This window comes from Leiobunum rupestre, chromosome 3 (assembly GCF_980474605.1).
Source record: "Leiobunum rupestre chromosome 3, qqLeiRupe1.1.hap1, whole genome shotgun sequence".
In the NCBI taxonomy this organism is placed as follows: Eukaryota; Metazoa; Arthropoda; class Arachnida; order Opiliones; family Sclerosomatidae; genus Leiobunum; species Leiobunum rupestre.
Genome location: NC_143386.1, coordinates 67,627,590 through 67,699,678, shown reverse-complemented (window position 1 = coordinate 67,699,678; position 72,089 = coordinate 67,627,590). Strand labels below are relative to the sequence as shown.

The 72,089-nt window shown below is 36.7% G+C and overlaps 1 long non-coding RNA gene across 1 annotated transcript; it reads right to left on the bottom strand.

Annotated features, from left to right (window-relative positions):
• Nucleotides 1-33,750: 33,750 nt before the first annotated feature.
• On the bottom strand, nt 33,751-44,972 carry LOC149954434 (uncharacterized). The gene is made up of 3 exons (XR_016479909.1): nt 44,778-44,972; nt 34,459-34,792; nt 33,751-34,389 (listed from the first exon to the last, which is right to left on the bottom strand). It is a non-coding gene; the product is annotated as an uncharacterized LOC149954434 (long non-coding RNA).
• Between the last annotated feature and the right edge of the window lie 27,117 nt (nt 44,973-72,089).

Here is a 72,089-nt window from a genome sequence, read left to right as displayed (position 1 = left end):
CGCGCCGGAAGCGAGTTTCTTGCACGCCGGAAGCGAGTTTTGACGCGCGGCTTCTGGAATTGGCGCGTTGTTTTTTTTTTCAGCGCGTCGAAATATTTTGATGACCGCGATTTTTTTGCGCGTCGAAACGAAATATAACGCGTTAAATTTTGCTTTTGTCGCGTTATGAAATGCAAAATGTAAGATTTTGCACTCGCCAAAAATATTATTAACGGGTGAAAATTTAGCGCGTTAAAATCTTGCGCACCTGCCAAAATTTTAATTTCAAAAATTGGGCGTGTTCTAAATAAGCCAATAGGGTGCTCGTTTACAAATATCAACCAATGGGAAAGTGCAAATGACATTGAAGAAATTAACCCGAAAGAAACCAATTTTGCGCGCTAAAAGTTTTGGCGTGCTGAAATGTTTTCTACTATCGCTAAACTCCGCCTTTACGTTCAATTCAAACCTAATTGGTTGAATTTAAATTTTGATATGTAAAGTTAAAATTCATTGGCTTACAGGCCTTGCGCGTTAAAAAGACTCGGTATTTTTAAATAACCCTCCGAAATATTTTGACACGCATCGAAATAATTTTGCACGCAAAAATTTTACGCATTTGATTGGTTAAAAACATGTTTTCTGTGCCCGGATTGGAGAACGCGATTTTGCGCACCGCATTTTCCAACGCGCATAATTTGGGCAAATTGTGACACATTTGGCGTTCCATACCCGACGAGCAGAGAGACGAAAGCATTGACTCTCCTGCCGCGGCGGATCCTAAGACTATTCCCAAACGCATAGACAGTTTTTCGTCCCCTCTATCTCCGACACGCACGCCGTAACCATAACAACGCAAACCCTCCCTACGTCGACAGAGGCGTTAGCCGTTCGCGTTCGCCCTCTTGGTCGCGGATATTGACGCAGCAAACGCCGGTATTCCTCGCGGATAATTTCGAACTCCGAACCGGACGAAAAAGCGCGCTACCTCATTGTTCAATTAACCTACGAAAAGATGACCCCATAAAATGGGTCCAATGTGACAATTGTGAAGACTGGTATCACATTTTATGCCTAACCGTTGATATGACAATCATAGACGCAACACTCCGTTATTATTGCCCAAAACGTCAACCACTTTTAACCATGGATTTTATTCAATTCCTAGCGCAATTTGAAGATTCGGATGAAAATACCACTCGACCCAGAAGTGGGGATAATATCGTTACAACCGATAACCAATTGAGGTCCCGTTATTATATCGAAAATCATAGGGTAACAACCTGGTATTATGAAAACGCTACCCATCACGAGGTCCTGCCGGTGAGGAAAGATGGACCTTGGGATCAGAGCTCGGAGTAACCGAAGCCAAGACCAAAGCGCGCAAACCCCCTTTATATCTGGTATTCAACTAGCCAAGCCCAGATGCCATAACTGCCGTAGGGTATAATTTTTTTTTATATATTAGTTCTTGTTTAAATGCCCTCCGTCGAGGAAGAATATTTGTTTTTGGTGATGTCTTTTTTTATTACGCCATTTAATCTTTTTGTTTTAACAATGAATAAAAACCGAGCCCACAACCCATAACAGTATCTTAACCGATTAGTATCGTCACCACGCCAGTTTGAATTTTTAGTTACTCTCCCAATAAGTTTTATTAAATCTCGAAGTAAATTTAAGCGCCTAACGCAAGTTCTTTTTCTTAATTTTTTTTACCGCCCCCATTTTAAGACGATACACCCGATTTATGTAAGAAGTCCCATTTTTGATTTTCTGTTATTTGGCATTTTTCTTGGTTTTATTTTGTAATCTATCAATAAAAACATTTCAAACAAAACTCGTTGAGTATCCTAACCACTGTCCGACATCATCATCTTTCTTTTACTTATTATCATCAACGCACTGCTACGTCGTAATATAAAACGATATGCGGGAGCGAAGGGGTAATGCTAATTTACCCTAAGTAAAAAAAAACTGTAAAATCTCCTATAGAAATTAAAACTAGGTATTTTTATAAATTTTATACAGATTGCCAAATTTAACGTAGAAAATTAACACTGAAATAATAACTAACAACCGATATTCTTTATCACGCGTCTATCTGCCTTTTTTTTTGACATCCACACATCGGTGTCGACCTAAGGCCTTAGACACCACCACACAATAACTGATTAATCAGGGTCAGATATGTGTAACGGCCACGACAACGGGGGGATACGTGGGGACAAGGGTGGGGACACCCGCGGTGGAAGTATCCCGACCACCCGTTGGGGGATTGGTGGTCGTCCTCACACGGCCATCCATAAACTCTGCCTCCCAGACGCTTGGGATTACAGGAGTACGCCACTACTCCCGGCGTCTATCTGCCATTGAATTTTATAAGGTGCTGTATTTTTAAAAAGCTTTTACCACAAGGCTGAACTATAATTCCGACACACTAGCTGCCTCGCATAGAAATCAGGTTTTGTAAGTTATACATAAGGAGGAGCAACTACATAGAAATCTCAAACATAGTTAATTACTTTAGGGAAGTAAATTGCTGGGAAATTATAATGATTTGTTAAAACAACATTTACAATCGATTTAGTAGTTTTTTAATTAACAAACATGTTTCATGATTTTCAATTTGCCAAGTCCACCTCGATTTGCCAACTCTACATAGCTTTTGGGGGGAGCCTCTCCCTCACCCCCCCCCCCAAAGGTACGTCCCTGTATATTTGATATATCAAGAAGACTAATACAATTTGATCTTCCTTTAACTCGTATTTTCCTCTGGCGTCTTTGAGTTGCTTATTTATGCTTTCCAGAACATTATTGATAGGCATTTGTTTACCTTCCCGGAAAAAATGCAAATTTTTTTAACTTTGCAAGTATAGCCCTTTCCTTTAAATCGTTTTACAGGTGTTTATCGGCGTAAGACAGAAAAGGCTCTGACTAGGAATTTTGGAATTCGTCGTACTCCGGGTCCAATTCTTCATCCGACTCGCTCTTCATTAGGTCGGTGATGTGGTTAGTGTAGGCGCCTATATCTTCGGCCTTCGCATTGTGCTTTTTTAACAACACCCTTACGTCACTGAAAATTATGTTGCTATTTCCAACGTCACAAGATTCAATGATGGCTTTCAACAGACACTGCTCAAGATCGGTTATTATTATTGTAGCGTTTTCTACAATTTTATCCAATCTCCAGAAACATTTGTGAGTGTATGGGGCGACAAACCGGAAAAAACTGAACAAGATAGTTCTAGATATATTTCAGGTTTCTAGGAATATTTCAAGCGTTCTAGACCCATTTCAGTTTTCTAGACCCATTTCAGTTTTCTAGACCCATTTCTGTTATCTAGAACCATTTCAGTTTTCTAGACCCATTTCAGATTTCTAGACCCATTTCAGTTATCTAGACCCATTTCAGTTATCTAGACCGATTTCAGTTATCTAGACCCATTTCAGTTATCTAGACCCATTTCAGTTTTCTAGACCCATTTCAGTTATCTAGACCCATTTCAGTTATCTAGACCCATTCCAGTTTTCTAGACACATTTTACGAAGCTCTATCTAGGTATTTTACGCGATGTTCTCTCTGGATATTTTACGAAGCTCTCTCTAGGTATTTTACGCGACGTTATCTCTGGATATTTTACGAAGGTCTCTAGGTATTTTACGCGACGTTCTCTCTGGATATTTTACGAAGCTCTCTAGGTTTTTTACGCGACGTTCTCTCTGGATATTTTACGAAGCTCTCTCTAGGTATCTTACGCGACGTTCTCTCTGGATATTTTACGAAGCTCTCTAGGTATTTTACGCGACGTTCTCTCTGGATATTTTACGAAGCTCTCTAGGTATTTTACGCGACGTTCTCTCTGGATATTTTACGAAGCTCTCTCTAGGTATCTTACGCGACGTTCTCTCTGGATATTTTACGAAGCTCTCTAGGTATTTTACGCGACGTTCTCTCTGGATATTTTACGAAGCTCTCTAGGTATTTTACGCGACGTTCTCTCTGGATATTTTACGAAGCTCTCTCTAGGTATCTTACGCGACGTTCTCTCTGGATATTTTACGAAGCTCTCTAGGTATTTTACGCGACGTTCTCTCTGGATATTTTACGAAGCTCTCTAGGTATTTTACGCGACGTTCTCTCTGGATATTTTACGAAGCTCTCTAGGTATTTTACGCGACGTTCTCTCTGGATATTTTACGAAGCTCTCTCTAGGTATCATACGCGACGTTCTCTCTGGATATTTTACGAAGCTCTCTAGGTATTTTACGCGACGTTTTCTATGTATGTGAGAGAGAGGGAAAACTGCATTCAACGGTTTCAACCGCGTATTCAACTGAACGATCGCGCTTACCAAAAGAACGCGTCGTCGCGGGGACTGATAAATTCATCTCAGATAAAGACTATAGATGGCAGACACGGGCTTACATTTTGGAGAATCGAATGGTACTTGTACCGTTGCGGTGGTATTTATTATTTGAAGTCTTTAACCTTTAATAGGTGTGACGTAATCCATAAGGTCATAGATAAGCAGTAGCGGCGCTAAGGCTTTTTCACAGGTGGGGTAATTATTTTGTGGCCCCTAAGAATTTTGTGGCCCTTATACAACTTTAGTGAGCCCTTATAAATTTTCCAGGAAGCGAGTAGAGCAAGGACGTTTTTTTGTTACGTCTCTCCTCGCGTTTACTGACCTTTTATCCGACCTGGAGGGGACACGTGCATGCCCGGGGTATTTCTCTAAATTCCCTTAAGCGTCTTTCTTTTCTTTCTATTGTCCATTTAACTTTCGTTCAATTTCTGCTCCCCTCCCCCGAATCTATCTTCTTGAGTAAACGAATTGATTTTGAAAGATTTTTGTTTACCAGAAACACGTTTCTTGGCAATAAAAACAATTTCTAGAGATAAAGAAAATTCATAAATTCCCATATGTGGCATCTTAATTATAAATATGTGGCCCTTTTAATATAAATATGTGTGGCTTCTCTCAGAAATGCAGGGGGGCTAAAGCCCACTTCAGCCCACCCTTAGCGCCGCTACTGTAGATAAGTCTGCGAATTAGCTGAAATCTTTGAAGCAGCCCGCGGCTTGATTAACGGTACTTTAATATCGAATAAAGAATGTTCATTTTTAGTGTTGTTTAAACTTAAAATTAGCTATTTTCTTGGTCGGCATATACCCATTTCACCAACTTCTACTTTCTAAGAAATTGTAACAAATTGTTGGTACACGTGTCCTAATTTGAAGCAATAGCTGTAGATTAGGGAAGTGATTGTTTAGATTTCTACGGTGGCGACCTCCATTAAACGAAAATAGAGTTACACCAAACCACGATTTGCTTTAAAGAGAGCTTGTCGGTAAGCAGACGATGCTTTGACGTCAGAATAAACCAAATCGGCGCCCCTAGGCGGTCGGAATACAAAACAAATGGGTCACGTGATACTATTTTAGCCAATAGCAATCCAATCCTCACGTGAATTTAAATGTTATAGATTCTCGCGCTGGCCGTTTTGATACGCACTTGTACTAGTCTTGTCAGTGGCGTAACGACAACGTTTGGGCCCCGCCGCGGGATATCAAAAGGGCCCTTTATAAAAGAAAACTTTTTTATTGGTTACCAAGCATTAGTACAATTTTCGTAGCAAAAAATTAATTCTTAAGATGAAAGGGCCCCCTATTTTGTGAAAATGTCATGCCTCCCCCCCGCGGTCGCGGCTCTGCGGGTCCCTAGTTACGCCACTGAGTCTTGTAGTCCATATCATTATTTAGTCCGTGGGCTCCGACATTTGCCAAAATCCCGTACACATCGCAAAAAGTTGATTTTAGTAATCTTGAAATCAACGTCAAAATCTCAAAATCATTCTAAACGATCTGATGATTTTGAAAATCCACACAAAAACTCGAAACCACGTTGAAAATCCCGAAATTGCTTTCAAAAACCCGAAATAGTTGCGAAATAACTCTGAAAATCGCTAAATACAACAACGGAAACACGTCTCATTCCGTTGAATATATTATCACCCCTTGTAATAAAAGTAGACCAATCTACTTTCAATCCTCTCTACCTTACGACCTTGAATTTTCGTTCCGTTTCGATCTCGATAGACTGACGGGTTTCTCTCAATTTAACCTTTGCTCATTGGGTTGTTTTATGGCCACATATTTGTTTTCGTAAAACATACTAAAATAGAAATATCTAAACGTGTCTTACCCGTGTTTTTAACTCGCGTATTTAACAATTGAATCAAGTTGGTTTTGCCTTCTTCGTTTTCACTAGGCGCAGGCCTATCCTCAGGGCTAATCTCAATCAAAATGGCGAATAGCTTATTTAATAATAACCAAGGGTAGACCGTTAACTTTGGAGGACCTGGGCTATCACCTTTTTGGGGCCTACCCAAATGACCTAATTTTAGGTTAGCTGTGGGTTGGTGGCGACTCATTCGCCATTGTGTCGAAAACTGTTTGTTACCTTTCTTTGAGTAAGTACATTTAATTCACCAGAAAAAAAGCTTTTTTAAGGGTGAAATTAAGAACCTTTAATGAGGTCTATTAAGTTGGCCCCCCCACCCAATCGTATACTGGAACTAATGTATGGAAACGATTGCGCTAATCGTGCGCTCTCATGCGCCACCATTTTTATGTTGTGCGCCACTGCGGTTCAGCCGCAAAACAAGAAAGAAAGTGGGGGGGGGGGGGCAATTTAATGACGAGCCCACCCACATCAGAATATTGATACGTAAGTAGGCTCATTCGATTGCGCTCGTCGCGCGCTCTTATGCGCCACCTTTATTTTCGTTTGCGCTGCTTTAGTTTTAAAAATAGATCGAAAAATAAGTGGGGGGGGGGCTAACGACAGCCCCCCCACCAATGAAATTAACTATATAAATAGCACCTAACGATAGAACTCGTCGTGCGCTCTTATGCGCCACCTTTATTTTCGTTTGCGCCGACTTCGTTCAAAAGTTACAATTGAAAACCGGTTAAATATTAAAATTTATAATTTGTTTCACGGTAGTCGATTGCGCTCGTCGTTCGTTCTTATGCGCCACCTTTAATTTCGTGTGCGCCGCATTAACTTTCGATATATAACGAAAACAAAGTGGGGGGCCAACTTAACGACAGCCCCCCCCCACATAAGAATATCAGGACCTAAGTACCATAAATCGATTGCGCTCGGCGTGCGCTCTTATGCGCCACCTTTAATTTTGTGTGCGCCGCATTAACTTTCGATGTATATCGAAAACAAAGACGTATATTTTTAAGAAGTAATATCTCTAAACTATTTGAGATGTTTGTAATAAATTAGTTTAAGTCTCCCACATAAGAATATAAATAACTAAGAACCACCAACCAAATTCCACCAGGTTTTGTCTCCGCTAAAATAGCAAAACTGACAAAGACCTCGTTCGAGCCTAACTATTACTCGATTTCAAATTATAAAAATGCGCCGAGTTTATGTGACTCGCGAGCGTGTGTTTCAAATTCGTTGAATTTTTTTACAAACTGAACTATGTTATCACTCACGAAATCAAGCTGCATATAACTAATTTAAAGAGTATCTTCGACTGGAGTTGATGGTCTTAGTGCTGTACTCTTAAAAAATATTAGCAAACATATTCTTAAGCCTTTGAGACACATTATTAACTTAAGATTTGAGACTGGTAGTTAACCTAATGCATGTAAGAAAGCCGTGATTATTCCTGTATACAAATCAGGTGATAGGCCAATTTCTATATTAAACCATATTGGAAAAATCATTGAAAAGTGTATGAAAACCAGACTAGTTAAATATTTATTAAAATATCAAATGTTGTCAAAAGCCCAATTCGGATTCCAGGAGGGAAAATCAACCAGTGACGCAATGTCACTTTTCAATAATAAAATAATTGAAAGCCTAGATGATGATAAAAAGTGTTAGCCATATTTTTAGATCTTGCTAAAGCCTTCGACACTATAAGACACGATTTAATGTTTGAAAAACTAGATAAAATAGGAGTCAGAGGTATTGAACTTGATTGGTTTAAAGACTATTTAAAAGGCAGTAAACAAGCTGTTAAGCTAAATGGTAACATAGGCAACGAAGAAGATGTAATCTGTGGTTTGCCACAAGGAACAGTACTGGGTCCTATTCTCTTTTTGATTTACTTTAATAACTTTTGTAATTTGAATTGTGCTGACGCCTTGATCTCTTTCGCGGATGATACAGTTTTAGTGTTCATTGGTGATTGTTTGGACCATGTAATTGATAAAGCGAACATTGGACTAAAAAAGTGCTAAACAATTGTTAGATAAAAACTTCTTAAGTTTAAATTAAGAAAAACTACTTATATTACATTTTCCGCTATAAAAACTGGTCAGCCATTCCATATTAATCTAAAAATTCATGATAATACCTGTAACAAAACTAATTACTTAGTTGATGACTGTAACGGTGAAAATATAAATAAAGTGGAAACTGTTAAGTATTTGGGAGTTTGGTTTGACCAGCATATCAAATGGAAAGACCATGTACAATCTCTGCTTAAAAATTTAAGATATTTATTGTATAAATTTAGTTTACTACGCAACTTTTTGAATTTCTCAAATTTCCGTAAGGTTTATTACGCACTACTTCAAAAACTTTTAACATATGGTTTGACGTGTTGGGGATTTTTCTCCAAAACCTTACTAGATAACATTACAAGAACTCAAAACCAAATAGTCAAGACTTGTTTAAAGCGATATTACTATCAGCCGACGAAAGATGCATATATTGATTTTAGTGTACTCTCGGTTTGTGAATTATTTGTAAAACAGATAATTTTAGAGTATTATAACCCGAACCTTTTCACAATTTTAAACCCACTTAGTTATATTTATAATACCCGTTCTGTATCTAATTATAATCTACAAATTCCACGTAAAAAGAAACAATTCGGGAAAAAACAAATTAATTATATAGGCCCAAAATTATTTAAAAAGTTACACTTATTACCAAAAAATGTCAATACGATGCCAAAACTAAAATTTCAACTAAAGAAGAAGATCAAGCAAATGGATATAATAGCTGTATTAGACAAAATATATAACTATTAAATTTGCTGTGTTAATAACAGAAAGAAAAAAAATATATATATACATACATAATTATATATATATAATGTTAACTATATATAAATATATACTTACCTGTCCGCTCGAAACAAGCTAAGCTTAGTGAGCGGACATAACGAGAAATTGTAATTATGAAATTGAAGTTTTGAATAAATTTATTTATTTATTTATTTATTTATTTATGTATTATTATTTATTTATTCATATGATATGAATGTTACGTCATTACTTTTAAGTATCATGTACATGGTTAAGGCTGTCACGAGCCTTGAGTCTGAGACTTTTTGTATAAAATATTATTTATATTTGCTATTATATGATACATTTTGAAATATATTATTATTATTATTATTATTTGTTTATTGTGCAAAGAAGAAAAAATGGTTACTGTGCAAAGAAGAAAAAATTATTAAAAAACATTTAAACAGAGCACAACACGTATCCCCTTACCTAAGCAAGGCTTTTATTTAAGGGGAGGTATTAGATATAATTAGTTTTTCGGCAGCACATTAACACCGAGTTATAACTTTAATCATTGAAATACACTTGTGTTAGTTTTACAAATATTTTTTTTTACGGGCGGGGGGAAGACAATTTCCGAATTTTTCCCTTCCGACGGCAGCAGGCGCTAAAGCGTCTAGCCAATGAAAAATGTACACAAGAATATCCACGACTTTTGACGGGTTGCGTTCTCCTTGTGTGGGGTGTTGTGTTTGTTGCTCCTAGGTTTCAGTAGCACTACTTCAACAGATAATACCATAGGTTAATATCGAGTTAACAAGTGCATAGTACACTTAACGAAGAGTTGTATTATTAAGTATATTCCGTAACTGGTATAATTTGAACATGGAAAGTCTTAAAGATTTTACCATATTATTTATTTGGATATCCCATTTCAACGTGCAATCTATATAGAAACCCAAATACTTAGTGAATTCTTTTTTTTTCAATTGATTGACACGCGCAATTTTTTACGTAGTTATAATCTTATTTGTGGATTTTTATACTGCCATCAATTGGCTGTCCGCTATTTGTTAACGAGAATGTAATGTAACAAGTCTTAGTTGGGCTAAGGCTTAATAAGTGATCGTCTAATAAATATTTTATTTGACTGATACCGACATTTGGATTTGCGTAAACATTAGTCCAAGTCTCGCCCCGAAACAGTAAAACCATATCATCAGCAAATTAAATTGATTTGTCAGACGCTGTACTTGTACAAATTTCGTTTACGTAAATTAAAAAGATAATCGGGCCAAGTACAGTACCTTGTGGAATACCACAATCATATATACGTTCATTACTACGTTCATTTTTATTTTTAACTAAACCTTTCCTAGAATCCCAGTAACTCTGCAACCAGTCTAAAAGGTGTCCACGAATCCCAATGTTTTCCAATTTTTTAATTAATATAAAAGGGACATCATTGAATAAATGTTGTGAGATATCTTTGCATTTAAATTTCTCCGCTCCAGAGATTAAAATTAACTTTTCAGCTTTGTTAGGACACAGAGCACGGTCGAATTTCTATGTTTGAAAATTTTAAATAATTTAATTTGTCTTACCTATAGTTCTTTATGGTTTTTGAGCACTCTAAACGAGTAAAGTGCCATGCAAGAATAGCGCGGTTCCCCCCCCCCCCCCGCTTGCACTAGATGTCAACTTCCCGAAAGCTTCATCTCGAAAACGAAACTAACGCCGATAGGCCTATGACGCACCCCCTATAAAATAAGAAGTATAGCAATATTTACTACATTTTCAATTATGCTGCGTTGAATTTATTTTCGGGTAGTTTGTTAGTGATACAGCATTAGTGCTAATGAAATCTTAATAGGAATGTATTTTACCGTAATTATAAAAATAGTTCGCGACACTTTTTCTAACACGCTTATGGAAACGGGTTATTCTAAGAGAGATCCTCGGAGAGATCCTATTACACATTTTATTTACAATTAAGTTTTAAACGATAAGATTTAACTTCAAATCAACAAACACTGATTAAATTTTTAGGAAAGAAAATACTCAATCTTAAAATCGCCGTTAGTTTATTAAACTTAAACAATGTACTATTTTCTAAATTTCTAATAAAATAATTAAAATGTTACTTACTGAATGTTCCAAATGTTAATAATCTTCGATCTAGGTTTTTGTCCAAACTGGCGCAATGAGATACCGAGTCTATCGAAGCAAAAACTTCTTTACGTCCGAAAGTAGGTAACGAGAGCGACAATGAACCACGGCGATCTGTTTTCTTTTTATTTATTAATTTGATAAGGATGGCTGGGACACATTTAGTCCTCACATCCAAACCGCCGTTACATGTTATGATTTTTTTTTCAATGATAATTTCAAAGTTGTAATATACAAGGGGGTATAAGTTTGTCTAGATTGTTGAGGATCTTTAACCTGGAATCCTTTGTTTTAGGTGGTACCCGAGCTGCCAAATCCTTGGGTTCCTCTTTCTGTTGAAGAGAGAGCTGGTGCTTGCTCCGTGTCCGGAAGTGTAATTTTGGATATGATAAGTTGTGCAACGCTATCACCTTTGTTGATCGTGACATCCGTGTTTGACAGGTTGAAAATGATAATTTGAACATTTCCCTGGTAGTCCGCGTCGATCACTCCTCCTCCGATATGTAGTCCCCTTTCCAGTGAGGATTCCCTCGCCGCTAGAAGTCCGTAGTGGCCTTTAGTAATTTCGAAGGCTAGGTCTGTTTTTACTTTGTCTTATACTCTTGTTTGAAGGATGGTATTATTTTTGCCTCCGCACAAAATAAGTCAAGGCCCGCTGCCCTGTCCGACCGGCGAACAGGAGTAATAGTCAGCTTACCTTCTTCCGTCGTCATTGTTGTTTTCGTACGGGTATCTTTTGTTGAGTCGTAGAAATGTGTTTCACAATGATAGGAAAGCATTTATTGTTACTTTGTCCCCCCTCCTGGTTTTTTTTTAAATTGCGGGAATATTTTCCTCAGCGTTTGCCTCTCGGAACAGTATCGCTCTCTCTATTATTATGTGTTTTAAATTTTACAATTTTCCGCAGAACGTACAGTTTGGGGAGATTGAGCGATCTACGAATTTGTTAAACATATCACCTGTTTGCAATCTCCTGCAGTGAAGTCGAGATATCTGAGAGCAATGGAGTCTTGTGTGTGTTAAGTTTCCTATGTTATCCGTCAGCGGATTCGTTCTATACTGTTTTTGTTTGGTACCTTCTTTTGAGAGTTTCCAATTGTCTTTGTATAGAGTTTTGAAACGTTTTTAACATATGTTCTTCAGTTAACGTGTCGTGTGGGGTAGCCAGAAGTCCGTTGTTGTTGTGGGAGTTTGCCTCCGTTCCCCCGCGATCTTGTCTGTTCTGTCATTTTCCTCGATTCCGAAGTGTGCTGGAAACCATATTAGGGCTAATTGCCATAGGGATGAGAGAGCTTCTACCTTAAACCTGGTGACCAGAGGGTCCATATCTGTGTTGCCCTTCAGTGATAGTAGTCCTGATTTGGAATCCGTACATATTATTATTTTGTCAAAGGCTAGAAGGTTCAGCTGCCGGGCGTGTATCAAGGCTTCCACCATGCCAAAGAGCTCAATTCTGTATATGGCTTGGGATGCGTTAATCGTATAAGTTATTTCCCAAGTCATGTCTGGTATGTATAGTCCAACGCTCGCGACGGGGCTCCCTGGTTCCATCGATGCGTCGGTGTATATTGTTAAAGCTTTCGTTTTCCCTTTTATGATGTCCAGTTGCGAATAAAATAATTGTCGAAGTTCGTTGTTAGAGTAAGTCCGCTTGCTGCCAGGTAGCCACGAGTCTATTATTTCAAAGTTGGGTTCAAACCATGGTGGGATTGTGGCTGCGTTCAGCTGAACTATTTTACTCTTTTCATCTTGGGTTTTATTGTCCACCTGGAGCTGGTACTGGAGATATTGTAGCCTGTCCTCCAACGGCTGTCCTCGTCGTTCGCGAAGCCTTTTGGGGAATACTGTCTCAGAGTCCGGTATTGGTGACGTGGTCTTACGGCAGAGTTGAGGTATTAAAAGTTCTTCGTATCTGTCCGTCAAAGGAAGTATGGCACCTTCAACGTGCATAGCATCGGCACTGGAGGATTTGGGTAAGCCCAAAATAATGCGTAAAACCGAGTTTTGGATTTGTTGTAAGGGTTTTAGGATTGTGGTTGATGCTGTGGAGTATAGTGTGGCTCCGTAGTCCATCTTACTTCGGTAATCTGGGAGTATATTCCCAAGCCTGCCTTCCGAGAGGCCCCCGAGGATTGGCTCATTGTAGTTCTTGACAGATTTAGGTCGTTGGAGCATCGGGCACTCAGTTGGGTAATGGGTTTTTTCCAGGATAGCTTTTGGTCAAACCATATTCCTAGATATTTATAGGACAGAGCTTCATCAAGGAGAGTTCCGTCTACATGGAGCTGAATGTCTCCAGGAGTTCAACGTTTCCTTGTTATCAAGAGGTAGTTTGTTTTGTTGGTTTGTAATTGGAGGTTGTGGGACTCAATATAGGCCGCTGTCAAGTTGAGGCTTGTTTGTAGGTTGTCCTGTACTGCGCGGAAGGTGCTCTCCACCGTCCAGCATGCAATGTCATCCGCGTGTTTGCCTTTAAAGACGTTTTCCGCGAAATCATTTCCCAAGTCATCAATCGCCACGTTCAATAGGGTCGGACTCAGAGGGCTTCCTTGGGGAAGGCCTTTATTCATACGAAAGGGATCGAACCAGGTGACTCGTAAGAGGACCCTAGCTGTCCTTTGAGACAAAAAGTTATGAATCCATGATAGCAAGTGACCATGGATGCCTTTTTGTTGTAGTTGAGCTAACAGTATATTTGGGTGGATACTTCCAAACGCGTCTTTCAGGTCCCGGAAAACGATTTCCATGATTTTCCCAGTCGACAAAGCATACTCCGCGAGCTGGGCGATGGTGGTTGGGTGTTCCAGTGAGGTGCGACCCTTGCGGAAGCCAGTCTGGTCTTGCCCGATAGGATGACTCGTGTCTTGTAGGTATTTCAGTCTGTTGTCGACCATTTTATCATACAATTTCTTCAGGCAGTAGAGTAGTGTTACGGGTCTATGGCTTTCTGGGTTTGTGGGATTCTTTCCGGGCTTCGGAAATAGGAGTATGACGCCATTGTTCGTGTTTTGGGATATTCATGGGAAAGCCAGACTTGATTGAGGAAGTGTAGAAGTTTATTATGAAGAGTTGAAGGGAGGTTCTGTAGAATTAGGTTTGGGATGTTGTCTTCTCCTGGGGTTGTATTTTTCCTGGCGTTTAGCGCTGCTATGTATTCCTTGCCAAGTAAATTTTGAATTATACGGGGCATCTAGATGTTGGGAGCAGCTCCGGACAGCCGTAGGAGGGGTTGGTTCCATGTTGGCGAGATAGTACTGGGAGTTGTAATGTTGTCCTAAGACGTTTGCTGCCTCCTGCCTGTCTTGGGTAACAGTGAGGCCCTTTTTCAGCATGGTTGGTGGAGATTGCGGTGTGCTTCTTGTTTTAAACCACTTGATCTTCTTCCACATATCGGTGGTTCTTGTTGTTATTGTTTCGCAGTATTTGTGCCAACTGACTCTTTTTTCCTTCCGTACTGCTCTTCCGAAGCAGGCCCTTTCCATGTTATACTTGATTAGGGTTTGAAGAGATTGTTCTTTGTTGTGTTCGAGTCTATTTTTATTGACCTTTTTTTTGTTGGGTTGCTAGTTCTTTGGTCCACCATGGAGGTTTCAAAGCTTTGGTTGTGTTGTCCTGTTTGTCTTCTCGATAAGGAATATTATTTTCTGCCAGGTGCACTAAAAGATTTTCTATGTCTTCTCAGTTAATAAGATCTGTGTCGATGTTGTCTTGGGAGGAAGCGTCTTGGTGGAGCCTAGCCCAATCGACCTTGTTGTAGAGCTATAGTCGGCGAAACTGTGGAGGAGGAACAAGTCCCCTAGGATTTTCAATTTCGATGGTTATGGGAACGTGGTCGCTTGTCCCCATTATGTGTGTGGACCAATGACAGCTAGCGGCAAATGCGGTGTTTGTTATTGTGAGGTCGATGGCTGATGGGGTTTTGTTTGTAGGGATTCTAGTAGGGGACCCTTCGTTCACTATGCAGAGATTGTCCGTGTGCAGGTTCCAGTCACCCAGCTTTCGTCCTTGCGAGTTGGTGAATGGAGCGCCCCACAAAGGGTTGGCACAGTTGAAGTCACCCAAAAATATAAAAGGTTCGGCGGTGTTTTTAAACAATGTGTTGAGAAATTTTATTTCTACTGTTCCTTTCGGATCGCAGAGGTTGTAGACGATGAGACAACGGTTGTTCCATGGGATGGATACCCCCATGAGTTCGTAGTTCGAAGGAGGAAGAGAGAGTAGAGTGGCCTGGAGTGCACGTGCTGTGACAATACTTACACCGCCTCCTCTAGGGTCTGAAGGGTTATGGATAGGGCGATCTTTTCGAAAAATGTCAAAGTTGTTTAGCTGATGCGTCGTTCTGTCGGTTGGTTTTAGCCAAGTTTCTTGTAAAGCTATAATTGCTGGTTTTAGAGTTTTTAAAGCAAAAAATAAGTCCACTGTATGTGCTCGAAAACTTTGGATGTCCCATTGTAATATCACGAAAGGCTCACCCACTACCATCCATAGGGGTAGACACTTCCAGTGAACGGTAAGTGTAGTTTCCAGCGTCGAGGTCTGAGAGGATGTCCGCTGGGGACAAAGCTGTAACAAATTGTCTGTTCGTCAGCTCCGTGATTTGATTTATGACTGTATGAGGGTCTATCGGAATGATTCGAAGGACTGTATCTGCGATTATTACCATTATGTTTTTAACTAGGCGTTGAACATCTGGTTGTGGATGAAGGTAATGACCTTGTGGTCCTGATGGGGTTAAGGTTAAGTTTTGGTAATGCCGGGAAGTTGGTATCATGCTAGACCTAGTTTTCGGTGGGAATTGGGGGTTACACCCGACCGTGAAAAAAATTAAAACTAGAGATTTGAAGTAGCACCCCATGCTATGATATCCTCCCCGGGTGTCACCCATGCTAGCTACGCCACTGGACCGCGGTCAACGCCACCTATAAACATTCCTTATAAAGACATCACGCTGCCTTCTTCATAGACCATATACAGGGTGTTAACTAAAAAACGATACAGAGCCAATTACTCAAAATGTGTTTTATGTAAGAATTTGAAATTTTCAGGTTACATAGAGGGTGCAGGGGGACAAATGACAATGAAAATTTCAATGAGCTTGAACCAGGTCTTCAAGGTCATTCAAATTTTATCTCGAGAACCGTTAGGATTAGAAGAATGGTTCCAATTAGAAATGTGTTCTACGTTTAATATTAAGTCTACTCAGCTTGGACTCGATCTAATTTGACAAATGGGAAGCCGATAAATGTTAGACCAAACACAATAAGGTCGTGTGTGGTATTCTAATCAAGACACGACATTTAAGGGCTTATAAATCGAAAACTACTAGATCTAATGGATCAAAATTATCGTGAAACTCTAAACTGAGTGGGGGAGTTTGAAATTTGTAACTTATGATGACCTTGAAACATTAGTTCAAGGTCATTCAAAATTTATCTCGAGAACCATTAGTATTAGAAGAATGGTTCCAAATAGAAAAATGCCCGCCAAGGTTTTTTAAGTCAAATTACCATTTACCCGAGGTAAATAATCCAATAGAACTCCAAAATAAACGTTAATTAATTGATTTAAGACGTACCAAGTATTTTTATTAACTTTTTAGTTTAAATGTTTTAAACACAAAAGAAACTAAATAAGTAATTGAATTGGCTCTGTATCGTTTTTTAGTTAACACCCTGTATCTGTGTCCTTATTTCCAAAACCACGTAACTTTGTACACAAATCTTAAGAAGATACGTTGTTTTGGAAATAAGGTATATCCCCTTATTTTTTTATTGTGTATCAAATTTAAAAGAAAATCCTACGGAGAATAAAAGATCCTTGAACCGAAAACAACACTAGGTAAAATGCCAAGGTGTTAAAAGAAAATACCCAGATGCCAAGATCGACCTCAAAATGCCAAGGAGTGGCAACATTACTCTCTTCCAGTTTCCAAAATAGAATTTCTCACCTTTCCGACCTTTTTTGTTTTTTTTTGACATCCACACATCGGTGTCGACCTAAGGCCTTAGACACCAGCACACTATAACTGATTAATCAGGGTGAGATATGTGAAACGGCCACGCCAACGAGGGGATACCTGGGGACATGTGTGTTGACACTCACGGCGGAAGTATCCCGATGGTCGTCCTCACACGGCCATCCACAAACTCTGCCTCCCAGACGCTTGGGATTACAGGAGTACGCCACTACTTCCGGCCTTGCACTCGATGTCAACTTTTGAATACGTATTTAGTAAATTTTGTAAATTTATGATACAAAAGTAAAATTTTTCGTACGTATTTAGTACATTTTGAAAATATATGAAACAAAAATCATTTTTGATATTTTTGGCATATGTATAGTACATTTTAAGTTTTGGTAATTTTTTAAAATTTAACCATCCTTGTAAAATTTATTTGATTTTACCGCATAAGTCTCATATCAAGCCCTCGTCTTACCAAACATTAAAAGAAATTTACAGAAATCATTAAGCTGGTAAAGTTTTTTTTTAACTTTACCTTTTTCCAATGCGGTTGTGGAACGGTTATTTAGCACAATCCTATGTAACATATTAACAACAATTAACAAACATTTTCATGAAACCTATTTTCGGAGTAATTCAGAGCCTCCTGGTGTCGAAAGTAGGCTAGGCTTGGAATACACTACTACCCAGGAGGATGATACACTATAGCCATTTCAGTTGTAAGTCCAATTGGGCGAGAGGGTCAGTGTTGCAAATAGGTTTCAATAGAAACTTAGCATCGAATCAATAGCCAGTGTCATACTTTTTGTTATTATGTTGATTCTGCACAATGAATAGCATTAAAACTGAAAACACCAACACTGTAATACTTGGTTATAAAGCAAGAACTTGTCCGTCTCTTGAAGCCTAGTCTAAGCTATCTGTTTAATTAGCGCTGATTTTCTATCATTCCGCGCAGTAAGGTTAGCTGTTAGGTAAATATGCATCGCTATATATTCCTATTAACTTTTCGCGCCACCTAGTAGTGATTTTTGGAACCGGCAGAAATCTATAGTGACCCCTAAAAATTTAAATAAATAAATATCGTGCGGTGATTTAATAAATCTTTTGTCAAAAATTTAATTATCGCGCCAAGATTTAATAAATATCGCACTGATATTAAAATATCGTGTCGAGGTTTAAATATTAATGTGCCTTTGATTGACTATAGATTTCCGCAGGTTTGAAATTCCACCATTAGCCGGTACAATTTTAAAATTATAATAAGCTTTAAATAAGCCTATATCAAAATCCTTCAAAAAATCAATGCATTTTTAAAATGCTAGGTGTTTTTATGAGAAATGTTATAGTTACAGTAATGTTTTACTTACCAATAAAACTCATGACTTATTTGAAATAGATTTTAAATCACGCTCTTTCATTTTATCGTCTGTCTATTTTATTGAGGCAACGTTATATTTAGTTTGAAGTAACATGCTGTTGCTTTGGATGCAAGGTACTGTTTCGTTTGAGGCAACATGATGTTTCGTTTGAGGCAACATGATGTTTCGTTTGAGGCAACATGATGTTTCGTTTGAGGCAACATGATGTTTCGTTTGATGCAACATGATGTTTCGTTTGATGCAACATGATGTTTCGTTTGAGGCAACGTTTGGTGTAACTTGTAGTAATTTACTGTTCCAAAGGGAGTAGTGTAATGTTAATTTTTATACCATTATATTGTTATTTTCGTAAAAGCTTACTGTAATTATTACAGCAACTATTTTTCCTCTAAAAAAACCATAACGCATTGTGAAATTAACTGCAAGTTGCAATAAAGTATCGCAAATCACAAACTATTGTTTTTTGATAACCCATAATTTTTAAATTAACAATATGTAGAAGTACTTTTGCATGCTACATAATGTGATTGCAAAAAACAGCATAATCTTGTATACATTACTATTAATGGTGTATATTTTCCAAAACAGCAGTATGCTTTTATTAAAACCGTAGTATTTACTATTGTTTTGACAGTAAGGGATGAGTGTGCATATTGCACAACCAGTTACCAAATTCAAACCTACGAACCATATCCCCATCATGAAGAGCTTGATGAAGTGTTGCCTGATAAGGAGGGAAATTGTGCTCGTGAAGGATTCTCCAAACGCGGGCTCGGGACACACCCAATTCTACGTTTGCACGTCGAATACTTGCATAAGACTATGCCGAGGACAACGCTAAATGAGCTCTTCGTCATCGATGTTTTCACGAGCAGCTCCTCGGTAACTTGGATTGACATCACCATGTATCCGGAAATCTCAAAAAGCGCCAAAAACTGTGCTGTGAGTGGGAAATCTGCCTGGAAACCGCATTCTGAAAAGTTGGCATACCCTACCAGCGTTTTGATGGGCGTCACCATAAAATAATTTGACCATGAAAGCGCGCTGTTCGGGAGAATACACGGGCATTGCGAACATGCAACACTCAGACTGATCGTTATTGCGGGTTTTTTTGGATTAAAAACTAAATAAACCTTTTTAAAAATCAACTATGAAAAAACAGGTTTTGTTGATTTACTAAGTCTAATTAGACCAGTTTATCGTTCACTCATTTGTTCAACAACCCTTTGGCCTGCTATGGCGAAACTGTTTTTTTTTCTCACTTCATTATCTAGGGAAAAATTAGGTCGTTTTCAATCAAACCATCGTTATTTGTAGGTTTTCAGGTAGGCTCTTCAATTTTATCATTGAAAAGTTTGAAACGTTCCCAACGCAATTCTCATACCCTGAAAGTTTCAAGATTGTATCTCAAATAGTTGTTTAGAAAAAAGCCTGGTCAGAGCAAATTGGGCCACACTGTATTTAAAATTTGTTTTGAATAAATATTGAATGAATATCGAAAGTAAATGCGGCGCATAAGAGCGCACGCCGAGCGCAATCGTTTGATGGTACTTAGGTCCTGATATTCTTATGTGGGGTCTGTCGTTAAGTTGGCCCCCACACTTTGTTTCCTTATATATCGAAAGTTAATGCGGCGCACACGAAATTAAAGGTGGCGCATAAGAGCGCACGCCAAGCGCAATCGATTGATGGTACTTAGGTCCTGATATTCTTATGTGGGGGGGCTGTCGTTAAGTTGACCCCCCACTTGGTTTTCGTTATATGTAAGAGCGCACGACGAGCGCAATCGACTACCGTGAAAAAAATTATAAATTTTATATTTAGCGGGTTTTCAATTGTAACTTTTGAACGAAATCGGCGCAAACGAAAATAAAGGTGGCGCATAAGAGGGCACGACGAGTTCTATCGTTTGGTGCTATTTATATAGTTAATTTCATTGGTGGGGTGGCTGTCGTTAGCCCCCCCCCCCACTTGTTTTTCGATATCTTTTTAAAACTAAAGCAGCGCAAACGAAAATAAAGGTGGCGCATAAGAGCGCACGACGAGAGCAAACGACTACAGTGAAAAAATGATACATTTTAATATTTAGCCGGTTTTCAATTGTAACTTTTGAACCAAGTCGGCGCAAACGAAAATAAACGTGGCGCATAAGAGCGCACGACGAGCGCAATCGACTACCGTGAAAAAATTATAAATTTTAATATTTAGCCTGTTTTCAATTGTAACTTTTGAACGAAGTCGGCGCAAACGAAAATAAAGGTGGCGCATAAGAGCGCACGACGAGTTCTATCGTTTGGTGCTATTTATATAGTTAATTTCATTAGTGGGAGGGGCTGTCGTTATATTTGAGTTTGTAATGCTTCAAAGATTTCAGCTAATTCGCAGACTTATCTATGACCTTATGGATTACGTCACACTTATTAAAGGTTAAAGACTTCAAATAATAAATACCACCGCAACGGTACAAGTACCATTCGATCCTCCAAAATGTAAGCCCGTGTCTGCCATCTATAGTCTTTATCTGAGATGAATTTATCAGTCCCCGCGACGACGCGTTCTTTTGGTAAGCGCGATCGTTCAGTTGAATACGCGGTTGAAACCGTTGAATGCAGTTTTCCCTCTCTCTCACATACATAGAAAACGTCGCGTAAAATACCTAGAGAGCTTCGTAAAATATCCAGAGAGAACGTCGCGTAAAATACCTAGAGAGAGCTTCGTAAAATATCCAGAGAGAACGTCGCGTAAAATACCTAGAGAGCTTCGTAAAATATCCAGAGAGAACGTCGCGTAAAATACCTAGAGAGCTTCGTAAAATATCCAGAGAGAACGTCGCGTAAAATACCTAGAGAGCTTCGTAAAATATCCAGAGAGAACGTCGCGTAAAATACCTAGAGAGCTTCGTAAAATATCCAGAGAGAACGTCGCGTAAAATACCTAGAGAGCTTCGTAAAATATCCAGAGAGAACGTCGCGTAAAATATCCAGAGAGAACGTCGCGTAAAATACCTAGAGAGCTTCGTAAAATATCCAGAGAGAACGTCGCGTAAAATACCTAGAGAGAGCTTCGTAAAATATCCAGAGAGAACGTCGCGTAAAATACCTAGAGAGCTTCGTAAAATATCCAGAGAGAACGTCGCGTAAAATACCTAGAGAGCTTCGTAAAATATCCAGAGAGAACGTCGCGTAAAATACCTAGAGAGCTTCGTAAAATATACAGAGAGAACGTCGCGTAAAATACCTAGAGAGCTTCGTAAAATATCCAGAGAGAACGTCGCGTAAAATACCTAGAGAGCTTCGTAAAATATCCAGAGAGAACGTCGCGTAAAATACCTAGAGAGCTTCGTAAAATATCCAGAGAGAACGTCGCGTAAAATACCTAGAGAGAGCTTCGTAAAATATCCAGAGAGAACGTCGCGTAAAATACCTAGAGAGCTTCGTAAAATATCCAGAGAGAACGTCGCGTAAAAAACCTAGAGAGCTTCGTAAAATATCCAGAGAGAACGTCGCGTAAAATACCTAGAGAGAGCTTCGTAAAATATCCAGAGAGAACGTCGCGTAAAATACCTAGAGAGCTTCGTAAAATATCCAGAGAGAACGTCGCGTAAAATACCTAGAGAGCTTCGTAAAATATCCAGAGAGAACGTCGCGTAAAATACCTAGAGAGAGCTTCGTAAAATATCCAGAGAGAACGTCGCGTAAAATACCTAGAGAGCTTCGTAAAATATCCAGAGCGAACGTCGCGTAAAAAACCTAGAGAGCTTCGTAAAATATCCAGAGAGAACGTCGCGTAAAATACCTAGAGAGCTTCGTAAAATATCCAGAGAGAACGTCGCGTAAAATATCCAGAGAGAACGTCGCGTAAAATACCTAGAGAGAGCTTCGTAAAATATCCAGAGAGAACGTCGCGTAAAATACCTAGAGACCTTCGTAAAATATCCAGAGAGAACGTCGCGTAAAATACCTAGAGAGAGCTTCGTAAAATATCCAGAGAGAACGTCGCGTAAAATACCTAGAGAGCTTCGTAAAATATCCAGAGAGAACGTCGCGTAAAATACCTAGAGAGCTTCGTAAAATATCCAGAGATAACGTCGCGTAAAATACCTAGAGAGCTTCGTAAAATATCCAGAGAGAACGTCGCGTAAAATACCTAGAGAGCTTCGTAAAATATCCAGAGAGAACGTCGCGTAAAATACCTAGAGAGCTTCGTAAAATATCCAGAGAGAACGTAGCGTAAAATACCTAGAGAGAGCTTCGTAAAATATCCAGAGAGAACGTCGCGTAAAATACCTAGAGAGAGCTTCGTAAGATGTGTCTAGAAAACTGAAATGGGTCTAGAAAACTGAAATAGGTCTAGAAATCTGAAATCGGTCTAGAAATCTGAAATGGGTCTAGAAAACTGAAATGGGTCTAGAAAACTGAAATGGGTCTAGAAAACTGAAATGGGTCTAGAAATCTGAAATGGGTGTAGAAAACTGAAATGGGTCTAGAACGCTTGAAATATTCCTAGAAACCTGAAATATATCTAGAACTATCTTGTTCAGTTTTTTCCGGTTTGGCGCCCCATATGAGTGGCCATGAACTTGTGGGTATGTAAAAAGAACAAAAACCTCCTTATTTTCCATACCGACAGCAGATACGTAAAAATGGCCTAACTCGAATGTTGTGTCGTAACTAATTAGCTGTTCATCGTCTGGGTTTTCACTTGATTCTCGTAAAAGGCGTTTCGCCAAAGCAATAAGCCATTTAGGTTACCATAGAGCCTTCTAGCGACCAACGCGAGAAGCTTGCTAAACTACTGGATTTCCGTCTGCCAATTCGTCTACTCACAGTCTAATCTCTACTTCCGACTGTGAGTAGACGAATTAGCAGACAGAAATCCAGTAGTTGGGCGAACTTATCGCGTTCGCCGCTAGAAGGCTCTATGGTAACATAAATGGCTTATTGGTTCGGGATGGCCCCAAACGACGAAGAAACATTTACAATTATACTAATAATTGAGTGGAATCTTTTAAAAAAGAAAATAATTTAATCAAGGTTATTCCAAAATGCTTAAAATCAAATTAAATCGAAGTAAAGTTAACGATAAAATTGATTGGAACTCGTGTAAAATGAATCTAACGCGGCTTCTTGTTGTTATGCTTTTGGTGAAGTACGCTTTTACCTTGGCTAACTGGTAGGGATGCAACGGTTCCACTTTTTTGGACTTTCTCGGTTCCGGTTCCTAAATTTTTGCTTTATCGGTTCCGGTTCTTAAAATTTTAATTTATCGGTTCCGGTTCTCAAAATTTAGAACCGATCAGTTCCAGTGTGTTTAGTATTAATTAAAGTTAAATACACAAGCAATTCAAATGAAGTTAAAGATAAATAAAATCCACCACATTTATTTATTTAGAATATAAAATTTGTCTTTGATCTATTATATTTAAAAAATAGTAGCTTTCTCAGTGACGTAGCTATGGGTTCGGGGTCCTCCCGCGAAACTGTTTTTGGGGTCCCTTATAATCATTAAGGCCGAGTCGCGATTATCGCCATCTAGAGTTAGGGCTAACATGTATCGCCTTCTACAATTAGATTTAACACGTACTTGCATGCAGGGCCGGCGGATAATGCGGGTATGGTGGGTAGAAGTACCCGGAATTGATGTCATCAAAGTCGGTACTGTGGGGATAGAGGCCCACGGCCATTGTCACATAATAGCTAGGTTTCCACTCTCCTCGAAAAGGTTTTGCAACGAATAATAGAGCCATGCCGCCTACATAATAATTTGCACAATTTTCCCGGAACTACGTGTTTTTCCTATCCCCTCCTTGATGAAGTTAGTTCATAAACGGGATCGTATTTAATGGTTTTCGTTGTACCGGCCACAATTAAAAATTCGTCACTGAGAGAAGAACCGCTTTCCCTGTTTTTCCCCAAGGTGTATACAGATACGCTATAATGGTTTTTCCCCACCTTCTTCTTCTCCCCATTGTAGGAGTGAGTCCGAGTAACGCGTGACACTTTTCAGTATTAAAACTGCAGAAGTAAATTTGTAAAATAGGTTATTAAATATAAGTTATTAATTCTAATGGGACAAGCGTGAATAATAAAACGCAGTCTTCGCAAAAGGGCAAATCACAACTTAAACATAGACCTTTGACAAGTTTTTTTTTATTTCCCTCGCGTCAATCCCCTTTCTATTTCTGAAAATACGGTAAAGACGGACTTATATCGGGAAGTGATGCGGAAGATCAATACAACACTATCTTTATCTCATGCTTTAAATATCGGTGATGTTGAAAACTATGCACGCGGTACTGCCCCGATTAAAATAGATTGAAGTAAATCATCAAAATCAAAATTTAAAAATACATAAAATGATAAAAGCATAATTTTCATAAGTGTATTTTAACGTTAATGTTTGTCGTCATTAGTCTCTCTGTATCAAACATTTATATAAAATAGTTATCAGCTGTTACATTTCTACCTCGCGTTGTGAAGTAGGATTGATAAGTGCGTACACTATAACTTTTAGAAGGTAAACGATACTAAATGTATATGACCTATATGATATTGAGTTGATTATTCGGTTAGTAGTGGGCTCTAATGTAAGTGTTCAAATAATAAATAACTGATTCTCCCAAAACTGCTTATTTGACACCAAAGCCATAAAGGCTCCATTTATTTTTTAAATAATTGTAATTTAAATAATCGGTGCCTAATTTAAAGGAACGACGTTTTCTACCACAAACTGGGGTAGGGAAAGTACCCACAGTGGTCAGTACTACGTTTTATAACGTTGTCTCTACCTTTCTATATAATTGAGTTTAAATATTTGTACTCAGATCCTTCAAACATCTTTACACGTAGAGTCATATGAATTTTAAGACCTACATGAAGTCACGCGTCAAAATATTTGGAAAAATTGTGGAATCAGTTCATTTCCGAAAATGCAATGCGCAGTACAGTTTTTGCATTGCACAATTAATACTAAGTGATAATAAATTTGAGAATACTAAATTTTTGTAGTTTTTACCTCTATCAATTTCTCTTAATTAGTATTATATAGGCCTATCGTTTTATGTAGGATAACCCAATAAATCCCCCCCCCCTCGTCTGACTACCCACCCGAGATTAACACGATCCGCCGGCCCTGCTTGCATGTTAAATATATAAAACGCTTAAAAATGGCTTTAAGCCCTAAGTGAAACGATTAAGATAAATCACGGCAATCAGCGTCTGGAGCATTAAAAACAAAGGTTCTGGTAGAACTTGGAAGCGAGGGGTCGGACATTTGCCTGTTTTGTGTACGGGATTTTGGATTTTTTAAAAATCCAGGATTTTTTATTGTGGATTTGTCATACAAAGTCTATGGGAGCAAAATTCTTGGATTTTGGATTTGTGGATTTTTTCCAAATTTTGTACGGGATTTGGCCAAATGTCCGACCTCTCGCTTGGAAGTCTGGAGTTCAGACTCCCAAGTCCGACCAGAATCACGATCTAGACGACTTAATGTAAAATAGTTCAAAAAAATATTGCTACTAATCTCGCGTAGGGAACTCATGTAAGCGCGTTATTTGTTTATTCAATAAAGTAGGGTAAAAATTAAATCTTCTGTTTGAAAATTCCCACGGTTTCATCGTTTCAAGATGGCGGGGGGGGGGAAGGATGTTCTTTCAAATTCTGGGGAGACATTGCCTTCCCTTCCGCTCCTCATTTCATAAGCGTAGGAACGTTTTAGAAGTTGGAGGGGGCAAAGAGAAACGGAACGGGGGTCTAGGAGCTTAGCCCCCGATGTAGAGTGAGTAATCGGTCGCGAATGTCATTAAGGGATTAACAGTAACAACAGTTATCATACGAAGTGTATTTTAGTCCTTAGAGTCGTTTATGAATTTAAGATACACAAATCCACAATAATAAAATGAGAATGGTTTTGAATTTTTAAAGGAGTGTAGATTCACCGAATGCATCTGTTACTGTTTGACTAATATGTAAATTGGCGGGAAAAGACACAGTTGAGCTTCTATAAGCTTTATATGCTTTTAAATTGAGAATTTGAGCTTTCAACTGACCAAAAAGTTGAAGGGGCAATAACATTAGTTGCCCCTCCCAGCAAAATTCTAGGGAGGGGCATTGCCCCGCTGTTTCCTACGCCCCTGTCTCATTTCATTGAAAAATATAAAGACGGGATTGCTATGACTTGTTTTGATTTCAGTTGAGTATATCGTTCTAAATGGAGTCCATATTATTTCGTTCAATAAGCATTGCCAGTGGCGGATGTACACTTTTCCCAAAAATAGGCTGTTCACATTTTGCCGCCCTTACCTTTACAATTGTCAGTTCCCATTTTTTTTTACAATTCAACAACTTGGTTGAAAGTGCGCAAGAAATAGTTTTTGGGTATCTATTTTTTTTAATAATTAACTAGACCTTAGGCACCACCACAGGCCCCAAGTCGCAAACGACTTTTATTGCCTTATTTACGAGTGGCTCTTCATGCTACGCGAGCTTACCGTCAGCTCCCTACACTTACTATTACCGTTAATCTCCGCAATTTTCCGGGTTTTTTAATAAAACCCGGATACATCGGGTTTTATTGAGTTTTTTGGGGTTTTATTACAATTTTAATTGGGTCGAGCTCAAAAGAACTCGCGTATTTTATTTCGTATGAGTTTTTTTTATTTTGAACCCTGCTTACAATCATTTAAAAAAATAACAAATTGAATGAAGCTATGAAAGTTTCTTACCAAACCTAAAGTGCACATGTGATACTGATTAAGCTTTTTTAATTTTTAAGAAAATAAAATTGTTTACACGTGTTTGAATTTTCGGTAAAGAATAGAGATAATTAAGAATGGCCGGAAGGCCATTCTTATTTAAGGGGTCAGCGCGATTTCCTATGGCTAAAATTAATACAGCCAAGCGCAGGAGAATCAATAGTCAGGTCGCTAAAAATTTTAAGACTTTATTTTAAGCGATTTTCATGCACAAGATTCAGTATTAGGGAGGCTAGCGATAGCTACACGGCTTCGTTATTACTGTCAACTTAAAAAAAACACATGATAATCGGAATACATTACATGGTTTACTCGACAGTAGGTAAAAGCCTACCAATGGCTTTGCTTTATTGAAACGTTTTTGACATGACGGCTTTACTTATCGGCTGGGAAGTTCATGAGCTACCCTGTTCCAAAGTTTGAAAATAAAATTTTTGGTCGGTACCGCCTTAAAAGTTTTAAATCTTCTCAGTGTTCATAAACGTATTATTTGTAAATAAAATTGGTTATGGTGCATTTAATTATGCATAAATAATTATTTAAAAAAATAAAATAACCATAATCTTGTTTAAATTAATTGAAAATTTTGATCCACATTTAAAAACTTAAGCCTTTGCTCCCCTGTACGTTTACGGTAAATGCTAAATTATACAATTGTCTTTCATAAATAATTAATAATTCTGGATCAAATAGTTTTTACATATTTAATGTAAGATATCACATTTTTATTAAAGTTAATGGTTCATTTGGTTGAGCTGCTTTTAATAATGTGTACTTTGTTTATTAAAATAACCATTATCTTTTTAAAAACTTATGCAGAGCTGCAGTATCAAAAATTAATTATATCCCAGGTATCAAAAGCACGTGTGCATTTCGTGGATATTTGGTATTTATGGTTGATATAACGTGTTGAAATATTTATATACGTATTAGTCACGTATAATATTGGTACATCAAACACTTGGCAAATCAAGTGTTAAATGACACGATTGTACTACGTACATATTTGGGCTATGAAACATCTACATAGGGGTACTGTTAAATCACAAGTGTTGTGCACGTATAAATATCATACATAAAATCTAGTTGGAATCTAGTGTGTATCTGTATGTACATTGCACGTATATAAATAAGATATGAAACACTAGATTGGAGTAGTGTTTAATCACACGTTATTTGCACGTATGAATATCATACATAAAAACCTAGTTGTATTCTAGTGTTAATATACATGTACTTTGTACGTATATATATGGGATATGAAACACGTGTAGAAACTATACATAAAATATATTTGAAATCAAGTGAAATTCTGCATGTACTTTGCACATATAGATTCCGAATATGACACACTATATTTCCAATTTGTAAATTTTTCTTCTTTGCATCTTACCTAAAAACTTGTTGGGTTCATTTAGTCGAAATGTATTTGGCGCTTATATGTCCTAGCCCTTATTGTGCTGAATGAAAATGGTCGTGAAAGTGACGTCACGGTGTTATTTTATTATGAAGTTTATTCTCGAAATCACTGTTACCTGGGACAGTAAATGGTCCGCATTTCAAAATAATACACATACACGGAACATTAACTGATCAGAAGATGGCGATAATCGACCATATATAGCCATGCGTGGCTGGGTCCTCGAATACCCAATAAATAAAGTTTATGTAATAAACGCTGATGATTTACATAGTCGAAGGCTTTTTTACTCCTACAACGTAGTTACTATCATCTAGATTATCAATAATTTTCTTATATACAGTATTAATAGAAAATTCCACACTACTGTTTGTTCTAAAACAAAATTGTTTGCTAGATATTATTTTGTATTTTTCACAGAATTTAATAAAACGAGAATAAAAACAATTATCGAATAGCTTTGCAAAAACGGATAGAAGAGAGATAGGCCTTTAATTATCTGCAAGATGTTTATCACCACGTTTATACATTGGAATAATTATTGTACTTTTAAACTTACTTGGGTAGTTACCAGTCGTAAAGGACAAGTTAAGTAAATACGTAAGACGGGTTTTTATGTATGGTGCGGCTAATTTATCAATTTTTGGAGAAATATCGTCTAGTCCTGGAGCTGAGTAGGAGTTTAAGGTTGAGATTAAATTTTCCAATTCAGTTTCAGTTACATTGGTTAAAAATAGAGAATTGCTTATTTTTTTTCTCACATTTTTAAATGAATTATTGGTGTTATTATTGTTTGTTGGCACATGAGAATAAAAAAAAAGCGTTTAAATTTTCCAAACCTAGATTTACAGGTTGGTTAATTTTCTTTGATTTTCCAATTAAGTTGTTTATAGTTTTCCAAACCTTTTTCATTATCTAATACTTGTTTTTTTAAGTAGCTATTTCTAGAATTCCTTATACAATTATTACATTGATTTCTTGCAGCTTTGTAATTAGTCAAGTTTAGATCATTTGGATTAGAGTCATATGTTTTTTAAATTTATTTTTATTTTTATTTTATTTTGTATATATTTTTATTTATAATTTCTGCAGTCATCCACCGTGACGAACTTTTATAGTGTTTACTTTTACGATAGGGAAAGTTTTGGTTATAAATATCTAAAAAAGCATTTAGGAAGAGATCAAAGGTTAAGTCTAATTCATTACATTGGTAGATTTTGTTCCAATTTAATTTTTTTTAGGCTTCAATAAAATTGACAATGTTTTTTTACTGAAATCTACATTCTTGAATTGGTTTTTCAGAATTAGCTTCATCATATTTAATTGTTACAGCTGTATTAGAGGTGATCATTTTATAAGTTCTTAACTATGAGAAACTTTCTTTCACACGGTGAAGCCCCCCACACACATTCCTATTGTGGTGAACGAAGAAAAATAAACCTTTTCAACATTTTTTTATTCTTAAGGCTGGATCGGATTTCCTTTTTGACTATTCTCAAAAGCTTATAACCCAGGGAAAACCCATAACTTCAAAATAGTTTCTATTCAAATAATTGAACCAATTTTCAAAATGATGATGATGATTTTGGTGTGAGACCAGATTTTGCGATTTAAAAGCCGGAAAGTTTCTGGTTAAAAACTTTAGTTCAGGTAAGGCCGTAATGGCAGTTATAGGTAGCCAAAGGGTTAAAAGCTAAGCCGTTCTTACTGCTTGATAAACAAGTATTATCATAATTATGCATGCGTACATATGATGTGTACAACCATCTATAAATTTTTCGAAGAGCAAAATAGTTTTTGAATGTTAAATTTTCGTTAAATAATCAATTAGTGATTTTAATTCCAGATAATTCCGGATAAGGCACTGTCTTTGATACTGGATAAGTGATACTCATAGCGGTCAGAATCTCGTTCTTAGGCTTAATGAATTAGATCTAAGACATATTTTGACTTACTATTTCCCTTTTGTATTCCTCGTAAACATTGTCTCGGCCCGTTCTAGTAGCTCAGCCAATATGAACATCCACCAGCAAGTGAAATCAATATTTGGAAACCTGTACTGGTACGTAAGCCCACCTTTCCATTTCAAAACTTTATTTTATTAGTTATTGCCAAATTTATCACTATTTTCTCATCTACTATGTATATATTTCACGTAACAATCTTAGATATAAAGAAAATTGCTGTTTTTTATCTTTTACATTGAACTCAAGCCCACGAGAAAACTAACCGCGGATATAAAAAAATGGAAGTCAGCTTTCCGTTAATTTTGGTGGCACAAGAATGTCTAAATGCCAAAAAATGCAACACCGAAAATAAATGGCCTCGAGAGCTTAGTTACGCTACTGAATGGTTTATTTGTCACTTAAATACAATTTATGTTACTGAAATTTTGAGGTAGAGAAATTAATGAAGCTATTCATACTTTGTAGCTTTCTCATAAGTATTCCTTAAAACTTTCTTAATTGGATGGTTTTTGCAACATGTAAACGTGAATCTTTAAACATAAAAATGAGCCTAAAATTTCTTCCCAAAACTGTTAAATTCGATGAAAAGCGTGTTTATTCCGATAATATACAGTATATACAATTATTGACTAATGTCGTTTTTCTGGAGGACAATGACAGACTGCTCTGACACTACAGAATAGACGATCGGTTTTCCTCAATAGAAACAATTACCAGGACCCTGGAAATTCTCGTTTATCTAGGAATATATTGATTTCGCTTTGCGTGCAAACGTTATAAGGTGTAAATATTATGACGACGCTACACAAATTTCCACAAACATTACATATATATTTATATATATTATATTATATAATAGTATAATCGCACTTTTTCAGTAAAGTCCGATTCTCAGATAAAGAGCTGATGTTTGTAAATACTTCAGGCTATTTAAGGACAGAAACATTTTAAGAATTAAGGCGAACATGTAATAACTTCGAGTTTAATATTTTTGTCTCTGCTAGGACTAAATATTGTGAACCCAAGTGGGAATCGAAAACAACACCTGACATTCTGCTTAACATGGAATTCGATTCAGAAAACAATGCGAGTGAAACACTTACTTCAACACATGAAAATAACAAGCGTGGATACAGCCTGGTGGTTTGGTGCTTAACTAAATTTGGCTTGGCAAATGAAACTGGAACTAGCGTCAAATTAACAATCAAGAAAATGAGTAATGCTTCAAAATGTACCGCCGCTGTGGTCAATTTGTATTTCGCGTATTATGTATATTTAATAACTATGTATGGCATCAATGCAGATAGCTTCCTATTTGCCGTAAATGTTATCGAACACGCTGTTGAACTAACAGCGTCCACTTTTGTGGTCAACTATTGCTTGTTTTACCAAAACCTGGTTTTTAAATGTATCAATTCTCTTTCCAGACTCAAAAATGAAACTTTACCAAAGCATTTTAAAATGAACTCTTCGCAATTTCTGAATGTTTGCGCCGTAATAAGTGGATTATTTATCTTATTCTTCTTTGTAATTGGTCTAATTTTTTGCTACAGCGATCGCGATCACTTGCTTGCCTTTATTAAAGTGCACCTTCAAAATTCAAGGTTTTTCCACAATAACAAGGGTGTCACGTATATCATCTTGGGACTCGATATTTCGCTATACATATACGTTCTTATTTTAAATTTGGCGTTGCAAATCTTGTTGGCTTTTACGTGTGATTATATTCGTTTGCACGTTATCGTTTTGAAAGAATATTTGCTCAGTGGTAAAAGGAATGTTAACATTTTCGCTAACAAACACACTCAACTGCTTCGAGTGGTGCGAGACTTGGACTTTTCAGTTAAATGGATATTGTTTATTTGGATTTTAGAGTGGCTTAAAACTTTTTGTTTTAATTTAACGTTGCTGCTTAAAAATTATCAGACGAACGATTTGTATCTAGCATTTGTGGTTTTTCAAACTGTTCTACCATTGTTAAATATTAGCCTGTTGATGTTGACCATTTGTTTTTTAAGTGATTGCAATTTCGCCCTCGCTTCAGCCGCGTTTAAGAGCTTGGAAATTGTGTATAATGAACCGTATTCTATTTTGAAGCATTCAGAACAAATTTACTTGCGTTGTAAAATTAGCTGCGGAAATCTGAATTTCACGTTCTTGAACTGTTTAGCTATTGATAAGACATTTGTATCGAGCATTTTTGGAGGGGCAATTTCGTACCTTGTATTCGTTTTGTCAATTGTTCCAAAATACTCGAAGAATGACGATTCGTGTGAATGCAGTTGTGCGACTTTCAACATTTCAACCGCCAGAAATTAGTATTTCACGTTCATTTCTCATTAGTGCATAATAAAATAAAATAAACCTTTGAAATTGTACCATGTTTTGAATCTTTTGATCAAGCTGAAACATAAATTTATCAAGTTAACTTACCTTGTTTTCATTTGTGACCAATTGTCGTCCTTGCAGTCGCTGTTATTTAAGTAAAACTGTTAAGAGCAACTGAACGTTGGACTCCCTGTGATGTATGAACGTCAGAGAGGGGTGTGTCTATCCGGTGATTGAGAATTTCATTCTCAATCACCGGATAGACACAAAGAGCTTGGCTCCAGCCGTTCACCCGCGCCTCTCCCGTTCCTCCCCCACCCGCGCCCCCATCTCAATCACCAGAATTTCCAATCACCAGAATTTCCAATCACCAGAATTTCTATTCACCAGATTCTCCCGTTCACGGGTTGCTTTCCACCCAACCCCCATTCACTGGATACTTTATCTCTCGTTCACCAGCTCCTTTCCCCCATTGCGTTCACCCCTTCTAATCACCAGTTGCTTTCCCCCATCCCCATTCTCCAGAATTTGTTTTCCTCGCGCAGATATCTGGAGATTAGATTTTTACCCGTTTGCTTATCGCTTCAGAACTCCTTAATTTCTAATCTCTAGGCAATAATAACAAGTTATTTTCAATTTAATTAATTTTTTATTTTATTTTAGAACTTTGTTTACATGTTAGTAGGTACTATCAGATATTCCATTAGATGGTTATCTTGTGCATTACACAATGAAAACAAATTAAAGTAGCTAAGTTTACAGGTTAATTGATTATCTACGAGTAAATTAGTAAAATCTTGTAGTACTTCCGAGGGTGATTTAAAACAGCCAAAATAAGATTTTACTTGATGGTACGAATTAAATTGATCTGGGTACAAAAATAAACCCTCGAAAGGTTTTCCATATAATAATTCGTGAATTTTTTTAAGGTTTTTAACAATAGCTAAGTACATGCATTCGATAACATTTTTATGTTCGTTTAAAAGATTTATTTGAAACCGAATAAAATCAATTTTTTTTTGGAACTCACCGATTTCGCGAGCTCCCAGATCCAGAACATGACCGTAGGCAGAGTTCAATTTGATGTTGTTGGTAGTGGCGACGACGGATACGTTGTTGTCGTGATAGTCGATGATGTTGTGGGTTAGAGACGATGCTCCGGTTTGCGTAGCGGCGAAAAGCTCTCCCCAAAGAGAGAGTAGATTGGTGAAAGCTTCGGAGGTCAGGAACAGAATATTTTCGTTCGATTTTTTGAAGAAGAGAACTTGTAATTTTGATCCGTCGAAACCAAAAGAAATGTAGACTGATCCTCCTAACGTGATTTTTATGTTGATACGTCTTTCTTGGCCCCTGCGTTTGGATACGGTATGCGTCTCGGCTATAGAAAATGAAAATGTTAAGCCTTTGTCCATTGAAATAGTAATAGTATTAATAAAATAATGCTTACCAATAGATCGTTTTTCCATGTTTACGGTAGATGACGAGAGCAAAGCGGATGCACTTCTTTTCAGTTCAGCGTCTCAGAGAGAAATGACGCATGGGAGATTAATCAGTTCCTATCTTGTTGAGATTAATTCATCACGTGATCTAAACTTCAAATAACCCTCAAATTCTATCGGCTCTCTCTCTCTGAGATAACAGTTCTAGACACTCGAAATTAAACCGTCCCGTGCTCGAAACTGCCTCTAATTATTCCCATTGACGTCACATATTAATCCACTTGGAAGAAGAAAAAAAACCCATTGTAGTTTCCTTTCGAGAGCTTGTGATGCAATCATATCCTAGAAAACAATACAATTAATAGAAATTAACATAAAATTAGTATACTTTTAATACCATTTTGTGAGCTACAGTGAAAAAAGTTACAATTTTACGGTAGAAACGTTTTCAAAATACCACAAAATGAACTCAAATAAGAAAATTGTAATTAAAATAATCACTACGGCTATAATTTTAGAAGGTTGTTTCAGGACGGTGATTATGGCAGATGTTTGTACTTCAGTGTCCATATCGGAAATGAAGTTAAATGGAATATTTTGGGTAAATAAGTATAAATTTTAGCATAACCCTAATATATTCTCGAGAACTGAACAAGTTCTTTGGGAATAAGAGATAAGCTTACTATCTTCCCCTAGGCCCTATATAAGGGGGGCGCCTGAACCGGGGGAACGTCACTCTATTGTTGTTCTTTGTGCGTCTAGTACCAGGATTTTTGAAGCGCGCTCTCTCTCTCTCTACGTAAGTTTATTTTGATTTTTTTTTATCGTAATTTTTTGAATAAGGTTTAAGTAAATCGGCATTAAAATGAAAGGTGTACAATACCCAGAAATTAATTTAGTTGATACCCCGGAATTGATTGATATAACTGATAACGAGCTCCCGGAAGTACCCATAGTAACTTTACCCGATTCTCCAGAAATGGAAATAATAGATTTAACTGATACCCAAGACCCTACCCTTTCCTTAACTACAGTAACTGATTCGCAATTTGAACGTTTAAAAGAAATGACAATGGTACGAGATTATCTTAGAGAATATCAACTAACCCATCAAATCTGTTCGCCCCCTATCGATAATTTACCTTCACCCCTTTTAAGACCTAGTTCTATTCCACCTGACGAAGTACGTTTTTCGCCCTCGTATACGCCTATGGATGCTCCCTCACCCTTTCTAGAATCAGATGACACATGCCACTCTTTATCTTTGGAAGATAATTTTATCATGTCGTCCCTCAGTACGGACAGCATTCAGCGCTTAGCTGAGAACGTACAAGTTGCCCGACGGGACGCGGAGGAACTTGCAGCCGCAGCCGCAAGGGCAGCCGAAATGTTCGAGGAAGCTAAAGCGTTGTTAGCTGCTCGTACGGCTAGTAGTAGTAGGCCACCTCATAATATTTCCCCTCAGCGTAATAATGACCCTATAGCGGTCGCAGGCCCCTCACGAGCTCCGCAGTATTCACCTCCATCATCTCAGACTGCTGAGAAAAACGCGAACCCCGAGAACGCAAATTTGGCTGCCCCCACTTCGTCTCCTCCTCCTCCTCCTCAAGTTGGAGGTGGGTTGGTTGACGTTCCAATAACGCCTCCGTCCTTTCCTAATTTACCAGGTTCTGTTAAAATATTGAATAATAATATCCAAAATTTCCCAAATTTTGGACTAATGGGACGGACTTTAAATGTCCGGTTAGAAAATAATATAGAAAATGGTATTTATATATTGATGGAAACCCTATTAGAGGACTGTTTGCCTTCAGATATGGTTTCGGTTTCATTCGTGAACGTCACTAACCCCGGTTTTCAAATTAACGTCAGTTTCCGGCGTCGGGACCAATTAGACTTGCAATGGTTGATGACGTATATCGATGAAAAAAGCTATAGATCCGAGAACGATGGTAGTTTTTTTGAAGGAATAGTTACGGTTACGTTTAATCGAGTCAGATTACCGCAAGGAGGAATTAGATCAGTTGGGTTAGGGATTTCCCTTGAAAAAGAGTTTTCTTTTTATAAACATTGCACGATAACGATAAATAACCAGGATAAAATTTGTTTAGCACGCGCTCTTGTAGTAGCCATAGCTCATAGAGAATACATGGAAAATAAAAATGATGGAGAACTTAAAAGAAAATATACTACTATAAGACAGTGTAGAGGAAAAAATATTGAAATGCTATTACAGACCCGCGAAGCTAGGACCCTTTTGGCTTATTCTGCATTAACAGACGAAGAATGCGCGGGTCCGGACGCTTTAACTCGGTTCCAAGAAATCTTGCCCGAATACAGTATTATCGTTTTTCGATTACGCGATCCCGTACCCTTAGTTATTTTCGGCGACGTCAAAGAAGAGAGGGAACTAGAAGGGCCTCTCCGCAAACGTCTTTATCTTCTAAATATTGACACACATTTCAACGTAATTACTAACCCTAAACCCCTTTTCGCGTTTAATTACTTTTGCGAAAAATGTTTAGTAGGTTTTAATCATCTCAGTGAGCATAAATGCATTCTTTTCTGTCACGCTTGTTGTAGAAAACAAGATTGCTGGAAGGAGGTAGATAAAATAACTTGCCAAACATGTTTAAGAGTTTTCCCTAATCAAAATTGTTACGATTACCATTTATCAGGACCCGAGCCCTTATGTAATAAAATTTACGTTTGTAATCTTTGCGGAAAATTTATCAGTATGTTTAAGCGTAAGGCAGTACACGTTTGTGGAGAGACCTATTGTCTTTCGTGTAGTGAGTTTAGCCCCGCAGGTCATCTATGTTACATGCAACCTTTAAAGACCGTCCGTAAAGATTCTGCCGATAAAACTACTCGTTCTCGAATAAATAGCAATAATAAACGGGTCCACGACTCCGACAATGAAGAATCACCACTGACCAAGAGAAGTACTCCAAAAACGGAAGTCTTTGTTTTTTATGACTTGGAATGTAAACAAACAAATCGTACTGACGCCAATGCTTTGATTCACGAACCAATTTTATGCGTTTCGCAAAAAGCGTGTAAATTCTGTTTCGAAGAAAAAGATAGTCAGTACGCATGCGCTAAATGCGGTAGTGGTCCTAGGGAGAAAATATTTCTCTCAAAAGACCCCGTCGGCGACTTTCTAGAGTATCTTCGTACGCTTAACAGAGTGGCTGATAAGATAATATGTATTGCCCATAACGCTAAAGGTTACGACGCGCAATTTATAGTACGTAAAATGATCGATTTAAAGTGGACCCCTAAAGTCTTGACAGACGGGACCAAATTCATGTATGTACAGTATAAAAAATTAAAATTCTTAGATTCCTTAAATTTTATGCCCTTTGCCCTTTCTCAATTCGTTTCCACATTTGGTTTAGATAATAATTTAAATAAGGGACATTTCCCGCATTTACTGTTTAATACCGTAGACCATGAATTTGATCCAGCCCGTTCGAACGAAACCAATTACGTACTACATAATGACATGCCTCCGATGGACGCGTACGACCCTAATCGTTTAAGCGGTAAGGCCTACGATGAATTCATCCAGTGGTATAACGATTCCCGGTCCGAAGCTTGCGGAAATTCGGACCCCAACTTTAATTATTTTGATTATAAAAGAGATTTAATCCAGTACTGTCGCCAGGACGTAAACATTCTTTTGCAAGGCTGTTTATCATATCGTTCTATTTTCATGGATAAATTCGAAATAGACCCGTTCTTAACTGCGATAACGATTGCGGGAGTATGCAGTTTTATCTTTAGGAAACACTTTTTACAGTCCGATACGATTGGTGTAGTGCCCCCTTTCGGCTATCGTATGAACTGCAACCAGAGTTTTGTAGCAATCGAATGGCTTGAATGGATGTCTCACTTACGAGGGAAGGAAATTCAGTCTGCTTTTAATGGATTTGAACCTAGAATTCTTAACATTAACGTGGACGGACTTCTCGATAACGAAGTGTTTCAATATCACGGATGTTATTTTCACGGGTGTAAAAAGTGTTTTCCTATCAATAGAAACTTAGCGTTATACGGCGACCACACTCAGACCCATAATTCGCGATACGCGTCAACCATTGCTACCACTAACCGCTTGAAACAATTGGGATACACTGTCCATGAAAAATGGGGATGTACCTTCAAAGCTGAGCGGAGTACTAACCCTGCCATCAACGCATATCTTTCTACCGAAAATTTAAAATTAAAAATTAAAGAACCAATCCGACCCCGCGAAGCCTTTTTCGGAGGACGTACGTCAGCCTTGAAATTACATCACAAGTGTAAAGAGGGGGAGGAAATTAAATACATTGATATTTGTTCACTCTATCCGTGGTGTAACAAGTATTGCAAGTTACCCGTGGGACACCCTAAAATACATGTAAAAGCTCCTTTCCCTGACATTTCTACCGTAAACGGATTAATAAAAGCCACAATGTTACCGCCTCAAGCTCTCTACCATCCCGTTTTACCCCAAAGAATAGGATCGAAACTAGTGTTTGCCAACTGCCAAAAATGTAGTGAGTCTCGAAACCAGCAGGATTGTCCCCACGAAGACTCAGAGCGACAAATAACAGGTACTTGGGTTGCAGACGAGGTACAGTTGGCAATCGAAATGGGTTACAAGGTAATTTCTATTCACGAAATTTGGGAATACGAGGTAGTAAAATACGACCCGATATCGAAAGAGGGCGGTCTTTTCTCCGAGTACGTCAACGCGTTTCTTAAACTCAAACAGGAATCCAGCGGCTTACCCGCGGGAATAGAGACCGATGAAGAGATTAAGAAATACGTTGACGAATATTACGAAAAGGAAGGAGTAAAACTTGATCCTACCAATATTAAAAAGAACCCTGGTCTTCGTACCATCGCGAAGCTTTGTCTTAACTCTTTTTGGGGTCGTTTTGGTTTAAACCCTCGCAAAGACCAATCGGCTATTATTAGCGATCCCAAAAAGTTTTTCGATTTATTCTTAGACCCAGACATAGAAGTTAAATCGGTTATTCCCTTAAGTCAAACGCATTGCGTGATCAAGTGGGCATTTTTGAAAGATATTGATCTTGTTTACCCAAACACGAACGTAGTAATTGCTGCCTATACGACCGCAATGGCTAGGATCAAGTTATACTCTTATTTAAGGAGATTAGGCCAGCTTACGTATTATTATGATACGGATAGTTGCATTTATCTAAAAGAACGAGATGGAATAGAGATTTATACGGGCAACTATCTCGGAGACATGACCGATGAGTTGGCAAAGTACGGAAAAGGCTCGTACATCCAAGAATTGGCAACAGGTGGCGCAAAAAATTACGCCTTTAAAGTACTGAACCCTACGACCGGTAAAGTATCCTACGAAATGAAAGTCAAAGGGTTCCGTATAAATCAAGGCATTAAAGATTTGGTTAATATGGACACGCTTAAAAGATTAATAGGTGTTGACAGAGAAACGAACGAGCCAGTAACCGTACCCCAGCCGAGGCAGATTTTGCGTCTACCCGATCATACGGTCGTTTCCGTCGACCGTACTAAAATCTATAGACCCGTCGTAGACAAGGTACGGTTACTGGACGACTTCACTACGGTACCCTACGGCTATAAAGCGAATCTAATTGGTACTGAGGACGGGGACGTAGAGCCCTCCAATCGCTAATTCTCGTTTAAAATTAGTCTCACCACTCTAAAGTGAATATAGGTTTCAGTCTTACGACTCTAAAGTAAATATAGTCTTGCGACTCTAATGTGAATATCAAACCTATACGGGGTAAGGGACGCAATAGGTTATTCGATTATATTTTTCCTCCGCTGAAGACCCCCATAAATTTAACCGAATTTTAATTTACATTTTCATTTGTACGCTAGTACTCGAAGGGAGATAACCATGCAATTTATTCATCCGTTTAATTGCGTAACGGCAGGCCCGAGTCAGAGTGGTAAAAGCTATTTAATTGAATCTATAATTAATCACGAAGAGGAAATGTTTGTTCCGGGTTTCAAAGAAATACATTGGTATTACGGAGAATGGCAAGCTCTATACGATAAAATGAAGCACAGGGTAGTTTTTAAAGAAGGATTGCCTGTTTTATCTGATTATGACGGAAAAGATCCTATATTATTAGTTATCGACGACCAGATGAGCGAGAGTAAAGGTCAAATTGGTGATTTATTCGTGAAAGGCACCCATCACCGTTCTCTAAGCGTTATTTTTATTACACAGAACTTATTCCATCAATCAAAAGATAGCAGATCCATATCCCTGAATTCGCATTACATAATTTTATTGAAAAGTCCCCGAGACCGTCAGCAAGTGGCTTATCTCGCTAGACAAATGTTCCCTGATAAGTGGCGTTTTGTAGTTGACGCTTACGAAGACGCGACTTCGAGACCTCACGGTTACCTAGTATTCAATTTAACTCAAACTTGTCCCGAAGATCAAAGAGTCTTGACTAATATTTTACCGGGAGAAACGTGCTACGGTTATCTCCCTAAATAAATAAATAGAACTTACATTTCGTAACTTCAATCAGTTATGAATCATGTCTCGTAGAGTACGTATCGAGAGAGACGCTCTCCGATATCTCGGTCGTTGCAAACCCGTTCAAAGAAAAGCCATTTTAGCTAAAGCCGACAAATCCCTCATAGACGCTATCAGTGAATGTATTCATAACACTTTAATTGGTAACGTAAAACTATCAAATACCCAAAAAACCAGGTTATCTCGTCATAAAAATACCCTTCGAAAACTAGCTAGTAAGCGGGTAGCTTGGAAAAGTAAAAAGAAATTGTTAGTTCAGTCTGGGGGCGGATTTTTCTCGTTTCTTCTACCCGTCGTTTCAACCCTTCTTGGTTCTATATTTGGTAGTAAACAATGAAACACGCCAGAAAAATGATTCTCGTCCCTAGCGGCGTTTTAAAGCCAGACCCGTTCCCGCACCCCCTCGCTCTGACAGTCTCTGAATTAGACGTTAAGATGGACCAAATATTAAATATGAAAGATTTAGACGACGCCTCGAAATGGATTTTATACGAACAAGCTTTAATGACACACGGAAATCTACGTAAGCAAGCATCGGCTCCTAAAGAAATCGAAATTGCCCCCGCATTCGACTCGCTAAGTAGGGACTGGATAGACGATTTGCCTTTGATATATTACCAAAAAGCGCAAAGCATGGTGGATCAGTTGGAAACTGTACCCGAAAGAATACGGTGGGATGAAAACGGGGAGCTCGTAATAAACGGTCGACCTATTAAAGGTTCCAATATTAGCGAAATTACCAAAGCGTATTTAAATCCTAAAACCCACCCAAAACCTATCGGATATTTCGCGTTTATTTCCAATTTAACCCAATTTAACTCTTCACCGGCAATCCAAGGCTTTCCCTCCCCGCTAGCTCCGAGAACCCGACAACGACGTTCTCCCGTTAAGCGCGAGTATCCGGTTCCTCAAAGTGGGCGTGCGCGCAGGACAGATAAGCCCCGTCCCACTCGTAGCCTTAACCGAGATCACTCCTCCTCCACGTCTGACTCTTCTCTTCACTCTTATAAACAAACAAGGAGTCGCGCGCAAAAGTCTAAAGTATGGGCGAAGCTATTTTAGAAAAAATATATTTTAACCCGAAGCATCCGGCTTCTTTCGGAGGCGTTGAAAGGTTATTCCAGTCCGTAAAGTCTCACGGCTTAAGTAGGGAAACTGTAGAAAAATGGTTAAGAGGAATCGACGCTTTTACGATGCATAGGCCGAAATATAAAAAGTTTCAACGAAATAAAATAGTAATTAGTAATATAAGGGAACAATACCAGGCTGATATTAACGATATGCGCTCGTTAGAGGCAGATAATGACGGATACAAATACATTTTAACAATTATAGACTGTTTTAGTAGAAAAGCGTGGGGGTTACCTCTTAAAACTAAATCGGGGAAAGAGGTTTTGAAAAATATAAAAATTGTTTTTAAAGACGGAATTCCATATAAATTTCAATCGGACAAGGGCACGGAATTTAGGAATAAAGAAGTACAAGGATATTTCAAAAAGAATAAAGTTAAATTTTTTAGTACCGAAAATGACGAAATAAAAGCCTCTATCGTAGAAAGGTTTAATAGAACGTTAAAAACAAAAATGTATAAATATTTTACCCATCACTCCACAAATAGATATTTGGAAGTCTTACAGGACTTGGTCGAAGCGTACAATTCCTCTTATCATAGCTCAATTAAAATGGCCCCTAATGACGTTTCGGAAAATAACGTATTACGTGTGTACAATAATATCTACTCTAAATATTATGCCGAGAAACTGAAAATGAAACCGCAATTCCAAGTAGGGGATTTGGTTAGAATAAATACAACTAAAATGATATTTCAAAAGGGTTTCGAAGCTAATTATACCGAAGAAATATTTAAAGTCGTAGCTATAGTTAAAAGACATCCCCCCGTTTATAAAATAAAAGACTTGGCAGAAACCGATATAAAAGGAACGTTCTATTTTCGAGAGCTTCAAAAGGTCAGTGCGCCTCGTTCGTTCAAGTTAAACAAGATTTTACGTCAGAGAACTAAAAACGGAGTAAAACAATTGTACGTTAGTTGGCTAGGATATCCTCCATCGTTTAATAGTTGGGTTAATCAAGATGACGTCTGGGATTTACATAACTCTTCCTAGTAATACTAGAGATAAGAATAAGAATAATTCAGAAAATACTCTAGCCTCGTATTCTACAACGTTGGCCAAACCCATTAGTTTACGCGGAGATTGGGAAATTGCTCTGGTAGAAATTATTTATCCTTTATCTTTTTATAACGTAAGCGAGCCAATGGGATGTGGAATAGAAATTAAGGAATTACTATCGAAACCTCCAGCCCACATAGTAGATTACAAATATACCTACGACTTCCGCGAGATACCTCAGGGCTACTACAAAAATCCTCATGAACTTTTGACAGTACTTAATGAAAGTATTAAAAGTTTGAACCTTGATTTAAAGGAAAGCGCTAATTCAGAGTTCGATAATGATTCATTAGGAAAATTTGAATATAGTTTAGAAAGTGGACACGTACAATACACTTCCTATAGTAAACATTATTATCAACTCGAGTTAACGCCAAAGTTGAGGAAAATTTTAGGATTTAGAGATAATGTTACTGATATTTCACCTAAGGTAGCATTCAGATCAGATTCCCCTATGCAATTAAACTTATTCATCCCCGATCTTATGTTCGTGTATTCCGATTTGGTAGGAAATGAAATGGTTGGGGATACATTAGCCCCCCTTTTGCGAACAATTGTTGTAGACCAAAACGCCCCCAATGGATCAACCGTTTCAAAAACTTTCGATTCTCCGCATTACCTTAAACTGAGTAGAAATTATTTTGACTGTATCGACATTAATATAAGAACTAGTTTAGGTGAATTCGTGCCATTTCAGTTTGGTTCAGTCACGTGTAAAGTACATTTACGACGAGCTCAGTAAAAAAAAAAAAAAAAAAGAATGGCTTATCAGTACGTTGATAGAAATTGTCCCTACATGCAATATTATTTAAATCAGGCGGGGGGAGGAGTAGATTTACCTTATTTCTCTGGGTTTGCGGGACAAAAAGGACACGGAATTGGTAGCTTTTTTTCAGGGCTAGCTAGGTTTGTATTCCCATTCCTAAAACAGTCTGCCAAATACGTGGGAAAAAGGGCTCTTTCTACAGGAAAGAAAGTACTCGGAGACGTCTTGCAAGGTCAGGACTTAAAAACGTCAGCCAATAAACGAATGACAGAAACTGTGGACGAAATGGCAGCGCAAGAAGGTTCGGGTCGTCGCAAGAGAAGAAAAACTACTAAGAAACCATTGAAGAAAAAGAAAAAGAGTTCAGTTAAACGCCGCAAGTTCACGCGTACGGTTCGCGATATTTTTGCTCTCTAAAAAAAAAAAATGGAAGTACTTAAAAGCGAATTAAATATTTTCAACGAACTACCAACTCAACTCAGCGTTGAAAAAGGTCAAACGGTATGGTGTAAGCCAATTTCATCTATCGACAGCAGTTCTATCATCGAATTCGTGGTACCGGGTACGGGAGACTCTTACACAGATTTGGCAATGACAATGATATATTGTAAAGTAAAAATCGTCAAAACCAACGGTGACAACTTGGATGCTGGGTCTAACGTTTCGCTCGTGAACAATTCTCTGCATTCGCTATTCAAACAATGCGAAGTGAAACTCAATGATACGACGGTTTCACCATCGGCCTCAAATTACCCCTATAGGGCCTATATCGAAACCTTGCTCAACTTTGGGTACGATGCAAAAAACACTCACCTTGCGACATCTGGATGGTACGATGACACGGCTGGAAGTATGGATCTGATAACAAACGCCGGATTCATAAAACGTCAGGTTCTAGCTGCTGAATCAAAAGAAATTGAACTTTACGGGAACATTTTTTGTGACATTTTTAATTTCAACAAATATTTAATTAATGGCGTACAACTTAAGGTTTCACTCACTAGAAATAGCGATAATTTTACCCTTTTTAGCGACACTGTCGACGCGTATAAAGTCGAATTTATAGACGCTGCTCTAATTGTACGTAAAGTTAAAATTATGCCTAAAATTTTATTAGCCCATCAGCAAGGATTATTACGTAGCAATGCCAAATATCCCTTTACTCGTACTGAAATTAAAGTTAAAACATTAGCTAGTTCTATTCAGAACGATAGTTTTGACAATATATTCTTAGGTCCGATGCCCAACAGAGTCATTATTGGTTTAGCCACCAACAAAGCGTATAAGGGCTCCGTTAAGTCTAATCCTTATAATTTTGAAAATTTCGACCTAAATTATCTGGCTCTATACGTTGATAACGAACAAATCCCTTCGAAAGCGTTGACCCCTAATTTTAATAGTAAACAATTTACGCTGGCCTATCATTCGCTATTCTCGGGATCTGGGATACTCTACCAAGACGAGGGAAATCACATTGCGCTGGCTCACTTTCCTCTAGGCTTTGCCCTATATGCTTTTGATTTAACCCCCGACAATTCGGCCAGTGACGTCACGTTTTGGAACCCCGTAAAGAGAGGGCAACTACGTTTAGATTTAGGATTTGGTACCCCTTTAAAAGATTCTACGGTCGTTATCGTGTACGCTGAATTTCAATCTTGTTTACAGATAGATAAAAATAGGAACATTATTCGAGACTATTAAAATGACTACGACAAACGTGGACTTATCTCAGGCACTGTATAAAACACCGAACTTTTTAGGCGTGTTTTCTTCAGATAATTTAAAACCCATGGTGAAATATCCGCAATCGCTTATCATTAATTTTGATAAAAGGGGCGAAACAGGTTCTCATTGGATTTGCGTCTACGTCGATGGCCGAAAACGGGGATTCTATTTTGATTCAATGGGGCTTCCCCCATTTTTACCCACAATCAGAAAATATTTAAATTCAATGTGTAAGACGTGGACATTTAGCAAAAGACGATTGCAAGGACTAACTAGTAACGTTTGCGGCGAATATTGCGTAATGTATATTTTGCATAGAACTAAAGGACAGAGTACAAAAACGTACTACCAAAAGTTTTCCAAAAATTGGGAAAAAAACGACAGCAAGATATTTTTATCTTTCGCAAATCATGCTAGAAAAATCATCACATCGAATTTAGCGAATCCATTAGCTAGAGAGAGAGGTATGGTGACTGACTGGAAAAAATCCGGTTCCAGAGGATAAAACAATATATTCCCACGCTATCTGGTATCTTTTAGAGATATGACCCGACCTCTCTCGAAAACATGCGCGCACTTCTATGAGTGCCAAACCATTTACTTTCGAATAAAATAAACCATCCAAAAACAAAAAAATTAAAATAGAATCAGAAAGTATTGGTAAACTAGTTAGGACAACGTGGGTGGTTTACGCAATCTAGCATGAAAACAAAACATTGGTAGAAATATATTATTGCATTATTCCTGTACGTTCTATTTAAAGTACTTTCTAAAAGTCATTGAAATCTGTTACCGTCTTGAACCATTGAAATATGTTTTCTACCCGTCATTAACAAAATATCTTTAGTACACGCAAAATAAGATTGGTGAAAAAAACATTGCCTTAGATAATTTAACAGGGATTTAGTTAGCTTTGGGTCTTGTAATGATAAAAAAGATTGAAATTTGACTCTGCCATTTTATTTAATAATATAAACTCATGTACGCGAGAAAAACAATTGTAAACAATTTTTCCTATGTAACTTTTTTCACTCTTAATAAATACTTTAAAAACGTAACAAAAAAAGACTCTTTATTGAAAATCGCTTACCCTTTTTTTTTCCAGAATTTCGTTAAGTCAACCAGTCCAATGCAAGAACGTACTACAATGCGGACTCTTATCTGTAAATTTGTTAGACTTTGCGCGAACCTAAACCATCTTCTCGTGACGTACGCTAAGAGGAAGATGGTGGAAATTCCCAGTCTCACGAAATTAATTATCTACGAACACTATTTAACAAATGGAAAAATTTACAGACTTTACCCACACTGAATAGATTCCACACTCAATCACTAACTTAGATTTCATCACGGAAAAGAAGGAGATAGGATATAGGGGCTAGGAAATGGTGGGGATGGAAAATGGTATAAAAAGGGAGTAAATCAATTAGAACAAATTATTCTGATCTGGACCGATGCAAAAAGAAATCAAAATGCGGTAAATATTATTTTAACATTTAAATAACTTTTGGGACAAAAAAATTAAAGATTTTAATTTTCTTCATGTAGAATTGAAGAGATTATAAATAGAATTTTATGGACGAGCCGAAATGACGATAGTATAAAATATGAGCTTAGAATAAGGTAATAAATTAAATTTCACGAATTATATATGCTGTACTAAAGTTAAAATTTTATGTATTGTTCTGTTAGGATTGAGGAGAGAGAAGATGTAGCAGGAAATCGGATGTTCCTACAATTTGTAGAGCATCAGTTATACTGGGATGATAGGAGCTCCATACATAGTAGTATGATTCTACTATCCATACCTATTAATATGGAATAAAAAAATTAACTTTTATCACGATTCTTTTATTTTCCTATCCAACAATAATCATTTCAGTATATATCAAACATTACAATAACAAGGATTATATGCAATTGCAATTGCTAAAATAGTGTATTCTACCGAGTTAATAGTCTCTAAGATTTCCTCCTGGGGGTTCCCCCCGAAACAGGATTAATTTTTATCAAAGTTGTATCAGAAGTAAATTAGGGGGGAAGTAAGCGCAATGTATTTTCAGCTATTCTAATCTGCCTAATTTAACACGTGACGAATTTTTTATCGCTAACCGATGAGCAGTAACCTCTATTTTTGGTTACATTTTACATTCTCCCGTGACATCAATTGGTTTCAACCAATGAGAAATCAGGATTTACTTGAAGTTTCGAGTGTTATTTGATCTCTAGATATACGACTCAGCGTTCTTTTAGTTCCTGGACCTCATCGAGAAGAGACACGTAGATTTTCGCGCTCCGTTCTCCGCCTTCTCGACTCTATTTACTGGCAAAGGCTTAAGGATTTCCGTAAAAGTAAGTGACTTTATTATTTTACTGTAGAGGGAAATTAGGCCTTGTTTAAATTGAAGTAAATAGACTTAGATTCTAGTCAAATAGTCTTAGAGTCTAACCAAAATAAATAGAAAAAACATTTATTGAAATTTAGGCTTAACCAATTAGGCTTAAGAATGTTGACAATAGCTTATAGAAACTATCAGTTTACAGTATGGACATCGAAGCGTATCGACTTGAAACTTTTCGTCACTGGAGAAACCCCCACGTTACTAAGGAACAACTAGCGAAGGCTGGATTCTACTATATTCAGCGGGGCGATGAAGTACGATGTTACAAGTGCCATGGCGTATTAGAAGGATGGGAATCAGGAGACGTACCAGAATGGGAACATGCTAGATTCTTTCCACACTGTCCGTCGAGGGATAATTCACCATCGGAAAAAAAGTACCTTTCGCAAGAATGGGAGATCCCGGCACCACCAAGGGCAGCGGCACTGGAGGATGACGATTTCATATCTATTCCGGTCAGACGTGGTGAGGTAGAACTTTTATTAAAATTATTTATACAATCCGCACTTGCAGAAGGTAGTTCGTTTCAGCCCATTAAATGAAATTGTACATATTCCTTACGAAGATCGAGTTAATTTTTTTTATATTGATAAAATGCGATTTAAACGCGTTATTTATAATGTCGGTCTAATATTAGAACCTGTTTTACGCAATCATGTAATTAAAAGTAAAATAAAATTGGAAATTAATTAAATTGAAAATAACTTGTTATTATTGCCTAGAGATTAGAAATTAAGGAGTTCTGAAGCGATAAGCAAACGGGTAAAAATCTAATCTCCAGATATCTGCGCGAGGAAAACAAATTCTGGAGAATGGGGATGGGGGAAAGCAACTGGTGATTAGAAGGGGTGAACGCAATGGGGGAAAGGAGCTGGTGAACGAGAGATAAAGTATCCAGTGAATGGGGGTTGGGGGGAAAGCAACCCGTGATCGGGAGAATCTGGTGAATAGAAATTCTGGTGATTAGAAATTCTGGTGATTAGAAATTCTGGTGATCAAGGGAGGAGAGGCGCGGGTGGGGGAGGAACGGGAGAGGCGCGGGTGAACGGCTGGAGCCAAGCTCTTTGTGTCTATCCGGTGATTGAGAATGAAATTCTCAATCACCGGATAGACACACCCCTCTCTAACGTCTGTTTTAGAAAGCTGAGCTGGAAACTGCAATTTCTTGATTATATAGTCTCCAATAAAAGTAAAACTTAATTTTTGCAAAAACCCTTAATATATTCTTATATAACACAAAACTCAAAACTTCGCACTAAACCGGATTAACGGGGCTACTTATTTTAGCACAAATCTTCGATCTGGGAAACCAGGGTGTTTCAAAAGGTAATATGAAAATTTTAAGGAGTTGTAGGGGTGAGTTGAAAAGTATGCCTGTTTTTTCCCATTTTCTTATGAGTTTAAAGAGCGCCAGAGAGCTTCGAAGTGTGGCCTACTAGCCCCTGGAAGTGGGCATACTTCTCAACTCACCCCTACAACTCCTTGAAATTTTTGCATAACCTTCTGAAACACCCGGTATGAAGAAATAAATCTATTAAAATTGATCGATAAGTATATCTCAGTTGGTAAGATTTTACTATGAGTGTTAACACCAGTAGAGGGCGCAATTTGGTCATATTAATACATTTTGATATTCCGTAGGGTACACGAAAATACAATTATTATATGTAGACAAAACTAACGAGTTTTTTTTATTATATTATAGAGTGTTTAAAATTTAAACGGATTTTTCATGTGTTTTTTATAGCATTTTTTAGATTTTAGACCAAAGTAGACGAATATTGGGATGTATCGTACGTTTCATAGGTTTTTGACCTACAAAATCGATTTCGACTATGGTGCTTTATCGTTCTGCGGCTTGTTCTCTTTTATATATAACACATTATCCCACTAAACTATACACCGTCTCTGGGCCTCTAGGCCAAGAGGACATGTTGGATCTGTTACGCTCTCGAGCGCTTCGACGGCTGTTCTGCTCAGCGGTAAATGTAGTATCTGTCACGTTGCAGAACGCCTCCACAACCGTTTTGTTAAAGATTATGTCTCTAAATTAAGCTTATTTCAGTTTACTATTAGGTAGATATTAGCTGGTTGGGTTGGGTTGGGTTGGGTTGGGTTGAGGTGGCGCCGTGCGCCCCAGCGCTCGAGCGAAGCGAGTGCGCGGCACCGTCAGGTGCCAATAAGGGGAACAATTGAAAACATTATTTTTAATTAATATACTTATATCATATTTGGGAACAAAATTTATCTACAAATATTTTATGATATTGGCGAAAATATCTCCAACTGGAAGTCATTTGCAATCTTGGTTTTTGCCAAACATGGACAAGTAACAGTACTCTGATAAGTATTATGCCACAAATTTACTATCCTTGGTTGAGTTAATACCGGATTTGGCCCAGCGATTGTTAATTTCCGCAGAACAAGCCGCAGAACGATAAGGCACCATAGTCGAAATCGATTTTGTAGGTCAAAAACCAATGAGACCAACGATACCACCCAATATTCGTCTACTTTGGCCTAAAGTCTAGCAAATGATCAAACAATTGCACGTGCATCACGTGCTCTACGTGCTCAAAACGCCAAAAGCCAAATTATTGAGGTACTAATAATATAAATATTAACAAAATCAAGTCTAAAATATTGGTACTCTCGTCAAGTACCCGTTCGTACCCTGAATTTTCATTTTACAGGAAATTGAGAAACAAAAACGCCATCTAGGGGGGGCGACACTCATAGTAAAATCATACCTCTCAGTTGGCTTATATTAAGGTGTGAATCACTGGAAATATTTCCCTCTTAGCAAACACAAATCTACTGTAGCGTAAAATTTTAATTCAGTGGTGCGTAATTGCTAATATGGCACCGATAGGTGGTCTCGGACCTGATGCTAAAAATATATGTAATTATTTCCTTCGTTAAGAAACTAATTTATGCTAAAACTATAAACTATGAAAGTATTTTCTAGTTACATGTAAAATACAGCTGCTTTACCATCCGCGTCCAATTGATTTCCGAGATCATTTTATAGCTTTATTTGCAGCTGAAGCAGTGTGTCTAAGAATTCTGTGCGTTGTTTTGTTGGTTTTGATGTAGAAAACGGCGAACTCGGGAAAAAGAAAGCACTTAGTGAGATATGTTTATTAAACCCTAGTTAATATTAGTCAGGTTAAGTCACTCCTTAAACACATGTAAGGAGTCTTGACAGTACACAATGGAAATAAATTTAGCCTTCTACGCGATCTCCCTACTTGTTTAACACTGGCTTAACCTTACTATTCTCTTAACTCCACAATTATTCCTAAATTAGTGGGATAGTCCGTATTACAGGTTAAGTATCGCTCCTATCGTTTTAAGAGCGGAAACAGATTTTTTGTCATTCTTCATAATACAGTTAATGCACCGCAATATAGGTTAATAAACAATACATTTTTTAAGAAGTTTAAATTGTTTACCTTTATTTGGTTTAATTGGAATTAAGTTTATTATAAATCACTATGTTTTCAATTCGGAAAATCCCGATTTCGCTCTCCACGAGGAGCCTTAGCGGGAACACGTTCTTATCAGTTTTCATGACGTTCACTACTAAAATATTTACACTAGAGGCTCCACTTGCTTTAACCCTCTCAAGTGCTATTAATTGGTATAGACCAAGGCTGTACTAAATTTTTGTTTAAACCAAAAATCTTTGCTGAAAACCTAATGGTATTGACCTTGAAAATATTCGCGGATATTAGTTTTTTAAAATAAAGTAGACCAATATATAAAAAGAGAGGTAGAAAATCTGTGGAATTTCAAATACTTGGGATAACTGGGTATTTTTATTCCGTATTGAGAATCGAGGCAATCCAGTGAAAATGTGATAGATAGGAACGCAAGGCGTAGTGCCGCTCATTTAGCTTTTAGATCTATTGTTGGATACATTGCAGAGCTTAAGCGTTGTTTTTTTAATTTCCTTTAGCTTAAAAAAAACTAAAACTTTAAAACCAAATTATTCTGAATTCGAAATTCTGTAAGGTAATTGATAAGAAATCATGCCCTATTTATATTTCATAACGTTAAGCGACATATAATGAATGTGCAGTCTGTGTGGGTTGAGCTAGAAAATATAATCGTATCTCGTGAGTGCGATAATAAAACTGAGGACATTTTTTAGTAATATTTTCTTTCAAGATAAGAGTACGCTTGAAGATAATGTAAATCATCATGCTCTGCAAACTCAAGGGCGGGCTTGAGGGTGTAGTTGAAGTCGTGAAAGTGCGCCAATGTCGGTATCGGTATACGCGAAAATACGTACTAGGAAAGTTAGCGTGAACGCAAGGTCAGCAGTCAGTGCGGGGTGGGTCTAACGGGCAGAAAACCAACTGAGCGAAAGGCTCCAACGGATCGAAATCTCTCGGCCCGAAATCAATCGTCCAACCGGTCGGAAGTTAAAATCAGATTTTTAGATGTGAAAACGGGATTAGGTTCAACGAACCAAAAAGAAATATACCGATAAAATTTTTTAAAATAATTTATTTTTAAGAGTAAAAGGTTAATGGTGTCAAAGAATCGAATAAGGTGGCATGATTTAATTATTAATTTTTCTTATTGAAAAAATGGTTTTGTTTTCTAATTTAGAGATATATCCGGGAATTTTAGGCGAAAGGGAACTTTTGGGGAAAAGAAATTTTTTCGAGGTAATAGTGAGTTTTCCGACGCAATTTTTTAAATTTACCGCACTTTTTTGACGTTTTATTGACCATTTTTCGGCAATTTAAATGCATTTTCGAGGTCTCCGAACATCCTAAAAATGGGCTTTGGGTGGAGACAAAATCGAACGAAAGAATAGTGCGTTTTTCGAAGATTTCGCAAGGTACTGTCCGTCGCGATGCTAGACTGCCCATCGTGATTAACAAGAATGGAGTTGGAGACTTGGAGTGGCTCCCCGCGCCCCCAGAACGAGGGCGTAGTCCACGAAAGTGCAATTATCTATATAATAAGGAGCGCTTGGTACGTTGGTCGTCGTTGGTCGTACGTCCCAGCTTTCAGGAATGTGTGCTTAGTCTGTCACGAAGCCAAAGGCGGGGCGGCGATGAAAAAGCGACCCGCGGTACAGAGGGAAACCGAGACTGCCTTTGGCTTCGTTACTGAGGTGGTTCGACTATCTATTTTCTCAAAATCTGTCGCCCCTGAGAGTTGGGCCGTGTTTGTCCCAACCCGAAATACACCCGAAATTTTCTCTCCGTTTCTGCCGCGAATTTTGGAGGGGGGGGGGGTCGTATTGGGTAGTTTCGGAAACGGGGAGGTGGGAGCCGGGGGTTTCGGGGTCGTTCCGATTTGAAAGTCCCGTGGCTGCGTTCAACAACTCTAAAATAGCTCAGCGCTGAGCTCAACGGTCAGCGATTTTTTCTGGACGGGTTTTTTGACTTCCGGTTTTGACGTCACGTTGATCCTCGGAGACTCAGCGGAAACATCGGCTGAGCGAGATGGTTTTTCCGTTGCTTGTCGGTAAAGTGCCGTCATTCGACAAAGTTAAAGGAGGATTAGCAGACGATATTTTGTTCGTTACAACAACTTTTAGTTTTTCTCAGTTGATAGTTGTTGAACGCAGCCCGTGGCTCTCTCGGCGTACGTTAGTCCCGTGGCCTTTATGCATCAGTCATTGGATACCGGGGGTTTAAAGGGGTACAGGAGGGGTTTGGTACGACTGCGAGTTTGAGTTATTTTTGCGAGGAAAAGAGTACTACAGAAATTCTCGCATGGAGAAAAGGGGAAGAGGGTACCACGGTAATTATCACATGGGAAAAAGGGGGAGGTGGGTACCACGGTAATTATCACATGGGAAAAAGGGGAAGGTGGGTATCACGGTAATTATCACATGGGAAAGAGGGGCAGGTGGGTAGCACGGTAATTATCACATTGTAAAAAAGGGGAGTTGGGTACCACGGTAATTATCACATGGGGAAAAGGGGGAGGTGGGTACCACGGTAATTATCACATGGGGGAAAAGGTTAGGAAGAGTCTTACTGGGGTGGTTCGACTATGGGGAAAAGGGTGCCACGGAAATTTTCGTATGGGTAAAAGGGGGAAGGTGCCTTACTGCGGTGGTTTGACTATGGGGAAAAGGGTGGCACGGAAATTATCACATGGGGAAAAGGGGGAGGTGGGTACCACGGTAATTATCACATGGGGGAAAAGGGTGGCACGGAAATTATCCCATGGGAAAAAGGGGAGGGGGCCTTACGGGGGAGGTCGACTATGGGGTTAAGGGTACCATGGAAATTATCGCATGGAAAAAAAAGAGAGGGAGCCTTAATGCGGTGGTTCGACTAAGGGAAAAGAGTGCCACGGAAATTCTCGCATGGATAAAAGGGGTTGGGTGGCGTACTGGGGTGGAGTGCCTCGAAACACACAACTAGCTGAGGGCCCGCCTGTAAGGCGGGCTTCTCGGCTAGTCTATATTATAAGGAGCGCTTGGTACGTTGGTCGTCGTCGTACGTCCGAGCTTTCTGGAATGTTTGCGTTAGTCTGTCACGAAGCCAAAAGCGGGCCGGCGAAGAGAAGGCCAGCGCGGGACGGCGAGCGAAGCCGCTGTCTTTCGCTTTGTTAGTGGCTCAACTATAAGCCTTTTTAGTGTTTTTGCTTAGTCAGTAAGGGTACCAAAGGCGGGGGGTGAATCGGGCCTAGACAAAGGTGGCACGGGACAGAGATAAACCGGGACTGCCTTTCGCGTGGTCACTGGTAGTGGTTCGACTAGCCTATAGGTAGAGATAACGAGGCACAAGCGACGCCCCCCCCCCTGCTGAAGTAATAAAGTCGACCTTGAACCACCGAGTTCAGGCTTTCATTTAGTCAATAAGGAAATCGGGACTGCCTTACCCTGTTAAGCCGGCTGAGGGGTAAAATTTGCGGGTATGGGTAGTGGCTCCTCTTTTTCCACGCTATTCTGTGGTCGAGAAAACGTATTAGCTCGGTTTCTAGGAGTATTTTTACTCAGTCAGGGCAGCAGTAGGTAACATTGTCAAAGCTGGGAGGAGGAATGCGGCAAGCTTTTCGACACTCTCGGCCTTTCCGCCGTTCTGCGAGGCGAGGCGGTCTCTCGGTCTCTTCAAATTTTAAGGGACGAGCGCATTTGTTTCTGTTCGTCATGAGGGGGAGAAAATCTGCCATTGGGTACAGGGGGTTTACAGGGGTACAGGGGGTTTGCGACGAGAGAGAAAGGAGATTTTTTTGGTATTTTTGCGGGAAAAAAGGGTACCCCGGTAATTCTGGCATGAGGAAAAGGGGGAGGGGTGCCTTACTGGGGGTTTGCGACGAGAGAGAAAGGAGAGTTTTTTGTTATTTTTGCGGGGAAAAAGGGTACCCCGGTAATTCTAGCATGAGGAAAAGGGGGAGGGGTGCCTTACTGGGGGTTTGGAAGAGAGAGAAAGGCAAGTTTTTTGTTATTTTTGCGGGGAAAAAGGGTACCCCGGTAATTCTGGCACGAGGAAAAGGGGGAGGGGTGCCTTACTGGGGGTTTGGAAGAGAGAGAAAGGCAAGTTTTTTGTTATTTTTGCGGGGAAAAAGGGTACCCCGGTAATTCTGGCATGAGGAAAAGGGGGAGGGTGCCTTACTGGGGGTTTGGAAGAGAGAGAAAGGCAAGTTTTTTGTTATTTTTGCGGGGAAAAAGGGTACCCCGGTAATTCTGCCATGAGGAAAAGGGGGAGGGGTGCCTTACTGGGGGTTTGGAAGAGAGAGAAAGGCAAGTTTTTTGTTATTTTTGCGGGGAAAAAGGGTACCCCGGTAATTCTGGCATGAGGAAAAGGGGGAGGGGTGCCTTACTTGGGGTTTGGAAGAGAGAGAAAGGCAAGTTTTTTGTTATTTTTGCGGGGAAAAAGGGTACCCCGGTAATTCTGGCATGAGGAAAAGGGGGAGGGGTGCCTTACTGGGGGTTTGGAAGAGAGAGAAAGGCAAGTTTTTTGTTATTTTTGCGGGGGAGAAAGGGTACCCCTTTAATTCTGGCATGGGACCTTACTGGGGTGGAGTGCCTCGAAACACACAACTAGCTGAGAGCCCACCTGTAGGGTGGGCTTCTCGTCTAGTTGAATCATAGTCATTTTAAAACATATTTTTTCAATCCATTGAAACTTTTTATCTTTTACTATTAAAAAACATATTTCTTCGAAACGTTAAAACATTTTACCTTTTTTTATTAAAAAATATATTATTTACTTTCGTTGGACCATGGACAATAGTATACCTAAAGGGATTTGTTATGTCTGTAGCTTCCACAGCGCTACGAGCTAGGTTCCACTATAGGCCGCATTCGTGGGTGGGAGGGAGAACATGTTTTGCAACGCCAATGCCATTTGTTAAAAAATCAAAATGGTAGCTGGCTGGCTGAGTTGGCTATGCTTTTAAGAGATATATTTTGGGCATATCGGCGATTATTTATGAATTTTTAATGAAAGTTGGTTTAAAATTATTGTATTTTACCCTAAAAAAGATTATATAATATTTAATTATGGGCAGGAAAATGTGTATGTATTCATTAGGTTGTAACAGCGAGAATTGAACTAAGCCTAGGCCTAAAAGTCTTATTCGGTATTCTCCTTTTCCTCGACCAAAAAAAAAAGGCATTGAAAAGTGTAAAAGGTGGATTGCAGCTTGTGCTATTTGATGACAGTTTACATTATAAAAGTTCAAGAACTCAGCGTTTTATTTTTGCTCGGAAGATTTCGTTTACAAGGGTGGGCCTTCTACGGAAAACCCAGATCGAATATCTCTTCCGAGTGTTCTAAGGTGTCAGATTTAAGATCTGATCCTCGAAAGAGGGCGGGTTTTAGTATCTTCCTGGGGCTACTACGTACCGCTTACAAAAACGTTTAAATCGTGTTTCGAATACTTCATTTTTGCAAAGTATAATTAAAAGAGGTTTCACCGAAGTAATAAACAACTGCAGTACGTCAAAATGGCCGAGCGCTCCAAGGCGTCAGATTTAAGCTCTGATATTCGAAAGAGGGTGTGCTCTCAAACCCATTTCTTACATAAATGTTTCTGGGGCTACTACGTCCCGCGTAGAAACACGTTTAATTCATGGTTAATATTATTTTATTGCATAATACAATTAGAAGAGAATTCTCCGAAGTAATAAACAAATGCAGAGCTTCAGAACGATCGAGTGGTCTGAGGCATCAGATTAATTCTGATCCTCGAAAGAGGGCTTGTTTACGAACCCCACTTATGACATGAATCTTGCTGGGGCCACTACGTTCCACTTAGAAACACTATATAAATGTGTAAATGAATCTTTTTTTCTGCATAATTTCATAAGAAGATAATTTTTCAAAAATGTGTAGATCATCAGAATGGCAGAGCGGTCTAAGGCGTCAGATTTATTATATCTTAGTAAGAGGGTGTGGGTTCAAAACCTACTTCTGATGCGGCTCTTTCTGGGGCTACTACTTTTCGTTTAGAAACACTTTTATATTGTGTTTATAATTCTTTTTTTAAATATATAGTTAAAAGAGGATTCCTTGAATTAAGAAACAATTGCGGAACGTCAGATTGGCTTAGCTGTCTAAGGCGTCATTTTTAAACCGTGGTACCCGAAAGAGGGCTTGGGATCGAACTCCACTTCTGAGAGGAATCTTTCTGGGGCTATAACATTTCGCTTCGAAACACATTTGATTCATATTAATCATTCTTTTATAACATAATATAATAAGAAGAGGATTCCCCGAAATAAGAATTAACTCCAGAACGTTAGAATTGTCAAATGATCTGGGCTGCAGTTTTAAGCTCTGATCTTCGAATGAATAACACTTCTGACACGAATCTTTCTGGGGCTACTATGTTCCACGTAGACTAATGTTTATAATTTGTTTTGCGTAATATAATAAGAAAAAGATTATCCGAATTAAATATTTGCTACTGACATCAGAACGGTTGAGTGGTCTAAGGCATCAGAGTTAAGATCTGATCGTCGAAAGACGGCGTGGTTTTGAACCCCACTTCTGACACGAATCTCTCTTTTGCTTCTATCTTCTGCGTATACTTATGTTTATTATTCTTTTTTTGCATAATATAATAAGAAGAGGTTTCTCCGAATTGAGTACTTAGAGCAGAAAGTCAGAACGGTCGAGTGGTCTGAGGTATTAGAGTGAAGATCTGAAGACGGCGTGGTTTTGAACCCTGTTTCTGACCAGTTTCTTCCTGGGACTTCTACGTTGCGCTTTGAAACACGTTTGAATCGTGTTTATAATCCTTTTTTTCGCAAAATATAATTAAAAGACGATTCCCCGAAGTAAAAAAACTGCGGAATGTCAGAATGGCCAATTGGTCTGAGTCATCAGAATGGCCAAGTGGTATTAGGCGTCGGAATTAAGCTAATAATAATAATAATCACCTAGGCTAATACCCAAGGCACCACCTTAGGCCTAAGTCATCATGCGACTTTTGAAGCCCTTAATTCAGGTGGCCGGGTTACAATGCGTAGGAGGGTGGTGGCAAGCCCTGCATGCCAGGATTCGAACCCTAGCCCTTCTATATGATAGGCGAATGTCCTACTACAGAACCACCGATGCATATAATGTTTCTTAGAAAATTATAAACTCAGCTTAGCAGAATGGTTTTTAAAGTCTACATTTTTTACGTATGAAATTTTAAAGGTCAAATCTTGTTTGTTGTGTTTTTTAACTGATCGAGATTACGTTCTTTTTGAGTCTAATCTTTGGTATTGTTGGTTTTTTCTGTCTTATATTTGTATCTACTATTTTTTAAGTTTATTTCCTTTTTCCCGCAAAATCGTCCAGTCTTAGACGAACCTTTAAGAGCGTAAGTCATGCCCAAAAGCTTATCCGGTTTCATTATAATAACGTGAAAAATCGTACTTGTGAATGGTAAGGTGTTGCGCTTCTTGATATTATATTTTCTATTGCTTGATTTCTAAGTATTTGAACTAATTTATTGCTTGACTGCGTTATAATATTTTTCTATGAGTTTTGTTTCTGAAGTCTGATTGATTGGGTTGTTATTGTGTATTTTTCTATGAGTTATTTTTATTTTTTGATACTCTAATATTTTAAACTAGATATAGTATAACGTTACTTCTGCGTATTTCGAATGTGCGTGACGTGCAGGGTATTTTCACGTTTTATTAGGATCAGTTTTTTTAATTTTAAATATCTTTCGTTTTATTTGTATTTTATTTCGTTTTTTCAGTCGTATATTTTTATCGAGTTGTATACATCGTGCACTTACACTTATGTTGGTCTGATTTTTAACTGGGTCGTCATTACTTCGTAATTTATTTTAAACGTTTTCTCGACCGATTAAGCTGTTTAATTTGAAATAAAATGAGCGTTAAAGATGCGGCAAGTATTTCGTAAGCGAGAAAAATACAAATGCCCTCTGTAGATATTTCTTTCATTAATATTGGCCTCGTATTATATTTAACTGATAAACTTGTACCGTAAATAGGGTTAAATTCAATTGTGCATTGTTTTAATACGTCTAACTCGCTGTTGTAACCACTTAATTTATAATATTCTGAATAAATTATACTAGGTTGTTTCGTCTCAATTATTTTAATTATAATTAAAATTTTATACCGGGCGGGATTGAACCGGGATTACGTTTTTAGTAAATAACTCGGAATTGCGGAGATATATCTTTAAAAGTCATCTCGAAAAATTAATACCGCTAGGGACAATTCTTCCGAGGAGAGGTATATTTTGGCTTGCCAACTTGTTTTATTAAATCTTAGCTTTCTTATAGTTAGAAAATAAAAATTGTATTATTTAAGATATTAAATAACAAGTTGGCAAGCCAAAATATACCTCTCCTCGGAAGCATTGTCCCAAGTGGTAATAAATTCTCGGGACGTCCCTTAAAGATATTTCCGCAATTCAGAGTTATTTACTAAAAACGTAATCCCGGTTCAATCCCGCCCGGTTTAAAATTTTAATTGTAAAATAATTGAGACGAAACAACCGAGTATAATTTATTCAAAATATTATAAATTAAGTAGTTACAACAGCGAGTTAGACGTACTAAAACAATGCACAATTGAATTTAAACCTATTTACAGATCAAGATTATCAGTTAAATATAATACGAAGCAAATTTTTATGAAATAAATATATACAACGGGTATTTGTATTTTTCTCGCCGCATCTTTAACGCGCATTTTAATTCAACACTCGCCCTTGAATATACCGTCAATAGCTATATTCGACATCTGGTAGTGGACGACTCGTAAACTTCCTGTTGACGTTGTGACACATACCGCGTGAAAAAGACCAAAACCGTCCAATTTCCAATATCATATAATGACTCGCACACCCAGGAAATCAATTATGTCCAAATATCCACACCAATAAAAAATGAATTAACAAGAAACGAAAAACTTACCATTCACAATGCACAGAAAGCCCCTAGACTAAATAATAAATGACCGTAGACGGAATAGTTAGGGCTGTTAATAAATAAAACAAACTAACCCGATTGATGAACTGCATTAAACATCTTAATCAGTCGAAAAAACGTTTAAAATAAATTACGAAGTAATGACGGACGACCCAGTTAAAAACCAAGACCACTATGTAAACAACTCGATATTTTCTTCATAAACGAACTATCACCCTTGAAAACTAATACGCTAGATAAAAATAGACTGAAAAAACGAAATAAATTACAAAAAACTAACGGGTTAGTAGAAGGAAAGTGAGGGCGAGGCTCCGAACCCGGGTTCGGGTTTGGGTTCGGGATCGAAATCCGGGATTTAAGGGATGAAATGGGGGTAAAATCATCGAAAAGTCAATGTATTTAGGGTATTTCTCGCGACGATTTGTTTTCCCGTATATCAACATATTGTGTCCAGACCAGCTTGTTCATTTATCTCCGCTTATCGCGAAAGACACTTGAACGTATATCTTATCAAGTTTTACCGTACGGAATAAGTTGAAATGATGTAAAAATTGATAACCTAGGCGACGCGTGCGCAGATTCCCCGGGAGGCGCGGTTAATTTGAATTGAAGTGTTTTGACGTCATGGAATATTCGTTGTTAAAGTAGAATGGAAATATTTTTAAACTTCATTTTAATATCATTGTAGTACTTAAATATGCTTAACACTTGAACCAATCTCACGAGTATTTCTTAAAACGAATATCTCGATCGCGTTTTATCGTACGAAATAAGTGGAAATTATGTAAGTTGTATGATACTTGATAACCTAGGCAGGAAGATAGCGCGCGCGTGCGTGGATTACCTGGGAGGCGTGGATTGCCCGGGCGCGCGGTTAATTTGAATTTAAAACATGGATTACCTCTCCGAAATAATTCATGTACCCAAAATTGGACCGCAAGTTTTTTTCTTTTAGGGGAATCTCTATGGGAGTTTAACATTACAATAAAGCTAAAAGGTCCAGTTTGGGGTACTTTTGGTCCGAAATGGGGTACATAGGGCCGAAAATGGTGACTTTGGTCGTTTTAAGGGTACTTTTGGTCTATTTTGTTCCATTTTTGGGTACATCAGAAAAGCAGTTGGAAAAAACGAAGAGCCTTATTTTTCCACCCATCTCCAAACTCCAAAAATTTATTGCTTTAATTTATTTATCGCTTCCGTAGGTATAAAATAAGATAAAAACCACTTACCTATATTTTAATTACGGTAAATTAAAAATACTTAATTAGTGTACTAAGTTACGTTTAAAAGAACCTTTTGTAACAATTCCAATATGTAAATATAGGTAAAAGGATTGAAAAAATACTTAAAGTGGTTTTACTGATAAACTCTAAAGGAATTTAACTTTAAAGGGTATCTTAGATTATTGTTTTTAATTTTATTCAAGTTGAAAACGTATTAAGAGTCCTTCAATAAAAGGATTTTATTTACGAACTTAATTCATATTTTCTTCAAACTTTCAATTCGCTTTTATTACTATTTAAATACGGTAAAATATAATTCTTATACACAAATATAGTCAGAAAGATACTATAAAACACTAAAATTAAAATTAAATTAAATTTGTGTGGATAAGATTTGTAAATATCATTTTGAAACTAATAACTTTCACGCTTTATTTAAGTCAAGCCAATAAAAACAATTACCTATATTTTAAATACGGTAAAATATAAATACATTTTCGATATGTAAATAGGTAGAATAACACTATGAAAAGTTCCTTTTTCTTCTTTTAATACGACAACACACAACTCTGATACGCAAATATATAAAGAAAATATAAAAAAAATTTACTCTACGTTCGATACGTTAAAATACATTTCCGATACACAAATATAGATAAAGAAATACTATAAAATGTAAAAAGGTAGAAAAATACTACACATTAACCATTATGAATTTAAGCTTACAACATCCTTCACGTATAGAGCATAACATATATGTTCAGAGTTAACTTGTTTCCTCGTTATCTTTATCGCATGTGTTTTAAATAGCGTATGGAATAAGTTAAGAATGTACTGAAATGGTGTATGTTTAAACCTCGTAGAATAAAGAGTAAAACATATGTTCAGAGTCGGCTTGATTACTAAAGCGAATAACACAGAGACGTTTCCGGTGTAGTCACGTAGGAAGAAAAATACTACAACACTCTCTATACTCTACATTCAACACGTTAAAATATACTTCCGAAATGCCAATATAGGTAGTAAAATACTACAAAATCTCTATACTTTACCTTCAATACGTTAAATTACATTCCAATATGTAAATATAGGTAGTAAATACTACAAAAGCCTCTTTTCTTGGCGTTCAATATGTTAAAATAGATTTCTGAAATGCAAATATAGGTAGTAATTACTACAAAAGCCTCTTACTCTACGTTCAATACGTTAAATTAATGATATGCCTCCGATCGAATCGTTCATTTTTTCCTATTTAAATATACGCATTTAAATTAGAATTGCTTCTAGTGTTCGGCAGTCGATTAATTTTTATCCACAAATTTTCCGATTTATTTAAAAAACGTTGGTAAAAAGAATATCATTTTAACTTATTTAATTGTGTTTTTACCCAACCAAGCATTTATTTGAATAAAAGTGGTATTTATTTAAATAACCAATAGTTAAATAAAAATTGTTAAATGTTTAAATAATCGAAAGTGAACAAGCCTATTTTTTAAATAAAACAAACAGACTTTAGAGTTGATAAGATTTGTAAATATCATTTGAAACTAATAATTTTCACGCTTTAGTTAAGTCAAGCAATTACATTTTTAAAAATGAAAGAAGTTAAGCAATATAAAAATTTGTAAATATTGTAAATATTTTTAGGTAATAAAGAAATTAAGAAATGTTTTAATTAAAATATCTTTCATTTTCTACTACATTTTTAAAAATGAAATAAGTTTAACAATATAATTATTCTAATATAATTTCAAAATCAGGTATTATTTAAAGTACAAATGCATAATTTAGTGAAGCAATTCTTATTTAAATACTTTTATTTAATTAATTTGTGTATCTGAAATGTATTTATAGAAAAATAAGTGGGTTTTACTATTTATCACGGTTTTATATATATATATATATATATATATATATATATATATATATATATATATATATATATATATTGGAATTGTTACAAAAGGTTCTTTTAAACGTAACTTAGTACATTAATTTATTTTGGAAGTTCAAAACGTATTAAGAGCCCTTCAGAGTACTATAAAAGGATTTCATTTACAAACTAAATTAATATTTTCTTCAAACTTTCAATTCGTTATAATTTGAATTTAAATGAAAACATCATGGATTATAGGTACGTAATCTACTATTAGACCGAACGGATTAAAAAATACTTAAAGTAAGTGGTTTTACTGATAAACTAAAGGAATTTAACTTTAAAGGGTATCTTAGATTATTGTTTTTAATATTATTCAAGTTCAAAACGTATAAAGAGTCCTTCAAAGTAATTTAAAATAATTTTATTTACGAACTAAATCCATATTTTAGAAGTTAGTTTGTATGAAATACTTACTAATACCTGAAAAATGGACTTTAGAGTTGATAAGATTTGTAAATATCATTTGAAACTAATAATTTTCACGCTTTATTTAAGTCAAGCAATTACATTTTTAAAAATGAAAGAAGTTAAACAATATAAAAATTTGTAAATATTGTAAATATTTTTAGGTAATAAAGAAATTAAGAAATGTTTTAATTAAAATATCTTTCATTTTCTACTACATTTTTAAAAATGAAAGAAGTTTAACAATATAATTATTCTAATATAATTTCAAAATCAGGTATTATTTAAAGTACAAATGCATAATTTAGTGAAGCAATTCTTATTTAAATACTTTGCTTTAATTAATTTGTGTATCTGAAATGTATTAATTGAAAAATAAGTGGGTTTTACTATTTATCACGGTTTTATATATATATATATATATTGGAATTGTTACAAAAGGTTCTTTTAAACGTAACTTAGTACATTAATTTATTTTGGAAGTTCAAAACGTATTAAGAGCCCTTCAGAGTACTATAAAAGGATTTCATTTACAAACTAAATTAATATTTTCTTCAAACTTTCAATTCGTTATAATTTGAATTTAAATGAAAACATCATGGATTATAGGTGCGTAATCTACTATTAGACCGAACTAATTAAAAAAAATACTTAAAGTAAGTGGTTTTACTGATAAACTCTAAAGGAATTTTGGAATTTTCTAGAATAGCAAAGTAAAACTAAAACGTAAACCAAGTTTAAAACGAAACTAATAACTGGGAGAAAGGTTGAAGTAAGTAATTTTTTTGATTTTTCGTTTTTTAATTTTTGAGTTCCCTATATTATTATAAACTAAATTAAATATAATTTTTGAAAATTTGTGATAAAAGATCTGCTCCTTCGTGTTTTACATATATTTAAAAACTCGAGATTTTAATGAATTGTTTTCAAAGTATGAAAAATATAGCAGATCCTTTGATTTTAATTGTAGTTAGTAGTTACTTAAAAAAAAAAGTCGCTAGCTGACTTGGAGCTGGTGTATTTTAAATTTTGTTTGTAAAAGTTTTTTTTTGAAAAAGTTTAGTATTATAGTTTAAATTTATTAAATAAAATAAAATATAAATTATACATTTGGTTTAGTATTTTACTATTGCAAGTAAAATTAATAGTAATTGCAATTACTTTTTTAGTTTTTTTTTTTTGACAAATATGCAAACTATTTAGTTATTTCAAAAACAAATACGTCGAATTATTTGGTATTCGAAATACTATTGGTTAGTTTTTATATATTTAATTTTATTTTTCAGAACAATTTCTCTTTGTCTAGCTTCTTCTAACTTTAATTTAGATGCCCTTAAAGCCAAGTATTTAACAAATTTTGTAACCAAGTAGATGGAGCTTTAAACAATTTTTCAGTCATGTAGTCAAGGAAATGTTCAAATATACGTGTATTTGGTCATTTTGATGGTCAAATAGCCCAGTATGGAACTGCGAGATGATAGTCAGACATTGAGACGCGGGTGGCGCCCGTGCCCCAGCGTCCGCGCCCTCGCCATGATGGTGCCCCGAGCCTCCGTCGACGTCTGAAATGTGAAATGGGGCACCGACGGGGCTGGCGCGGACGCTGGGGCACGGGCGCCACCCGCGTCTCAATGTCTGACTATCATCTCGCAGTTCCATACTGGGCTATTTGACCATCAAAATGACCAAATACACGTATATTTGAACATTTCCTTGACTACATGACTGAAAAATTGTTTAAAGCTCCATCTACTTGGTTACAAAATTTGTTAAATACTTGGCTTTAAGGGCATCTAAATTAAAGTTAGAAGAAGCTAGACAAAGAGAAATTGTTCTGAAAAATAAAATTAAATATATAAAAACTAACCAATAGTATTTCGAATACCAAATAATTCGACGTATTTGTTTTTGAAATAACTAAATAGTTTGCATATTTGTCAAAAAAAAAAAACTAAAAAAGTAATTGCAATTACTATTAATTTTACTTGCAATAGTAAAATACTAAACCAAATGTATAATTTATATTTTATTTTATTTAATAAATTTAAACTATAATACTAAACTTTTTCAAAAAAAAACTTTTACAAACAAAATTTAAAATACACCAGCTCCAAGTCAGCTAGCGACTTTTTTTTAAGTAACTACTAACTACAATTAAAATCAAAGGATCTGCTATATTTTTCATACTTTGAAAACAATTCATTAAAATCTCGAGTTTTTAAATATATGTAAAACACGAAGGAGCAGATCTTTTATCACAAATTTTCAAAAATTATATTTAATTTAGTTTATAATAATATAGGGAACTCAAAAATTAAAAAACGAAAAATCAAAAAAATTACTTACTTCAACCTTTCTCCCAGTTATTAGTTTCGTTTTAAACTTGGTTTACGTTTTAGTTTTACTTTGCTATTCTAGAAAATTCCAAAATTCCTTTAGAGTTTATCAGTAAAACCACTTACTTTAAGTATTTTTTTTAATTAGTTCGGTCTAATAGTAGATTACGCACCTATAATCCATGATGTTTTCATTTAAATTCAAATTATAACGAATTGAAAGTTTGAAGAAATTATTAATTTAGTTTGTAAATGAAATCCTTTTATAGTACTCTGAAGGGCTCTTAATACGTTTTGAACTTCCAAAATAAATTAATGTACTAAGTTACGTTTAAAAGAACCTTTTGTAACAATTCCAATATATATATATATATATATATATATATATATGTATATATATAAAACCGTGATAAATAGTAAAACCCACTTATTTTTCAATAAATACATTTCAGATACACAAATTAATTAAATAAAAGTATTTAAATAAGAATTGCTTCACTAAATTATGCATTTGTACTTTAAATAATACCTGATTTTGAAATTATATTAGAATAATTATATTGTTTAACTTCTTTCATTTTTAAAAATGTAATTGCTTGACTTAACTAAAGCGTGAAAATTATTAGTTTCAAATGATATTTACAAATCTTATCAACTCTAAAGTCTGTTTGTTTTATTTAAAAAATAGGCTTGTTCACTTTCGATTATTTAAACATTTAACAATTTTTATTTAACTATTGGTTATTTAAATAAATACCACTTTTATTCAAATAAATGCTTGGTTGGGTAAAAAACACAATTAAATAAGTTAAAATGATATTCTTTTTACCAACGTTTTTTAAATAAATCGGAAAATTTGTGGATAAAAATTAATCGACTGCCGAACACTAGAAGCAATTCTAATTTAAATGCGTATATTTAAATAGGAAAAAATGAACGATTCGATCGGAGGCATATCATTAATTTAACGTATTGAACGTAGAGTAAGAGGCTTTTGTAGTAATTACTACCTATATTTGCATTTCAGAAATCTATTTTAACATATTGAACGCCAAGAAAAGAGGCTTTTGTAGTATTTACTACCTATATTTACATATTGGAATGTAATTTAACGTATTGAAGGTAGAGTATAGAGATTTTGTAGTATTTACTACCTACATTTGCATTTCAGAAATCTATTTTACATATTGAACGCCAAGAAAAAAGGCTTTTGTAGTATTTTTCCTCCTATATTTACATATTGGAATGTAATTTAACGTATTGAAGGTAAAGTATAGAGATTTTGTAGTATTTTACTACCTATATTGGCATTTCGGAAGTATATTTTAACGTGTTGAATGTAGAGTATAGAGAGTGTTGTAGTATTTTTCTTCCTACGTGACTACACCGGAAACGTCTCTGTGTTATTCGCTTTAGTAATCAAGCCGACTCTGAACATATGTTTTACTCTTTATTCTACGAGGTTTAAACATACACCATTTCAGTACATTCTTAACTTATTCCATACGCTATTTAAAACACATGCGATAAAGATAACGAGGAAACAAGTTAACTCTGAACATATATGTTATGCTCTATACGTGAAGGATGTTGTAAGCTTAAATTCATAATGGTTAATGTGTAGTATTTTTCTACCTTTTTACATTTTATAGTATTTCTTTATCTATATTTGTGTATCGGAAATGTATTTTAACGTATCGAACGTAGAGTAAATTTTTTTTATATTTTCTTTATATATTTGCGTATCAGAGTTGTGTGTTGTCGTATTAAAAGAAGAAAAAGGAACTTTTCATAGTGTTATTCTACCTATTTACATATCGAAAATGTATTTATATTTTACCGTATTTAAAATATAGGTAATTGTTTTTATTGGCTTGACTTAAATAAAGCGTGAAAGTTATTAGTTTCAAAATGATATTTACAAATCTTATCCACACAAATTTAATTTAATTTTAATTTTAGTGTTTTATAGTATCTTTCTGACTATATTTGTGTATAAGAATTATATTTTACCGTATTTAAATAGTAATAAAAGCGAATTGAAAGTTTGAAGAAAATATGAATTAAGTTCGTAAATAAAGTCCTTTTATTGAAGGACTCTTAATACGTTTTCAACTTGAATAAAATTAAAAACAATAATCTAAGATACCCTTTAAAGTTAAATTCCTTTAGAGTTTATCAGTAAAACCACTTTAAGTATTTTTTGAATCCTTTTACCTATATTTACATATTGGAATTGTTACAAAAGGTTCTTTAAACGTAACTTAGTACACTTATTAAGTATTTTTAATTTACCGTAATTAAAATATAGGTAAGTGGTTTTTATCTTATTTTATACCTACGGAAGCGATAAATAAATTAAAGCAATAAATTTTTGGAGTTTGGAGATGGGTGGAAAAATAAGGCTCTTCGTTTTTCCAACTGCTTTTCTGATGTACCCAAAAATGGACCAAAATAGACCAAAAGTACCCTTAAAACGACCAAAGTCACCATTTTCGGCCCTATGTACCCCATTTCGGACCAAAAGTACCCCAAACTGGACCTATTAGCTTTATTGTAATGTTAAACTCCCATAGAGATTCCCCTAAAAGAAAAAAACTTGCGGTCCAATTTTGGGTACATGAATTATTTCGGAGAGGGAATCCATGTTTTAAATTCAAATTAACCGCGCGCCCGGGCAATCCGCGCCTCCCAGGTAATCCGCGCACGCGCGCGCTATCTTCCTGCCTAGGTTATCAAGTATCATACAACTTACATAATTTCCACTTATTTCGTACGATAAAACGCGATCGAGATATTCGTTTTAAGAAATACTCGTGAGATTGGTTCAAGTGTTAAGCATATTTAAGTACTACAATGATATTAAAATGAAGTTTAAAAATATTTCCATTCTACTTTAACAACGAATATTCCATGACGTCAAAACACTTCAATTCAAATTAACCGCGCCTCCCGGGGAATCTGCGCACGCGTCGCCTAGGTTATCAATTTTTACATCATTTCAACTTATTCCGTACGATAAAACGCGATAAGATATACGTTCAAGTATCTTTCGAGATAAGCGTAGATAAATGAACAAGTTGGCCTGGACACAATATGTTGATATACGGGAAAACAAATCGTCGCGAGAAATACCCTAAATACATTGACTTTTCGATGATTTTACCCCCATTTCATCCCTTAAATCCCGGATTTCGATCCCGAACCCAAACCCGAACCCGGGTTCGGAGCCTCGCCCTCACTTTCCTTCTACTCGGGTTATACCCTTTAACCTTTTTATCTGCTGACTGCGCTAAAACAAGATTTGACTTTAAATTTTCCAACGTAAAATATTAATATAATATAAATTAAAAAACAAAGTTCAATAAACAATATATACAAATATTGTATTTATCCGTTAGTAAAAAAACCCGCCTTCTCATAATGTTTCCTTTACGTCAATGGCTCGGTTGTGAACTATCTGCATTGTACCAATGCGACCCGGGTCCAATTCGTGAAAACGATCAGATTTTACATTAAAATACTAATATATTTAATTAAATAAAAAATTAATATAATTTATAAATATTTAAATAAATAAAAGATTAATATAATTTATAAATATTTAATTAAATATAAGATAAATATAATTTATAAATATTTAATTAAATATATGATTAATATATTTTATAAATAATTAATTAAATAAAAGATTAATATAATTTATAAATATTTAATTAAATATAAGATTAATATAATTTATAAATATTTAAAATGATGTAGAATAAATTATAGTACCTAACGTTATAACTTTGTAAAGGACATTCGCCAAAGCTGTTTTTTAGAAAAACACCGTAACAAGCGTTGGTGGCTGAGTGGTTGGAGTACATCTCTTGCACGAGGCAGACCCGGGTTCGATTCCCGGCCGGCGCGAATAAATCGCAAGTTGATAATAAGACGAATACCGTGTACAATTGGTGGAAACCCTGCCATTGGACGTTGAGAGGTTGCATAACACTCAGCACTCGGTCCGTCCCAAAGTCATTAAGAAGAAGTTGGAGAGAAAACACCAGTACAAACGCAACAAACTCAACACCCACAACCGTCATTGCATAAACTCAACATTCACACCCTACACATAAACATTACAATAACGAAATATCCAATCAAACTGACGGTGAGCGTTAACGAAAAAAACCATCGAAACCAAACCCAATCGCAAATTAAACGCTCACCGTCACACGGTGGTTTTGCCAACCCTTCGAGAAACTGCGAACGCAGAAATTTCGAGAAACTGCGTACGCAATGATTAACCTTTGCACGGATAATGCGAACGCGTTCGCAGGACAGACACACGGACAGACAGACAGACACGGTGATTGTATAACCCCTCCTAGGGGACTTTGTCCCCTCGGAGAGGTAAAAATAACCTAACCTAAACTAAAGAAGATAAGCATAAATTATATTTAATATAACAATGTGTCTACACATATTTAAAAAATATTGTTCATTCTCCAGAACGAGCTCCTTTAAATCCTTGGGAAATTCAACATAATCGCCCGAATCGCTTTCGGCGCTTTTAGATGATGCTTGTAGATCAGTGTGTTCTGCTTCCATTAGCAAATGAATAACACACAAGGCAGAAGTTGTCTTCTTATTTTTTTCTTTGAATAAGAGAATGATCAGAAATAATCGGATCAGAGGAATCTTAAAACCGATTTAAAATGTCCAGAAGGTTGTCTCTTCGAGTAGTTTTCTATATCTTTTCCGTGGACCAGAATCTTATGGACGGTCACAGGCATATATTACCAGCCGTACTTGTCAACATATTTAAAATTAAACTTTTGCAATAATCCCCAAATGATTCATCGACTATCGGCAAACCACATGATATTGCAACGAGAATTAAATGCAATTCGACCTCCACTAGCCAGAGTTTTAACTCTAGAATATTGGCAAAAACTACGCGATTTCTTTCATGAAAAGCTCTTCTGGCTGTATTTCCATCATTTGAAGACCCACAACTATAGGTTTTGAGAAGTCAACTCACAGAGCTAATTGGGACTTCATTATCTCTTGAATTTCGAGTTTACGCTTTTCAAAGATTTTCTTTTAATCGGCCCCGTCTACCCGCCAGCATCTTAGGCCGTCCCAATTTCTGCACCCAAGGTGCAGACAAAACTCGAGACAACGTATCCATGCGTGAAGGGGACTAATTCCATATGGATTTGAGATTTTCAGACTTTGGGATGAAGTTATTTGTTTCAATCCTATTAAATAGTGAAGATGTTGCTAATTGGACAAGATTGTCGCGATCTAGTCGCTGTTACGACATTTAATACCTTTCCATCAATGAGTGTAAAAGGTAGGTCATATCTAACGGATATTGTTTTATTCGTATTGACGAAAAGATCAACTTTTAAGAAAGCTTTTATTTTTTCGTCAACCTTTTTCTTTTCGTCTTTAATTAACTGCGCGGTTTCCGTACAGAAGACTAGTCCTAAAGGTCAGCAATAACTTACAGATTGTGGGGTTTGATTATGGTGGTGCCTTGGATATTAGCCTAGCTTATTATTTTTATTATTAGTATTTCACAAATCGTGGTCATTTTCAGATTTTAACTGAAGTGGAATAATAGTTATGACAAAAACTATAACCTTCGTCCCTCGAGTTTTCGTTTCTTGAAAACTGTATTTTATATTTAGATTGCCCGGTACTACCATTCA